Source organism: Equus quagga, chromosome 2, assembly GCF_021613505.1.
Source record: "Equus quagga isolate Etosha38 chromosome 2, UCLA_HA_Equagga_1.0, whole genome shotgun sequence".
In the NCBI taxonomy this organism is placed as follows: domain Eukaryota; kingdom Metazoa; phylum Chordata; class Mammalia; order Perissodactyla; family Equidae; genus Equus; species Equus quagga.
This window is the reverse complement of record NC_060268.1, coordinates 58,885,895-58,951,358: the sequence shown is the minus strand read 5'-3', so window position 1 is coordinate 58,951,358 and position 65,464 is coordinate 58,885,895. Positions and strand designations below refer to the sequence as shown.

Below are 65,464 nucleotides of genomic sequence, written 5' to 3'. Positions count from 1 at the left end.
CTCAAATATTATCTTCAGCTAAAGACAAAGGAGGATTTTGGGGTGGGGGGTCAGTTACATGAGGTTGCCAGACAGTAAACAACTTAAGTTCTTGCCTTCCCCATTAAGAGCTTCCAGAGATAAGGCCATCCCCCCTTCCTCCTGGCGCAGAGAGGGAGGCATGGAGATTTCCTTCACAAATGCAATTGTCTCTGATCAAAGGGCAAGCAAATTCCACTCCTCGGAGCCTGCTTCTCATCTGCAGTTTTAAAATTAACCAGCCTAAAATCCTCATCATAAAGTATGGGGGGAAATAATGTGAAACATCTCAATAATTATTTATATTAATTACATCTAGAAATTATAACATTTTGGATCTATTGGATTAAATAAAGTATATTGTTAAAATCAAGTTCACCTGTTTCTCTTACTTATTTAAAGGGACTTCTATAAAATTCAAAATTCTACCTGTACCTCCCATTATATTTCTACTGGACGGGCTGGCTTGTGGCCAAGTAGTTAAGTTCAAGTGCTCAGCGGGCCCAGCCCAGGGTTTCACCGGCCTGGATACTGGGCATGGACATGGCACCCGCTCATCAAGCCATGCTGAGGTGGTGTCCCACACAGCACAACCAGAAGGAACTACAACTAGAATATACAACTATGTGCTAGGGGCTTTGGGGAGAAGGAGAAAAAAGATTGGCAACAAATGTTAGCTCAGGTGCCAATCTTAATATATATTATTCTGTACACAGAATACATTCTATACATTTCTAAAATTTATATATTTCTACTGGAGAGTGCTGCATCAAAAACCAGCCAAGTAAAACTACAAGGCAGCAAAAACTTGTGTTGGACATAAGGTATCACTTTCAAAAAACTGAATGCCGATATAGCTGTGCAGAACTGGGGGTGAAGAGAGTCAGTTTGGTGTATTGGTATAGACACTGCTACTATGGGAGAACATCCTTTAAAAGTGAGGTTTTTCACATGTAAGTGGACACAAATCAATATCAGAACAAGTGAGTAATGAGATAAAACCAATACTAATCACAGTTAAGTAAATCATCTTCTTTTAAACCAAAATAAGTAGCCTTGCTAGAACAAGGCCTCAAAAAATTGGTTTGAAACTCAAAATTGTTCCTCTCCACGGAAATCTTTAGTAAAAGGCGAAAGATTTATACGATCTGAAGAGAAACCAGAGTATGCTGAGTAGGACCCCTAACTCATTTTTCAGGTAACTACAACTCCTAGTACATTGATGGTGGTTATTTATCACAAGCATTAATACCGACAGAAGTTTATTTAAATACTCTGAAAACAACATTCTCATACTTAGAAAAGTCGAGTAAAAAAGAATTTTTTTTTTACTTGAAAACAATTATACTGTTTGCAGTGTATTATGGTGTATTATGGGTATGCAAATGAGACCTGAATAATCGTCCTTTGGACTCCGGAAATAGCATTCAAATCCTGGTCTGCAGCCACCTGTGAGGGACGAAGCTGAGGCTTGGCTGTCTGGGATCTAAACTGTGACCTGATCAAGTACAGACATTCTGATTTTATCTATTTATACTTTGGGACTTTGAGTATTTTTTTTTTTTAAATAAGAGACTTTTCTGATAGCTGGGGTGGGGGCAGGCTGCGAGGATAGAAAGGTAATGGTTAATACAAAATTCAGGACAGTAGTTACCGGCAGTGGGGAGTGAGGGATGTGACTGGGGAAAGGCACGCAGAGGGTCTCAAAGGTGTTGGCAATATCTTTTTTCTTAAACTGGGAGGGAGGCATCAGCATTTCATTTTGTTACTTTTTAATTATATTCATATATAATATATATCATACTCATGAAGATTGTAAATCTTCCTCTTCATTGAGGTCTACTTTAATGTCTTTCAATATAGTTTTATAATTTTACCATAAAGGTTTTTTGTTAGATTTACCATACTCCTAATATCTTGTAGTTTTTGTGGCTAGTACAGATTTTTTTAAACTACAATTTATAATTGCTTATTGCTGGTATATAGTAATGCAGTTGAATTTTACTTATTGCTCTTGCATTCAGCAACCTTAAATTCTTTGTTTCTAACAGATTGTAGATTCTATTAGGTGTTGTATGTAGACAAGCATATCATCTGAAAGTGACAACCTTGCTTTTTCTTTTCCAAGTCTTATACTTTTTATTATTTCTTTTTCTTGTTTTACCTAACTGGTTGGGAACTCTGATAGAGATGTTGAACTGCAGCTATGACAGTGGATATTTTCTTCTTATTTTGATCATAGCTTCCATTGGATCACCATGACAAAATTTGCTGCAGACAGGGAGGGCTTCAGGGGCAAGCAGTCCGTTCAGGTGCATAAGGCCCAGTGCTCATAAGGCCCCGGTTCTACTGCTGCCTTTGTAGGGACCTGAAATTGGCCACCCCAAGATATGTCTCTTTGGCATCAGGATTATTTGAGGCTGATTGCTTTTGATAAACTGGGACAGGGAAGGAGGCTCTGAGGAATGGAACTTGCCCTTTGTTAGGAGACATTTACATTTGTAAGGTAAATCTATCTGTAAAAGGTGCCTCCCTCTCTGTACCTGGAAGAAGAAGGGAGATGACCTTCTCTCTAGAAACTCTTAATGAATGCCAAAGGCAAGGACTTAAATCTGCATTTTATTGTGCTAGTCTGGTAACCTCCTGTAACTGACTTCCCTCCCCCTCCCAACATTGGCATTTCTTTAAGGATTAAGCATCTTTCCTTAGGCTAGGAACTGACTGCTGCGCTCACCTGTGACCACCCAGCTCAAGACAATAGACTTGCCTCCAGCTACGCCCTCTGAGAGAGCAGACCCACCACCTGCTGTGTCCATCAAGTGCTGTGCCAACAGGGCAATCTTGTGACTATTGTGGGAGGGACATTTCAATCACATGTGAAACACCCTGTTTGGGGGTATATAACCACTTCGGGAAGAAAGGCCCCGGGCCATGGTTCCTCATAAAGCTTTGTTTAATTTTCTCTTGCTATTCTGTCTCATGTGGATTTAATTCATTCTCCGGCCAGACAAACCCACATTTGGGAAGAGGAAATGTCTTCCTCCCCTCCACCTTCATGAAATTCTTAATAATTTTTGCACAACGGCTTTGCATTTTCATTTTGCACTGGGCCTTGAAAGGTTTCTGGTAGAAACTCTTTTGATTAAGCTAGTTCCATTCTGTTCCTAGTTTGCTGCGATTTTTTTTCTTACAGGATGGGTGGGTATTGAGAAGATAATAAATATTCTGTTTTAATCTATTAATGTGGAAAGTTACATTCATTGATTTTTCTATGATAAATCATCCCTGCCTTCATAGCCTAAACTCAATTGGGCAATGATGTATTTTTGAATATACTTTATTTTTTAGAAAAGTTGTAAATTTACAGAAAAATTGTAAAGATAGTGCAGAGTTCCCATATACCCCACATCCAGTTGCCCTTATCATTAACATGTTATTGTTGGTATGGTACATGTGCTGTAATTAAGGAATCAATAGCCCATAGTTTATTCAGATATCCTTAGTTTTTATCTAATATCTTTTTTCTGTTCAAGGAGCCTATCCAGGATACTACATTATCTTTAGTTGTCATGTCTCCTTGGGTTCCTCTAAGTAGGTTGTGAGTTTCTTAGATTTTCCTTGTTTTGATGACCTTGACAGTTTGGAGGCATAGTGATCAGATTGGTTTGTAGAATGACCCTCTATTGGGATTTGTCTGATGTTTCTCTCATGATTAGACAGGGGAAGATCAGGGAAGACAGGGGAAGATTTTGAGAGGAAGATCACATAGGTATACTGCCGTTGTCATCACCTCACTTCAAGGGTACGTACCATCAACATGATTTATCACTACTGATATGATGGTCGTGATCACCTCCAGAGAGGGGAGACAGGTTGGAAGTTGAGTCAATCACCAATGACCAATGACTCAATCAATGATACCTAACTAATGAAGCCTCCATAAAAACCCAAAAAGCATTGGGTTCAGAGAGCTGAAGGGTTGGTAAACATGTGGAGATGTGGGGAGTGTGCTGCACCAGAGAGAGCATGGAAGCTCTGCACCGCTTTCTGCATATCTTGCCCTGTGCATCTCTTCCATCTGGCTGTTCCTGAGTTATATCCTTTTATAATAAACTCGTAATCTAGTAAGTAAACTGCTTTCCTGAGTTCTGTGAGCTGTTCTAGCAAATTAATCAAATCTGAGGAGGGGGTTGTGGGAAGCTCTGATTTATAGTCAGTTGGTCAGAAGCACAGGTGACAACCTGGACTTGCAATTGCAACAAAAAAATTATGAGACATACAAATAAACAGGAAAGTATGACCCATACATTGGGAAAAAAGCAGACAACAGAAACTACCTGTGAAAGTAACCAGATGTTGAATTTAACAAAGCTTACAAAGTAGACATTATAAGTATGTTCAAGAAACTAAAGTAACAATGATTAAAGAAGTAAAGGAAGGGGGCCGGCCTGGTGGTGCAGTGGTAAGTTTGCATGTTCCACTTTTTGGTGGCCCAGGGTTTGCTGGTTCAGATCCTGGGTGTGGACATGGCACCACTTGGCAAAAGCCATGCTGTGGTAGGTGTCTCATGTATAAAGTGGAGGAAGATGGGCATGGATGTTAGCTCAGGGCCAGTCTTCCTCAGGAAAAAGAGGAGGATTGGCAGTAGTTAGCTCAAGGCTAATCTTCCTAAAAAAAAAAAAAAAAAAAAGAAGTAAAGGAAGATATGAGGACAATGGTACCTCAAATGGAGAATATCAATAAAGACATAGAAATTATTTAAAAAGAAACTTGGAAATGCTGGAGTTGGAAAGTACAATAACTGAAATGAAAAATTCACTGGAGAGGCTCAACAGTAGATATAAACTAGCAGAAGAAAGAACTAGCAAACTTGAAGCTTGATTGATAGAGATTATGTAATCCAAAGAACAGAGAGGAAAACAGTGAAGAAAAATTAACAGAGCCTTAGAGAAATATGGGACAACGCTAAACACATCAACATACGTGTAATGGGAGTACCAGAAGGAGGGAAGAGAGAAAGGAGCAGGAAAAATATTTGGAGAAATAATAGCTGAAAACTTCCTAAATTATAGAAAAACGATCATCAACACATCCAGGAAGCCCATTGGACTCCAAGTGGAATACATTCAAAGAGATCCACAAATAGACACATCACAGTAAAACTGCTGAACGCCAAAGACAAGGAGGGAATCTTGAAAGCAGTAAGAGAAAAACAATTTGTCACTTACAAGGGAATGCCAATAAAATTAACAGCTGACTTTGCAGCAGAAATGATGGAGGCCAGAAGGCAGTGGGATGACATATTCAAAATGCTCAAAGAAAAAAACTGCCAACCAGAATCCTATATCCAGCTAAGCCATCTTACAAAAATGATAACAAATTCCCAGATAAACAAAAACAGAGAGAATTTGTTGCTAGCAAACCTGCCTTATGAGAAATACTAAAGGAAGTTTATCAGGCTGAAAGCAAGTAACCTCAGATGGTAATTTGAGTCCACACAAAAAAACAAAGAGAACCAGTGAATATGTAATTACCAGAGGATTATGTAATTAAAAAGAAAGAATAAATGCATATTTGTTATCCTTTTTTCTCTTAACTGATTTAAAAAGCAATTGTATAATACAATTTGTATCTAATGTATTGTTGGCCTATCAGGTAGAAATGTAATATGTTTGTCAATAACAGCACATAGAGTTTGTGTGGGTGCAAAGCTGTATTGGGTTAAAGAAATGTCTCCAGATGATAACTCAAATCTGCAAAAATAAATATGGAGAACTAGAAATGATAAATAAGAAAAGAAATATAACAAAAGTGATAAATATATACTTTCTTTCTTCTCTCATCTCCTTTAAAAAGACATAAAATTGTATAAAGTAGTAATTATAACACTATATTTTAGGGTTTGTAACATTTAAAGATGTAATCTATCTGACAATAATACTACAAAAAGTGGCAAGGAAATATAACTATATAGGAGTAACATTTCTATATCTCACAGAAATTGTTAGTATAAATTTGAAGTTGATTCTGATAAGTTAAGGTGTATATGGTAAGCCCTAGACCAATAACTGAGGAAATTATTTTAAAAAATTATTAAAGAAGTTAAAATGCTACATTATAAAATATTCATTTAATGCAAAAGAAAGCAGTAAAGGAGGAATAGAGGAACATAAAAGATATGAAACATATAGAAAACAACAAGTAAAATGGCACATATATCAAGTATATCAATGGTAACATTAAATGTGGATGGAATAAACAATTCAATCAAAAGACAGAGATTGTCAGACTTGATTAAAAAAAGTAAACAAGATCCATCTAAATGCTGTCTACAGGAGGCATACTAGATTCAAAGATACAAATATATTGAAAGTAAAAGGATGGAAAAAGATTTATCATGCAAACAGCAAACTCAAGAAAGCTGGAATGACTATACTAATATGAGACAAAATATGCATTAAAACAAAAAATTTTACCAAAGGTAAGAGGGACATTTTATAATTTTTAAAAGGCCAATCCATTAGGAAGATATAATAGTTTTAAATATGTATGCACCTAATAAGAAAGCACCAAAATACATGAAGCAAAAACTAACAGAAATGCATGGAGAAATAGACAATTCAACCATAACAGTTAGAGATTTCAGTACCCCACTTTCAATAATGGACAGAACAAGTAGACAGACAACCAACAATATAAGAACTGAAAATACTATACACCAACTGGACCTAAGGGACATCCATAGAACACTCACCTCAATAACAGCAGAATATACATTCTTCTCAAGTGCATCCTCCAGGATAGGCATATGCTAGGCCATAAAACAAACCTCGATAAATTTAACAGGATAGAAGTAATACAAAGTATGTCTTCTGACCACAATGAAATGAAATTAGAAATCAATAACAGAAAGAAATTTGAGAAACTCACAAATAGGTAGAAATTAAATAACACACTCCTACCTAACCAATGTGTCAAAAAAGTAATCAAAAGAAAAATTAGGAAATACTTTTAGATGAATGAGAATGAAGATACAAGATATCAAAACTCATGTGATGCAGCTAAAGTAGTGCTTCGAGGAAAATTTATAGGTGCAAATGTGTACATTACAAAAGAAGAAAGATCTTAAAACAATAAACTAAACCTTTCACCTTAAGACACTTGAAAAAGAAGAGCAAACTAAACCTGAAGCAAGGAAGGCAACAAAAAAGATTGGAGCAGGACTTAATGAAATAGAGAATAGAAAATAGTAGAGCAAACAATGAAACCAAAAGCTAGTTCTTTGAAAACATCAACAAAATTGACAAACTTTTTTTTTAATATAGATTGGCACCTGAGCTAACATCTGTTGCCAATCTTCTTTTTCCTCTCTTTTTTTCCTTTCTCCCCCAACCCCCCTGGATACATACTTGTATATTCTAGTTGTAGGTCCTTCTAGTTGTGCCATGTGGGATGCTGCTTCAGCATGGCCTGATGAGCAGTGCTAGGTCTGTGCCAGGATCCAAACTGGTGAAACCCTGGGCTGCTGAAATACAGCGCATGAACTTAACCACTCAGCCGTGGGGCTGGCCCCCAAATTGACAAACTTTAAGCTAGACTGACCAAGAAAAAAGAAGACTCAAATATCTAGAATCAGAAATGAGAGAAATGACATTACTACCTACCTTACAGAAATAACAAGAATTTTAAAGGAATTCTATAAACAACTGTATTTCAATAAATTAGCTAACTTAGGCAAAATAGACAAATTCCTAAAGACTCAAGCTATCAAAAACGACTCAAAAAAAACCCAGTCTTAATAGAACTATAACAAATGAAGAGTGTTTTTTTTTTAAACATTGGCACCTGAGCTAACATCTGTTACTAATCTTCATTTTTTTTTTCTTATTCTTCTTTTCCCCAAAGTCCCCTAGTACATAGTTGTATATTCTAGTTGTTGAGTGTCTCTGGTTGCTGTGTAGGATGCTGCCTCAGCATGGCTTGATGAGTGGTGCCATGTCTGAGCCCAGGATCCAAACTGGTGAAACCCTGGGCCGACAAAGTGGAGTGTGCGAATTTAATCACCTGGCCATGGGGCCGGCCCCAAGTAAAGAGTTTTAATTAGTAACACTAACAATAAAAAAAACTACCCACAAAGAAAAGCCCAGGCTCACCTGGCTTCACCCCTGGATTTTACCAAACATTTAAAGAAGAATTAATACCAATTCTTCACTAACTCTTCCAAAAAATAGAAGAGAAGTGTACACGTCCCAACTCATTCTATGAGGCCAGTATTACTCTGATATCAAAACCAGACAAAGACCTCACAAGAAAAGAAAACTACAGACCAATATCTTTATGAATATGGATGCAAAAATCCTCAACGAAATACTAGCAAACCAAATCCAGCAACATATAAAAGATCATGCCAAAAGACGCAGAAAAAGTATTTGTCAAATCCAACACTTTTTTTCTTTCTTTTTTTTTTTTGCTGAGGAAGATTCCCCCTGAGCTAACATCTGTGCCAATCTTCCTCTACTTTTTAGTATATGGGCCAGCAGCACAATATGGCTGCTAACAGAGCGACGAAGGTCCACATCTGGGAACTGGGCCTGGGCCACTGAAGTGGAGCAAGCTGAACTTAACCACTAGGCCACTGGGGCTGGCCCTCAAATCCAACACTCTTGCATGATAAAAGCACTCAACAAACTAGGAACAGAAGGGAACTTCCTCATCCTGACAAATGGTGTATCTGAAAAACCCACCATTAACATCATACTGAAAAAAAGTATCCATGCTTTCATGGCAAGAACAGGAACAAGACAAGATGTCTGCTGTCACCACTTCTATTCTTCATTGTTCTGGGGGTTCCAGCCAGGGCAATGAGGCAAGAAAAATAAATAAAAAATATCTAGATTGGAAAGAAAGAAGTAAAACCATCTCTGTTCACACATGACATGATCTAATATATAGGAAATTCTAAAAAAAATCTGCAAAGAACTATTCAAACTGGTAAACAAGTTCGGTAAGTTTGCAGGATAAAAGATCAGTATACAAAAATCAATTGTATTTCTATATGCTTGCAATGAACAATCTGAAAATAAAATTAAGAAAACGACTTACAACAAAAAAATGAACAATCTAATCAAAAAATGGGCAGAGGATATGAACATTTTTCCAAAGAAGATATACAGATGGCCAATAGACACATGAAAAGATATCCAACATCACTAGTTATTAGGGAAATGCAAATCAAAACTACAATGAGATATCACCTCACATCCATCAGAATAGCTGTAATTTATAAGACAAGAAATAACAAGTGTTGGAGAGGATGTGGAGAAAAGGGAACCCTCATACACTGCTGGTGGGAGTGCAAACTTGTGCAGCCACTATGAAAAACAGTATGGAGATTTCTCAAAAAATTGAAAATAGAAATACCATATGATCCAGCTATTCCACTACTGGGTATTTATCCAAAGAACATGAAATCAATAATTCAAAAAGATACATGCACCCCTATGTTCGTCACAGCATTATTCACAAAAGCCAAGATATGGAAGCAACCCAACTGCCCATCAATAGGTGAATGCATAAAGAAGATGAGGTATAGATATACAAAGAAATACCACTCAGCCATAAAAAAGACAAAATCGTGCCATCTGTGACAACATGGATGACCATTAAGGGTATTATGCTAAGCAAAATAAGTCCGACAGAGGAAGACAAATACCATATGACTTGACTCATATGCGGAAGATAAACAAACAAATACGTAGATACGGAGAACAGATTGGTGGTCACCAGAGGGGAAGGGAGTGAGGAGAGGGCAAAAGGGGTAAAGGGGCATTTATGTACGGTGACAGATAAAAACTAGATTATTGGTGGTGAACACAATGCAGTCTACACAGAAAGTGAAATATAATAACATACACCTGAAATTTACACATTGTTATAAGCCAATACGACCTCAATAAAATATTTTTTTTTTTAAAAAAAGAAAATGATTCCACTTACAATAGCATGAAAAAGAATGAAACATTTTGGAAAAAATTTAACTAAAAAAGTGCAAAACATACTCAGAAAACTATAAAACATTACTGAAAAAATTAAAGATGTAAATAAATGGAAAAACATCCCATGTGTATGATTGGAAGACTTATTATTGTTAAGATGGCAACACTTCCCAAATTGATCTACAGTTTCAACACAACCAGAATCTTAGCTGACTTCTTTGTAGAAATTGATAAGCTGATTCTAAGATTCACATGGAATTGCAAGAGACCCACAATAGCCAAAACAATCTAGAAAAAGAACGAAGTACAACTCATTTCTTGACTTCAAAACTTACTACAGAGCAATGGTAATCAAGCTAGTGTGGTACTGGCATAAAGGCAGACATACAGATCAATGGAACAGAACTGAGTCTAGAAATAAAGCCATGTGTCTATGGTCAACAGATTTCCAACAAGAGAGCTGAGACCATTCAGTGGGGAAAGAATAGTCTTTTCAACAAATGGTGCTGGGACAACAGGATGCCCACATTTAAAAGAATGAAGTTGGACGTTTACCTCACACAATATGCGAAAAGCAACTCAAAATGGACCAAAGATCTAAAGGTCAGAGCTAAAATTATATAAGTCTTAGAAGAAAACACACAGGCAAATCTTCCTGATTTTGTATTTGGCAATGGATTCTTAGATATGACATCAAAAGCATGAGCAACAAAAGAAAAAATAAATTGGACTTCATCAAAATCAAAAACATTTGTGCTTCAACGACACTATCAAGAATGTGAAAGACAACTCACAGAATGTGAGATAATATTTGCAAATCATATATCTGATAAGGGACCTGTATCTGAAATATATAAAGAACTCTCACAACTCTATAGAAGACAAATAACCCAACTAAAAAATGGGCCCAGGATCTAAATAGATATTTCTCTAAGGAAGAAATACAAATGGCCGATGAGCACATAAAAAGGTGCTCAATGTCATTAGTCATCAGGGAATTGCAAATCGAAACACTGAGATACCACTTCACAACCACTAGCATGACTAGAACTAAAAAGTGAGATAGTAACAAGTGTTGGTGAGTATGTGGAGAAATTGGAAGCCTCATTCATTGCTGGTGGGAATGTAGAACAGTGCAGTCACTTTTGGAAGTAGTTTGCAGTTTCTCATTCAATTAAACAGAGTTATCATAAGACTGAGCAATTCCACTCCTAAGTATATACTCAAGAGAAATGAAAACATATGTCCACACAAAAATTTGTACACAAATGTTTACAGCAGCATTACTCATAATAACCAAAAGGTAGAAACAACCCAAATGGCCATTCACTGATGAACGGATAAAGAAAATGTGGTATAACCATATAATGGAATATTATTCAGCCACAAAAAGGAATGAAGTTCTGATGCATGCTACAACATGACATGGACCTTGAAAACACTATACTAAGTGAAAGAACAAGTCACAAAAGACCACATATTGTATAATTCCACTTATATGAAATGTCCAGAGTAGGCAAAGAGACAGAAAGCAAATTAGTAGTTGCTTAGGGCTGGGGTAAATGGGAATATAGGATAGTGATAACCTAAGTGTACAGGGCTTCTTTTTGCTGTGATGAAAATGTTTTAAAACTGACTGCATGGGGCTGGCCCCGTGGCGCAGGGGTTAAGTTTGCACATTCCGCTTTGGTGGCCTGGGGTTCGTTGGTTCAGATCCTGGGTGCGGACATGGCACCACTTGGCAAGCCATGCTGTGGTAGGCGTCCCACATATAAAGTAGAGGAAGATGGGCACGGATGTTAGCTCTGGGCCAATCTTCCTAAGCAAAAAAACGAGGAGGATTGGCAGCAGATGTTAGCTCAGGGCTAATCTTCCTTCAAAAACAAAACAAAACAGGCTGACTGCAGTGATGGTTGCACATATCTCTGAATACACTGAAAACTACTGAGTTGTATACTGTAAATGGGTGAATTGTAAGGGCTGTAGATTATATCTCAATAAAGCTATTTTTAAAAAATAAAAAAAGGAAATCAACACAGTGACATGGAACTAGATAACCCACCTTGCTCTCTAGAACTCCTGGACCCTGAGGGTTGCATCCTCGGAGGCCTTTCCATGCCCTCTGGGATGTGAATATTTTCACTATGATTCTTGTTTCACATGTGAGAAAACATATTCAGAGAAGCAAATTTCATGCATTCATCCAACAAACAATACTGGAGGCCAAGGAGGTAGCCGTGTCGAAGGGCCCACAGCGGAGAAGAGATGGAATGAGGGCTGGTTCCTATCTCCTGCCCCACTGTTGTGAGCTCTGCCTTTCTGGGCCTGAGCTTCAGTAGCCATGTTCCAGTTCCTGGGTCCCATGAGGCCCTCAAAACTTTAGGGGAACTAGGAGCCTTGTCCAAGAGCCTTGTGGCCTTTTGGTGCTTCTGGATCAGTCCAGGCCTCACAGCAACCAGAGGTTTGATGTGGACTTCTGGGAGCAGCATGCACTTACTGCCTGGCCTGGGAAGCTCTGTGCTGTCTGGGGGTCCAGTCTTGCTCTTCCTCCCAAAGTCATACATATCATCCACTGGCATGGACCACCTCTCCTCTGAGCCCAGGGCTGAGCTCAGCCTGGATATGGAAGGAGGGGAAGTTCCTCCCTTAGACGATCCTGAGGTGTGGGGGTGCGGCCCCGGAGTCAGGGGGCTTCCTGGTCTCGGAATTTAGCAATGACCTGTGCTTAGATTTCCATGTGACCATGAGGCCAAACTGCGGGGTTTTCTCTAATGGGGCTCAGAGTAGGGAGAGACGATGGGAGTCTAGTTCCTTCCCTCCGCACAGTTACGTTAAAGCTCCTCTCTGCCTTCCCCCATTACTTGTCTCTCCTGGCTCCCTCTCAGAGAAGGCCCCAAAGGAGGATCTTGGGACATCTCACTGAGAGGCCGGAGAATTTAGCAATGCAAAAAATTCCAGAGGCTGAAAGGCAGAGGAAATGTCTTTTGGCTTTCAGATCTGGGTATGAATCCCAGAGTCACCCCGTTTGGCTGTGGGACCTTGGGCAAGCATTACAGCACTCTAAACCTCAGTTTCCCTGGGTGTTAAAGGGCTCCTGAACAGCCAGTTTTGGAGGGAAACCGTTCAAGAGGAAGGCAGTAGGTAGCAGTAAGAACTACTGCTCCGCGGAGCTGGGACAAAGGCAAGTTCAAGGGCGGCTCAAAAGGGCGCCTGGGTCAGTTTTTACGGTGGGGGGCGTGCCACGCAGTGGCGTGGGTGACCGCGCCTGGGCGCACACCTCGCATGGGGCGAGGGGGGGGGGGGGGGGGGGCCCCGGCGGCCCCGGCTGGGGCGGCCCAAGCCGCGGCGGGGAGGGGGCGGGAGCGGGGAGGGGCGGGCCCTCGGCCGGGCTGGGCGGAGTGCGGAGCGGCGTCGGGAGCGCGGCGGCCGGGAGGGAGGTAGGCCGGGGCGCGCGGCGGGGCGCGGGAGGCGGCCGGCGGCCGGCGGCCCGGGCACCGTGAGCCGACGTGGCTGCGGGCGGCACGCAGGCAGCGCCGAGGGCAGTCGGGCGAGCGCCGGGGCTTCGGCGGCCGCGGCCGAGGGCGGGACAGGAAGGCACGGGCGACGCCGCAGCCTCGCCGGGCGCGGGGAGGGAGCTCTGCCCGCGGTTCCTCCCGGGGGCGTCCCCCGCCCCGGGCCAGTGCAGAGGATACGTGTCAGCACGTTCCCACCCTTGTCATCTCATCCCATGTCACAGCCCCCTTCCAGGCCTGGGATCCCCCGGCCCCATTATCGCCAGGCCCAGCCCCCCGCGCTGACCCGCGGTCCTGTCCAGTTCCTTCGCCTCCATCGACCGGTCTCCCCGGGCAGCGAGGGCCCCGGCCCGGACTCCCGCAGAAGACACTAGTCAACACCTTCTCATCCCTGTCATCTCATCCCTCTGCCTAGCTCCACCCCAGGCCTGGGAATCCGGTCCCCTTTGGCCCATTGTCCCAGGGGCCAGCCCCGCGCCCACCGCCCTCACCCTGACCGGCGCGTGTTCCCCGGCAACGCGCGGAGACCCGGGATGCAGCCCGCGGGCAGGGCGGCCGTCCGAGAGGCGGCGGGCCGCGACGTGCTGGCCGCCGACCTCCGGTGCAGCCTCTTCGCCTCGGCCCTGCAGAGCTACAAGCGCGACTCGGTGCTGCGGCCCTTCCCCGCGTCCTATGCCCGCCACGACTGCAAGGACTTTGAGGCCCTGGTGAGTGCGCTTTTCCCTGGAGCTGCCCACTCCGTCCCAGGACACGTGGCCTGGGGAACCCGTGTTAGTAAACTTGCCAGCCCCCACGCTTTCCATTCCCAGCCTGGCCTTGGGGACGGTTTCCATGAGCTGAGAACACTCCCGACGCCCTAATGTTGACACTCCCAAGGCACTTGGTGGCTGCTTCCTCTTGTTAATGACAGGTGACTCATAGGACTGAAGTGAGGACTTCAGTAGTTGCATAGGCCACCACATAATTTCCCAGCTTGACCAGCCATAAGATGTTGATCGAAATCAGCTGATTCTGCTAAATAGGAAGTTATCCATCCCTTGGCAAATAATTAGACAATACAAGTCACCAAAGCCACCCACAGCTCCATCTTCAGATAAGGTAACATATGGGTAGTACTTTTATAAATTGTAACATACAGTACACATGTGAGCTGTTATTTCTCTGATGATTCCCAAGGCACTTAATTTCTTGCAGGGTTCGTTCACCTCAGGGTCAGCATTCCGGTCAGATATCAGTTATCTTTTTATGTAATCCAAATATTTGGAATTGCCTAGGAAAATATAGCTTACCAAAATTGATTTTGTAAGAAACAAAAAATTGAAACAGCCTGTAATCATTAAAGACATTGAATTAGTAGCCAAAGATTTTCCCTCAAAGAAAACTCTGGGCCTAGCTGGTTTCATTGGTGAGTTCTACCAATCACTGAGGGAATACGTAATTTCAGTTTCAAATAAATTTTTCCAGAGTATTGAAAAAGAGGCTGGTATAACTTTGATACTAAATCTGATAAGGATGATACAAGAAAAGAAAATTATAGACCAATGTCACTCATGAGTATAAATGTAGAAATCCTTTATAAAATATTAGGATCCTGAATCTAGCAATGTATAAAAAGAATAATTCCTCATTAACAGGTGGGTTTATCCCAGGAATGCAAAATTAGTTCAACATTAGAAAATCAATTAATGTTATAAACCATGTTAACAGATTAAAGGAGATATTTAGAATCAAGAGATGTTTAGAATGATCTCCGATGAGGTGGTCACTGTTGGGTTCCCGTGTTGCTATCTTTCCCAGGAGGTAAAGGTACCAAGGCCCAGCCTCCTGAGCCCACCCGGTCCATTGCAGCCCAGGTTAGGGATGTGTTGAGGGCACCTCAGGCCTTGACTGTGGTACACAGATGTTTCAGGGTACAGGGAGTGGGAGATTGGAGAAAGAGGCAAACCCATGGCTTGTTATGCAAATTCAGATATTCAGTTTTGTAAGTTCTTGATATCAGAGCCTTGGGGATGAAACTTCCTTCAGTTTTGTCAAAGATATTTATGGAGCTCCTGCTGTGGTCTAGGTGCTGAGGGTACAGAATTACAGACCCAAGGAGAGGTTAACAGTGTGCTCAGCTGTACTGTGGGGTAAGCCCTAGACATACAACATGGAAGCCCAGAGCAGGGACCCCAGCTGTTAGCAGTGGGCTGAGGTCAGGGAGCACTAACCAGGGGCAGTGACTGATGTCATGCCAACTCCCTAGGGATGTGGAGGATTTTGAAGAGCAGAGAGGAGGAAAGTGGTATTCCAGGAGGAGTAGCAGGATGGGCAGAAAGCCAGGAGCTCGCCAAGAAGGACAAGTCTGTACTGTAGGTGCCTGTCATGGGGAGCAGGAAGAGGTGAAGCCAACTGAAGCTCACAGGGTTGGACATGTCCTGCCAAGATGTGTGGGTTTTATGCTTGGGCAGGGGAGGGTGTTGGTGAGGTCTAGGATGCATTTCTGAAAGAGCCCTGTGGTGGCATGGTGAGAGAGGGATCTGTTCAGGAGGAACAGTCAGAGGAGGAGAGACTAAACTCACCAGAGATGGTGCCCCACGATGCACTTTATTATTTTTTGCCAAGAAACATTCAAGTGGACTAGAATGCTCAATGAGTTTGCTTTCTACTGGAAGGTCTTTTTGGCAAACAGAATTGGGTTTGTTTGATGACTATGGGATAAATGTAAAGGGAGTTTGGAATTGTTTTTATCATGCTTTTTTAAAATTTAGTTTTAATTATGCAAGTAATGTTTGAATATATTCTTGTTATGAGAATTTCAAATGATACCATAAAAGTAAAAGTGTCCCCTGATAGAACTCACCATGTGCCACATGTCTCCCTATAGATATCAGGGCTCTCAGTTTGGGGCACACCCTTTCTTCCATACCTGTAATCGCTTGGGAGAGCATCAGCAATTCAGGTAGCCCCAAATAGCCACCTCCTCTTTGGGGACAGACTGTCCTTCACCTAGGGCTCATTGTGCCAGTGCTAGGCAGTGCACACTTTCTCTCAAGGGCCACTGGAGAAGCACAGGCAGATTCTTATTACGCTGTTCTCTTGCCATATTCCTTCTTGGGCGCCATTGTGAGGGAAGCCAGCTCAGGCTGCACAGATTCTGGCGGTCTGGAGGCATGGCTTTAACGAGAAGGCGCTCACCAGGCAGGGCCTGGCGTGGCCTCGGGAGGCATGCACACATTCTTAGATAAACACACGTTAGGTTTCGTTTTGCTACGTGTCACATGAGTTACAGAAAAGATGCAGAGAACTTGGCATCTGGACCTGTATCTGACTCAGACGTTAACTTTTAAAAGGGAATCCGGTCTGGACTTACCCTTCTTGATCATTTTGTGGTTACCTGAAGAAGGAAGGTATGGAGCTGTTAAAAAGTTTTTCGTTTCGTTTGTTTGGCTAACAGCACTTGGAAGTAATTGTGAAACGTTGTGTCATTTTCAGCCATTTTTAATTAATTTCCTCCGTACTATGAGATGTCATGACACACCTGTAACACAGGTGTTGTAGTTTCCAAAAATTAGAGCTCTGGCCTGAATCACTTTAACAGTTGTTTCCTGAGAATGCCCCCTGCTGAACCAAGCTCTGGGTTTTAGGTATGGTTCTGGCCTTATTCTTTCACAGCCCCCAGAGTCCCAAATCATCTCCCAGGTGCCTTGTTTTGAGGACATTTCTATTCTGAGTCAGCTCTTCGATTTTACACTGGAAGTTCTTTGTATTCCTGGTGCCAGGAAGGTGCTTATTGGATGTTTGAGGAATCAGTTGGGTATGTGCTGATTGCCCAGGCTGAGATGAGAGTTTCTGACTCTGTTCCTTGGGACAAGGATTGGCTAAGTTCCTATCAGATCAGAGAATCTGTAGCATTCTTGGGATGTCTGATAGCCCTGACCATTGGCCCCCAAACTTCAGGTTGAGCTATCCTGTGCACAGTTGACATTCTTGAGTCTTGACACAGAATCTTATCATTGACATCACAGCTGTAAAATTTTTGTTTTGTTTTTCTCCTAGAAAACATCATGCTCTGATTCTCCATTAGTCTGTAGACCCTTTCTGGGGTGGGAGGTGGGCGGGAATGGCTTCTTTGTGTTAATTCAACCCCTTGCCACCCAGTGTGCTTGAGGACCAGCAATATCAGCATCACCTAGGAGCTTGTTAGAAATGCGGAATGTCAGGCCCCATCCCAGACCTACCCAATCAAGATTTGCTTTTGTTTGTTTGGTTTTTTTTGGTGAGGAAGATTGGCCCTGAGCTAACATCTATTGCCAATCTTCCTCTTTTTGCTTGAGAAAGATTGTCCCTGAGCTAACATTCATGCCAGTCTCCCTCTATTTTGTATGTGGGAAGCCGCCACAGCATGGCTTGATGAGCGGTGCGTAGGTCCCCACCTGGGATCCAAACCTGCAAACCCAGGGCCACTGAAACAGAGTGTGAGAACTTAACTATGATGCCACTGGGCAGGCCCAAGATTTGCATTTTAACAAGGTCCCCAGGCACTTGTGTGCATAGTGAAGTCTGAGAAGCACTGCATCTAGCCAACCCTGTTCCCATTCACTATTTTGGGGGCCAGACTGCTCTAATTGACTCTCTGGTTCTGGTCTCTGGCTTGTACTGTCTAGACAAGCTGACTTCTCAGTGTCTGGGTTAAAAACGTGAATGAGCATCTCTCTGTCCTGACCCCAGGGTGTGCCTGCCCTCTCCATGCCATCCCCCTCTTTGTCCAGGCAAACGCTCCTCATCCTTTGAGACCCGGCTGGAACTTCATCTTATTCTGTGCCCCCTCCCCAAGCAGTTAGGAGTCCTTCCTCTGGGTTCTTTCACATTTTAACAAATTTGCTCTTATAAATAATGCTACGATAAACATCCTTCTATGTTAATTGTGGTTTATATCTCTAGTTATTTTCTTGAGATAAATTCCAAAAGATGAAATTGCTGGCTCGAAGTCTAACAAATCTAAGGAAGGCTTTGTATGCTTATTTCCAGATTAGAAATTGGGTATTGACATTTCCTGGGGGAGAACAGAGATCGTTCTTTTTCTTTCTCTCTTTTTTGAGGAAGATTAGCCCTGAGCTAACTACTGCCAATCCTCCTCTTTTTGCTGAGGAAGACTGGCCCTCAGCTAACATCCATGCCCACCTTCCTCCACTTTATATGTGGGACGCCTACCACAGCATGGCTTGCCAAGTGGTGCCATGTCTGCACCCGGGATCTAAACCGGTGAACCCGGGGTGGCTGAAGTGGAACGTGTGCACTTAACCGCTGCACCACAGGGCCAGCCCCAGAGATCCTTCGAATTTACAAGGCTCTCAACCTTGGCTTGCCTTGGAATCACCTGGGGAGCTTTAAGAACTACTGATGTCTGGGCCCCCTCTAGAGATTTTGATTTAATTGGTTTGAGTTGGAGCCTGGGCGTTGGGATTTTTGTTCATTTGCAGAGAATATGTAGTTTTAAAATTTTCCTATTAATTCATCATTTTCCTGAGCATCCAGCTGCTGGGTGGTGAGGAAATGATAACAATTAGATTCAGTCTAGTCAATAAGTGTCCATGTAGGTATATACTTGATATCTTGAGGTAAAATTCATAGTCTCTCAGGTTACCTTTTTTTAAAGATTGGCACCTGAGCTAACAACTGTTGCCAGTCTTCTTTTTTTTTGCTTTTTCTCCCCAAATCCCCCCAGTACATTGTTGTATATTCCAGCTGTAGGTCCTTCTGGTTGTGGTGTGTGGGATGCTGCCTCAACATGGCCTGACGAGCGGTGCCATGTCCTCGGTGCCCAGGATCCAAGCCGGCAAAACCCTGGGCCGCTGAAGCTGAGCACGTGAACTCAACCACTCAGCCATGGGGCCAGCCCCTCAGATTGCCTTTTTATTTCCCTGCTCTCAAAGACGGTATCTAAAAAATGAGGGGGGCGGGGGAAGCATACAGATATAAAAAGATATGGACACAGACATACATATAAGGTAATGTGGCTCTTGGTGGGTATGTGGCTAGAAAAATCTCAGCCTGTGGGACGGTGATGTGGAGGACCAGGGGTGGGATCATCCTTCTAGTACAAGCCACCTCCTCCCTTCCCAACCATCCCAGAAATGCAGGCCTCTCCTCAGATCGGGGAGCAGTAGAGGGGGAGATTTGATTAATAATAATAATGCGGTCCCTAACACTTACACTTCTAATCGCACTTCCTGGCACTCTTCTGAGCCGGCTCTACATGTAACTCATTTAATCTTCCTAACGGCTCAGCAACATAGGTTCTATTACTGTCTCTGTCATCATCAGCTCATCAGTAGATGTGCTGGTGGCAGACCACCAGGTGATGCCAGCGTGTAGCCAGGGTGGAGGCCACTCCTTTCTAAGATCCCCATGATGACTCTTTTTGTGATGAGAACGCTTGTAAAGTAGACTCTCACCCCCAATCTGTTTTAGTAAATCTGGATTTCCATCCTTTAGACTTGTGCACAGCAAGGTGTACCTGTATGTAACTGTGGTGTCACCTTTCTTGCCTTCATCTCAGCAGCCCATTGGTTCCACCCATCCCACCCCCCCCACTGTTCAGGTGTCACTCTGTCTGGTCCCCAAGGCTGGTTATCTTGGCTGTACCTTTGGTTCATTTCCTTCTAGCACCTCCACCCACATCTAGTAATTGTGACCTCTGGAGTCTTCCTAGACAAGGACTTCTTTCAGATGTTCTCTCTTGCCTGCTGCCAGCCCTTCTAGGACAACAGTGCTTCATATCTAAGCCTGAATATCCCCACCTTTTCCTGGTGATAAGAATCAACAAGTGGCAACTGCTGTAAACATAAATTCCTCGGCCGCCTCAGGAGATTATGATCTGGGTGGTTGGAATCTATCCACTGGGCTGTCCTGTCACCTCCTGACTCAAAGCAAGGAGGTTGAGTTGTCCCCTTCCGGGGTCATTGGTCCTCTCTGTCCTCTGCTTGCCCCTGCTGGTTCCCTCCCCCTTGGTCTCTCAGTCACTCAAACCACCTCTTTCCCAGAGACTTCCTTTCTCAAGCCCCTTGGCTGCCCAGCACTGCCCATCATTCGGGCCTCACCCAGGCTGCCCACCCGCTTCTCTGGCTGAATCTTTTCTTACTCCCCAGAGCGGAGGCTGCAAAAGTGTGGTCTGACAGGTTTTGTTTGTCCTCTAGCCTTTTAGAAATTGGGAAATTAAAAAACAAAACAAAACCAAAATACCCCCGGCTTACTGATTTCTTTTTCAAACAAGAAAAACATCTGAGGCTCTGCAGCCTGGGTGGAGGTCACCCTTGGGTAGAAACGAGCTGGATCTGCAACTGGGGGATTGGTGGCTGGGCCCTTTGCTAGGCCTGGGGTCTCCAGTTCAACACAGTCCTTACCACTCTTTCCTTGACTCCCCGCTTACTCATTTTCCTCCCCTCTCTGGCCCTGGGGGCATTTGAGCCTGGGACCACCTTTTAGAACAGGCGCTGTTCACTTCTCTGCTCCTCCGCCATGCTCTTTCCCACTGAGAGTGCTTTCTCTGCCTCTTAAAGTCCTCCTCATCACTCCAGGTCCCACTCCATCCTACCTGTTCTGTAAACCTTTCCCTCTGCTTCCCCCCACCGCCAACCCCAGAAATGCCTGCCTTCCTCCTGAACGCTTCTTCAGTTGCTGGTAAGTGCCTTCTGCTGTCATGAACCGTGGTTCATAACTTGTCTAGATGGAGGTTTTCTGTCTCCTGACCCTAGTCCATACTAAGTGTTACGTGCATCTCTCTCCCCTCCTTTGACAGGGCTTAGGCACAGCCAGTAGCTCTCTTGGTTGTATATATTGGTTGTATATATTATTCTGGGATAGGAGACTCCAGAAACATACCTGAAGCTTCCCCAGCAGCCTCTTAAAGTTCTGCTAGAATTGCTTCTTGGGTTAAAATATTTATCCCATTATAAATTTCTTCATTGATTTGATAGGAAAGAATCACAGAGAATGGACTCTGGAGTCCGCCCACCTGGCTGCATGTCCCTGCCACTGAGTAGCTGTGCGACCCTAGGCAAGGTGCTTAACCTCCCCAAGCCTCAGTTTCCTCCCCTTTAAAATGTGCTGTTGTGAGGATAAAACGAGATGACGCGTGCACAGCATTGAGCCCAGTGTGTGGTACGTGATCAGGCCTCAATAAATGGTAGTTACTGCCTCGTTCTGAACTTCAGGCCAGGTTCTAGGCTGGCTGCTGGGGCTCCAGGATTCATAAGATGTGGTTGGCCCTCAGGAAGTGTTTGTCCCAACTGCATCTGAGGTGGCCCCAGAGAGTGAAGTATCAACATGGGATTCTGCCTAGAGCACAGAGGAGCACAGAGGTGGTGGTGTGTCAGGGACAGGGGAGGTGACTTTAGGCTGGCCTTGAAGACTGAGTGGAATGTCATGCCTGGCAGCTGCAGAAGCACAGAGGAGGAGAGAATGGTGCAGTTGAGGAACAGCATCGGGGGAACCAATGGGAAGTTTGTGGCAGGAGGTGCTGTGGGAGGAGCCAAACCAGATTCTGAAGGGCCTTGTTAAGGGAGGGTAGCTAGATTTAGCAAATAAAAATATAGGCCACTTAGTTAAATTTGAATTTCCAATAAGCAACAAATAATTTTTAAAGTATGCCCCAAATCTTGCTTGGGTTATACTTTTACTAAAAACATTTATTTTGTTTGTTTATGCGAAATTAAAATTTAACTGGGCAGACTGCATTTTATCTGGCAACCCAACTTGTATGTCTGGTCCCCAAAAGGCCCTCCTAAAATGCAGACAGATTTTGGTCACAAGAGGAAGAATCCTATTAACTTGGAGCAGATTTATTTTTCAGAGTAGCTTGAAAAGTGAAATGGGACATACAGGAGGTCAGTTGAGGGGTTAAAAAGTAGGGACAAAGAGGGCAGCCCGGCAGGACACCCAGGGGCTCTGCGAGGTCAGGCAGCAGTGGGAGGGCCCGAGCTCTGGAAGAGGGCTGGCCCCAAGGCAGCCCAGGCGAGAGCTGGGGTCCGGCTCGGATCTGGGAGGGGTCTCTCCCACTTCCCCAGACTGAGCCCCTGAAAGGGACCTGGCTTAGCTGACTGGCCTCTTGTGGGGCTCTCTGTGCCCAGGTCTGGACTGCTGGCAAGCGCGGCCGCTCACAGGTAGATTTGAGAACAGGAGTCATGGGAACAGTAATCATGGGAGAGAAGATGCAGCTCCGGTTCTGGGATGACAGGTGTGGACCAGGAGTAGAAAAGAAGGAAAGGGGAGGCCAAGATGAGCCGCAGAATGCTGGGCGTGTAGTTTGGACTACACTTCAGGCCATGCGGGTGGCCCCCTGAGGGTAAACCGTTTGGAACGCATCTTCAGGTGCCCACAGTGGCTCCCTTATGCTGCCCACAGAAGAAAGCCCAGCGTCCCCAAGGCAGGTACAAGGCCCTTCAGAGGCTGATCTCAAGTCGCCTTTGCACTCCTGCTCCTGGCAACCGCTCCCCTACACTCTAGACTCTGGTGTCACAGAACGACCTGCAGTTAATGACGACAACAATTGTGGCGTTGCACTAACACTGCAGTACAGGACTTAGTGCCTTGCTGGTGCTGTAAGCTCTGGACTGTGTGACTTAATTAACCTGCGCAGGGATCCCGTGAAGTGGCTGCTCATATGACCTCAGTTATGTATTTGAGCAAACTGAGACACAGGAGGTCATACAACCCACCCGGGTCACACCGTGACTGGGGGATGTGAGCCCAGGTCTGGGCCCAGGCTGCCTAGGAGGAGATCAACCACGTCACCACCCACTTCTTTGACTACACGCCGCACTTTCATGCTTCTGTGCCTTTGCATGTCAAACCCAGGTCACACAGCACCTCCTCTGCCGGGTCCTGACCAACCCCGTCCCCCAGCCCCTAACCAACAGGAGTCCCGAATTTCCCCTTAGTAGTTTGTATCCATCTTTGTTGTGACAATGAATAGGTTTAAATCATAATTATTTACCTTTCTGCCTCCCCGCCGTGTAGCGCCAACACTTATGGAACATTTGCACATCTACACGTCCGTGTTTTTTTTTAAATTGGATCCTCACTGATGCTCCATGAGGCATGTAGAGATAGTTTTTGGTTTTTTTTAAAAGATTTTATTTTTCCTTTTTCTCCCCAAAGCCCCCCAGTACATAGTTGTATATTCTTCGTTGTGGGTTCTTCTAGTTGTGGCATGTGGGATGCTGCCTCAGCGTGGTTTGATGAGCAGTGCCATGTCCGCGCCCAGGATTCGAACCAATGAAACACTGGGCCGCCTGCAGCGGAGCGCGCGAACTTAACCACTCGGCCACGGGCCAGCCCCTAGAGATAGTTTTATTAGAAGTCTGAGGCTACTGATTGAATCTTTGGAAATAGAGACAGGAATAAAGTGGTCCTGAAATTTTTCTGATTTTCAACTACAGAGTTGAGAAATGAAACCCCCAAGGTCAGCAACAGTCAACTTTCTAGAGAAATGGAAAAAAACCCACTAGTATTCATAAAGTACCAAGTGCATCCCTAGCAAAGGGGGTGTGTGTCTGTGTTGTCCAGGGAGAAATATAAGCAAGAGAAGAAATGGACATGTATAGGGGCTGGCCTGGTGGCGCAGCAGTTAAGTTTTCACGTTCCGGTTCGGATCCCGGGTGCAGACCTACACACCACTTGTCAAGCCATGCCTTGGCAGGCATCCCACATATAAAGTAGAGGAAGATGGGCACGGATGTTAGCTCAGGGCCAGTCTTCCTCAGCAAAAAGGGGAGTATTGGTGGCTGATTTTAGCTCACAGCTAATCTTCCTCAAAAAAAAAAAAAAAAAAGATAATGGACATGTATAGACCAGGCTCTACCAGGCTCTGAGATTCTACTACCTTTAATCTTCCCAACAACCCAATGTGGAGATAGTGGACCAGGTCCAGTGCCTTGCCTCAGGAGCAGGATTCAAATTAATATCTGTCTGCTCTGTCCACTACATCCAGGAACGAGGAGAATTAAAAACACACAAGGCAGTCTTTGGCCTCCAGGCATCCTGGCCATCTGAGGAGAGAGTACAGGGGCTGAGTCTTTTAGAGTTTAAGAGAGAAGGGTGCCTGGTTTCGTAGAGGTGGAGGAAGGGGCATTCCAGGGGACTGTGAGCAAAGCTTGGAGGTGGTACAACCCAAGGCATATTCACAGACGACGCCAGTCTGCAGTGTCTTAAGTGCCATCCTGGAGAGCTTTGGTTTCTAGTCAGTGATAACTTCTGAGCACAAACTACAGATACCTAGTAGCTATCTGTTAGCCCAGGTCCCCAGTCTCTTATCAAAAATCCTGGCACCAAGTATGTTTCAGAATTCAGATTCTGCCTGACTTTATGAAAGTAATAATGTGCTCCAAGGACACGACCAAGTGACCGACTCAGACGCCTGTCTCAGGCCACACCGGGAACCAGTTGGGAACGCTCTCGGACAGATCACATGCACAGCAGGGCGGGGTCTGGTGTTTCATTTCTGGGGAAGTCCTTGCACAGTCCAGCAGAGGTCCCGGAGCTAGTCTTTGCCCCCCAAAAGTGACAGCTCAGCTGTGAGGAGATGAGATTCCCGTCAGGCGGGTGCAGGCGTTTCTCTGGCCTAATGAAGCCCCATGTTCTCTCTTGCAAGGCAGGTGTCTCTTGTAAAAATGCCATAGGCATGGCTGCCAGAGTCCTCACAAAAAGTCACCACACTCAGGAAACCCCAAATCAGCAGCTGGCTCCCTACTCATAGCTTCTTCTAGTCCACATGCAGTTTTCCATTCTGGGTCGTTTGTCCCATAAGTGTGGCCTGTTATGTATGTAGTTGCCTTGCTGCCTTATCCCGTCTCTAGGGGAGCAGTTAACAGGTTAATGAAGGTCGTTTTCTCGTGCATGTTCTGTGTGTTTTCTGACACCTTCATCGAGGTGAGCCCTGAGTCAGACATTCATATTCCTGCAACGAAGTGCGCCGATAGTAACACAAAGTGGGAGAAATAAAGGTTAAATGAACCTCACATCAGCTCAGGTCGGGTTTTGTGCCAGATGAGCTACAAAACAGCCTTTCAGTGTTGGGAGCTTTTGGCATTGAGGAGTATTTGGAAAGGGGATTGTTGACCTGTGCGTTTCTCAGGAAATGTCATGAAAGACATGCAAGTCGCCTGCCTTACCACTAGAGGGCCCCTGGTTATCATTTTGTCCAGGATCCTTGCTAATGGAGGTTTTTCCTCACTTCAGCTTGCAGATGCCAGCAAGTTACCCAACCTGAAAGAACTTCTCCAGTCCTCTGGAGACAGAGAGAAACGGGCCTGGGACCTGGTGAGCTGGATTTTATCCTCAAAGGTCCTGACAATCCACAGTGCAGGGAAGTCAGAGGTGAGCCTTTGGTCTGCAGGATCACAGATTCCTAGGGCTGAAGGGCTGTGGGACCTCCTTGTGCACCAGAATAACCAGGGCAGCTTGCTGAAAGTGCAGACTCCCAGACCCCAGAGATTCTGATTCTGTGTCTGGAGTGCGGCCCGGGAATTTGCACACTGGCAGTGCAAAGCTGCCTTCTCCCTCTTCCTAGCTGCGTGACCTTGAGCAGGTGACTGGGTACATTTCAGTACCTCGGTTTCCTCATCTGTAAAGTGGGGATGATAATTATGCTTCCATCAGGGAACTGGGTGTGAGAATTGAATGAATGTTTGCACTTAGAACAATGCCTAAGGGCTCAGTAAATCTTGGGTGTCACAAGCACCCCAGGTAATTCCCATAAGAGTGGACCCTTGACCATACCTTAAGAAACTCTGGCCTAGTCCAGTCATCGGGAAACAGAGGTAGAACCCGAAATAGTGGAAAACCTTAGGCTCTGGGTTCGATTCCTCCTTCCATCCATTACTGAATCGCCTTTTCCCCAATTGTAAATTGAGAATATTAATAGTTACCTGAGAAGGGAGCTGTGATAGAATGTCACCCCCAATACGGTTTCTGGCACAGACCAGACACTCCATAATTTGGTTTCCCTTGCCTGGCTGGGATCTTCCAGGGACAGGCTGGCATGACAAGGACCAGAGGGTAGGACTGGCAGATCGCTGGTCTGGTGCTCTCTCCTCTGAGTGGCAACAGGGGTTTATCTGTACTGTTCTCCACTTAATTAATCAATTTTAATTCAAGAGCATTCAATTTTACGGTCTCCTGCTAAAGACAGAAGTCCTCCTTAGGTGGTGTAGAATTTGGTATCTGGGATTCTGGGGTGTAGGGGGGACAGCCATCTGTGTTGGATGGTAAAATAACAAAGAGCTGTGGAGTGGGAGTTAGGAGACCCGTACTCAGGTCGAGGCTGGGCTGCTCACTCCTGGGTGATCTCTGGGTTTCACTTTTGTCATCTGTTAAATTGAGATTCATTCATTCATTCATACCTCATATGGGCATCAAGTGCCTACTAGATAAAGTAGATAAGGCAATGGCTCCTTGACTTTTTTTTTATTTTATTTTATTTTTTTGGCTCCTTGACTTTTGATTATTAACCAGTTAAATTCCATTAAGACATGGAGTCTTGGCACCCAGGATTATCAGCTTTTTATTGTGCCCAAGTAAGGACATTAGCCCACCATGTATCATCATTTTATAAGAGGATGTTTTCACACAAAAAAGGAGGATAGTCCTGATCTCAGAATAAAGGAGAGTTCTTCCAAAGAAAGGCTTGTGGCAACCTTACGTCAGTATTAACGTATCTGTTCTATTGCCCTTATTCTTCTCCTTTAATCATAACCCAGAGAAAACTTCACGATAGACTGGCTTTAATCTGTGACTTACTGTTTGGAAATCGCTGAAATGATGTGGTCTCTGTCCTGAAGAGGATTGTTGCCCTTTAGTAAGGAGCTCACCTTTCTGTATCAATCAGCTTTTGGTGCATAACAAACTGTCCCCCAAACGTAGTGGCTTAAAACACCATTGATTGCTTTTCACAATTCCATGGGTTGCTTGGGTGGTTCTTCTGGCTGGGGCTGGCTTGCCTGGGGCTGGATGATCTAGGGTGGCCTCACATGTTTGGGGCTTCAGCTGGGATGGCTGCTGTAGTTGGGGCCTTCCTCCATGAGGTTTTCATCCTATTGAAGACTAGCAGGGCTTGCTCACATGGCAGTGAAGAGGGAAGTGTTCCCAGCAGCAGACAAGGAAGGGCAAGCCCTTTTCAAGTGTCTGTTTGCCATATATTTACTAAAGTCCCATTGATGAAGGTAAGTCACACGGCCAAGCCCAGATTCAAGGGGCATGGGAGGAAAAGTCTGTGGCCATTTTTGCAATTGATCACACCTTTCTACCCCCGAGATTATTGTAAAGATGGAATACAGGAAATAGATGTGAAAGTGGTATGAAAATTAGAAGTGATCTTTAGTTAGAAGGAGCAATTCATGCTTCTCAGTTAGCCTACTGTAGGGAAAAGGTTATTAGAGGGAAGCAGTCTTGAGCTAGAAGCTCTGAGCCTGTTTACAAATTGATGACTTTATTCTCATGAAACCAGTTTTCCTCATGAGCAGATCCCCTAGGAGTTAAACTCAATGCTTTAGGAGGCCATTTTCGCAGCATATTTTACCAGCTTCCCAAATAAAATTGCGACTCCCTACATGTTTTCAAGTTTGAAAAGATCCAAAAGCTGACTGGTACCTCTCACATGCCTGTCCCCGTGCCGGACTTCCTGTTTGAAATCGAGTACTCCGACCCAGCGAACGCCAAATTTTACGAGACCAAAGGAGAACGAGACCTAATCTACGCCTTCCACGGGAGCCGCCTAGAAAACTTCCATTCCATCATCCACAATGGCCTGCATTGCCACCTGAACAAGGTGGGGCCTAAGCCTGCTGACATGCGGGGGTCAGAACCCTGGGGAGTTTGCTGGTGGGGGTTGGGGGGTCGTTTCACTAAGGCCTTGCCACTCAAAGTGCGGTCTGCAGACCAGCCCCAGCAGCAGCCGCCCCTGGGAGCCTGTGAAAATGCAGGATCCCGGGCCCACCCTAGACCTTCTGCATCAGAACCTGCATTTTAGCAAAACCTCCAGGAGATTCCTATGCTGATTACACTTTGAGAAGCATGGATTTAAAGATGGTTCCCAACCTTGGCTGCACATTCGGAATCACTTGGGGAGCTTTAAAAATCCGAATGCCCAGCTGCATCCCAGACCAATTAAACAAGAGTCTCTGGAAGTGGCCCAGGCAGCAGCATGCTTTAAAAGCTCACCAGGTGATCCCAGGTGTGGCAACCCTCATTACTCAGCGTGGTCCTTGGACCAGTGGCATCTGCATCACCTAGGAGCGTGTTGGAAATGTGGAGCCTCAGGCCCATCCCAGACCACCTCCTCAGAAAACACACTTTAGCAAGCTCCCCGGGTGATTCATGTGCACGTTGACATTTGAGAAACAGTTCCCTAGGGGACACTCCAACAGAGTTGGCCCTTAGAGAAATTGAGACTTGTGATGAGGAGGGGTCCTTTCCTTCCATCCTTGAGCTTCATTCCTACCATTTTTTAGAGTCAACAGCTGGCACTTATTTTGTCTCTCAGTGAGGTGTAAGAGAAAGAGTATAGACAGAAGCCAAAAAGACCACCTTGGCAGCTCTGTGGCCCTGGGCAAATTTACGTAGCCTCTCTGAGCCTCAGTGTTCTCATCCGTAAATAAGACGCCATTACCCACCTGCTGGTGTGCTGAGATGGTTGAACCAGTTCATGGATGCAAAGGGCTCTTCCTGTTTTAGGCACCAAGGCCACAGTAGCTGCTTTTATAGGCTGATGGAGAGGGAATCTGGTGGAGTTAGGGGGCTGCAGCCTTTCCCCAGGCGTGGCAGCATCTGCCTTGTCTGAGGGGCTGGCTCCATGAGCCACGGGCTCAGCTGTGGCTGATGCAGCCCGAAGGCTAGGAAGACTTTCCCAACGCTGCTGCGTCTGATTAGTGCAGTTGGTTTTTGCTGAGGATGACCGGCTTGTTTACACTGGCTCTCAACTTACTATTATGGCCAGGCTACTGGAATCCAGGGGCCTCCGCTTCACACCGGAGCCAGCCTGGAGAAGTTGCCTGCGGACTGCAGTCTTGTACACCAAACCCTTACTTCACTGCCCCAGCGGTTTGCTGCTTAGAAGCATCTCACAAGAGTCCTTTGGTAAAGGGGATGCTCTTCTGGCCTCCTCTGTCTGAGTTTTCAGTGAGGGGCTTGCTTGAGGGAGCCCACCTGCCACTTGAAGCTGTGAGACTGTGGTAGAGATACCCCAAGTTTCCCACTCTTGTGCACCTCTGTTCATGGCATCCTTGCACAAGGCTCTTGAGCCTAGGGAAGGGTATATACGTGGCAGGCATAAGTGGAAAATGGATGTGGGCGTCAGAGGACACCCAGCGTCCTTGGAAAACGTCTGTGTCAGCTTTTGAGAGATGAGGACACTACCTAACCTGGCAAGGGGCTTCCCAAAGACCAAGCAAAGGCTTGTTTCATTTCCCCTAAGCTTCACTTAACCAACTTAGAATTGTGGAAGCCTGGTGCAACTAAGTAGCTTATTTCTCAATTTCCAAGCATAGGATATTCAGTGAGCTAAGTCCGCTCATCTCTTAGATACTGATACTGTGGCCCAAGAATAGCAATTGAATTTCAACTTGAATGTCAAATTCCATTCATTGGTAGCAGCTACCTGGAATGTTAAGAAGGATTCTGAGTCAGTGTGAATGAATGCCATGATTGATATTTTTGTGTTGGCCATCATGGTTGATTATTGATGTTTACCATGGGCAAAGGATGTGTTTGCTATGCCTGCCAAAGCCTCAGCCTGCAGGTATTGCACCTGAGATTCTTCTCTGTCATCTGGCGTACTTCCTCACGGAGGGCACCAAGTTAGCACCTGCCACCAGGGAACTGCCTCCCAGAGTTTTGGACATTTTCTTGGTCAACACCAACACAGAGTAAAACTTACCTTGCCCCTCATAGAGGCCTTCCTGTTTGGGTTATAGTTTCTGGTCTGGGAGATTCATTTCTTTCCTATGACTCAGGGGTGGGCCTCATGGCCGAGTGGTTAAGTTCGGGTTCTCCACTTCGGCAGCTCAGGATTTCACTGGTTCAGATCCTGGACACAGATGTGGCGCTGCTCATTAGGCCATGCTGAGGTGGCGTCCCACATGCCACAACTAGAAGACCCACAACTAAAATATACAACTATGTACTGGGGGGATTTGGGGAGAAAAAGCAGAAAAAAAAAGAAGATTGGCAACAGTTGTTAGCTCAGGTGCCAATCTTAAAAAAAAAAAGAAATGACTCAGATTACTTCCCCTCTCAGGTGTGACCTCCCTCCCTGTATATAAAGGTGTGACTTTGCTTCTGCAAGCCCATCAGTGTAACCATGTTTAACACATTCATATAACAGGAATTACCACATATGCTATGACATAAGAGCCTGTGATGGAGTGTCCACCCCTCTCATGTGCCAGGTGTCCTGCTAGATGCTTTCTGCACATTCTCTCATCGAATCTTCATCCACGACCTTCTGAAGGAGATACTCGTATCACCATTTTTTACATGTAGAAACTAAGACCCAGAGAGTTTAGATAACTTGCCAGCTTGTTGGAGGAATAGGCAGGATTCAAACTCAGGTCTGTTGGGACTCTTATACCTATGGTTTTCTGACTCACCCTTGACCGCAGGAACTACAAGTTTGCCAGGCTAGTTAGCCACATCCACAATCAGTTAAACTGCCATCAGATAGGAATGTGGTTAGTAAAAACCCTAGGATGATGTGATAAGATTATGTGGCCTTGTACCTTTTGCTGGGGAAAAAAAGAGACTGGAAAATTTTCTTTGTACAACTCTGGTGAAGAAAGATCTGTGTTGTCTTGCTGTGCCAACCCTGCATTCACAGGCCCTGTCTGTTTTCACTTGACCTCTGCCATTCCAGACATCCTTGTTCGGGGAAGGGACCTACCTCACCAGTGACTTGAGCCTGGCCCTCATTTATAGCCCCCACGGTCATGGGTGGCAGCGCAGCCTCCTTGGCCCCATCCTCAGCTGTGTGGCCGTGTGTGAGGTCATTGACCATCCAGATGTCAAATGCCAAACAAAGAAGAAGGGTGAGTGAGCACTTGGCCCAGACCTGGGCTGTGCATACTCTTGCCGTTGGCCCAGCTGTTCGGTGGGGTGCCCATTGCATACCAAAAGCTGGGCTGGGTCCAAACCAACGTATGACAGGGACTGCCTTCAAGGGGTGAGCAGTCTCCTTAGGGGTTGAACACACGATGGAAAAGATCTCACTTACTACAAGGTGCTGGGTAGGGAGTGCCTGGAACTGGGTCTCATTCACTCTTGGGTGCCTAATGTCAGCAGCGAGCCTGGTACGTACTTGACATTCAATAAATATTTACTAAACTGAAGCTAAAGATGTGTATCCAGATCCTGTCCCTCCAGGCTACTCTGGTGTGTGCCGGGGCCCCCAGAGGCTGTGAGGGGCAACTCAGGCCCCCGTGGGGAGTAAACCCCAGGCTCTCCTGGGAGTCAATGACTAGCTGGCCGCCTCAGTCCACTCCTCTGAGGTTCCTTAGATTCTTTGCTCTCTGCCCCCTGCGGTTTTGCCTTTGGAGACAGAAGAGTCACAGAACTGTCATTCTCGTCTCCAGAACTGGCCTGTTGGTTCCACAGGGACAAGGAGAATTAAGAACACTGTCTGTTCTTGGCCTCTAATATAAAACAACTGGAATCCCGAGGAACCGGCCCAGGCCTGATGCCACCCTCTCAAACCAGACAGCGTGAATATTTGCATTTATAATTGTTAGGAAGTTTGCAAACCGTGACATTAGACATCAAAACAAAACCTTGCAACACCTGCTGGCACGCAGCTTTTTTTTTGTAAAGCTTTTTCGTGTTATTAAAAGTTTTTGTTTTTTAAACAAGTCTTGGTACAAAGGGTAGAAGATAAGTGTTCTACAAAGCTCGAATCCAGAATGGTTCATCTAGAATGCCTGCTAAGAGACTTGTTTCCCATCCAGTCCTGTTCCCAGTTCCTGGTCCCAGATTCTTGTTTTGTTATGGCCATCAATCTGCTGCTTACCTCTGCTTTCCCCACTCGGTTTTTTCCCCTTGTATCCCTCTTATTTTCCTATTCATTTTTTCCACCTCCTATTTGTCTGTCTGTTGGCTTCTCCTGTTTTTTTAGTGCTGCCTCACATACACAAACAGGCCATTCCTCAGCCTGGTGGGGCTTCTCCACCCTAAAGACCAGGAGGCTTGACCTGTTTCTATTCATAATTTGCTGCTTTTATTATTGTATTTCCCCCACCCTCTACTCTCCTCATTCAGATTCCAAGGAGCTAGACCGCAGGAGAGCGAGAATCAAGCACAGTGAAGGGGGAGACATCCCTCCAAAGTACTTTGTGGTCACCAATAACCAGCTCCTGCGTGTGAAGTACCTGCTGGTGTACTCACAGAAGCAGCCCAAGAGGTGAGAAGGACGGTCCCCATGTGAGGCCCAGGAGAACCACTCAAGGCTGCACAGTACTGGGTTCTTAGTATAGCACCCCCTTTCCTCCAGCCTTAGACCTCGGCTGTGTATCAGGTATATAAAGCACTATGCTAGACACTGTGAGGGGAGGAATAGAGGTCCAATAAGATGTAGTCCTGGCCCTAAGAGGACTGTGTACTCTAGCAAAGAAGATAGAGATTCGTAAACACAAATAACACGAGGGACTGACTGAAGCCAGATTGGCTGCTTTAGACCGTGAGGCCCCTTAGCCACCAAGGCTCCAGACTGCAGTCTGAAAGCCACTGATTAGGTTAAGCTCAGAGGCTGGAATTGTGTGCCACCCAGCTCTGTCACTTCCCACAGCGTTTGCTGAACCACTGCCTGCCCCTCTTGGGAGCAGAGATGCTTCATCTTTATCTCTAAAATGAGGGTGTTAAAACCAACAGCCGACAAGGCCTTTGGGCTCCTAAGAGCCAGGGTGGATGCCTCCTCCCATCTCAGCGGAGTGGATGTGGGGGTTGTCTGCAGGGTTCTCCAGGGCTGGGGGTCACTTTGAGATCTTATCATTGTTGGGGCTCATGGTAGAGCTTCTCCTGGGGGTGAGCAGCACATAAGACAGGAAAGGGGGCCACTTTTAATACTCCCCACTTCTGCTTGTACATACCAGTGGGTTCCACACTTAGGATTTCATAAACTGGTAAAATCTACCCCTTCGCCCCAAAATTTGGGAAGTAGGGTTCCTGAGTCTGGGGAACATTATCCTTTGGTTTAAAATCATCTGGCTTTTTCTACTTGAAAATTCCGTTCCTTCCCACTTCTCCCTGGAGTGTCTCTTTCGTGCACACTTGGACGGTTTAGATCATCTCTCAGCGGACTAAGAGGATTTCCCCCGCTCAGATTGCTATGTGTGCATGTCTAAAACTGAAACGACTTCTGCTAAATAACCCGCCACCTGCTGCCATCTGGATAGACACCTTAAGCAAGGTCATTCTTCTAGATACCAAAATCCTACTTAAGAAAAGATGGGTTATAAAAGGTGCATGAGGAGCTGTAAAAGAGAGGATCGGGATGAGCTCATTGCATAGCTGTCTTTTTACATTTAGAAAATGTTCTGGTGAAAGGCATGTCGGTGCCAGAGCAAACAGCCCCAGATTTTTTAAGCAAAGGAGCACGCACGAAGCTTCATTTCATGGCTCGCTCAGAGGATGAAATTCATCATTTCATCTTCTTTGAGCCAGAAGTTGTTGCATATACTTTAAAAAAATGTTTTTCTCTTTTTTGCTAATGTCATTCTTTTTTCCCCCTTAAGCAGGGCTTCAAGCCAGCTCTCCTGGGTTTCCAGCCATTGGTTTACGGTCATGATATCCCTGTATCTGCTGCTGCTGCTCCTAGTGAGTGTCATCAACTCCTCAGCTTTCCAACACTTTTGGAATCGTGTGAAGAGATAGGAGTCTTTCTGGGCCCGGTGTGGGGGCCACCTCGACCATGTGCCTTATGATAACTTGTTCTGTACCTCCTGTGCCCCACATCCAGCCAGGTTGAACCTGGGGGCCAGTTGGGGACCACAGGACAATTTTCACATGCCATAATGTATCGATTGCCTTTGATGATGCTCCTGGCCACGCTCTGGTCAACGGAGACCCCTGGTCTCTCACTTTTAGGTTTTGGGGGCACCCTCCAGACAGGGCTTCTCCCTAAACGGTCCTAAGGAGTTGGCTTTTCTGCCAGGGCCAAAGGAAAAAGTCCTGCTGCATTTAAAAACAAAGTGTCCAGGCCGTCAGTGCTGTGTTTACAATCGCTCCTGGCAGATGTTGGCCCTTTCTCTAATGCTTTCTGGAAGGCGGAAAATGTGTAGTGGGGACTATAAATCACTGACGATTGCCTTGTTTTGACTTGAGACACCCAAGAGGAGCAGTCATGTTTCTCATAAAAATTGGTGGGATCGTTTTTGAATTCCATCAGCCTTTGTATGTGAGTGCAAAACATTTTCACGGTTTTCTTAAGTCAACAAACAGCCTCCTGCTACAGCCGTAGCACCCCCCCGCCCAACCACGGATGAGAAAGGAGGGAGTCAGAGACCTGAAGAAAAATATGAACTTAACAATGAGCGACTCAAGTTGGCTTTTTCTAAAAATTACCAACTGCTGATTACAGCTGAAATGGAACCAAATGTTTATTTTCTGATTTTTTTTAAAAAATAGCTATTTGACAAATGCATCTTTGTGAGCTGAGTAAAAGGGGAAATTTCTAAACCTAGAGCACCACTTGGGCAGTGTCCACAGCCTCTCTCCTGGCCATGATTTAGAGAAAGGGGTTTAAGCTGCAGGTCTGCCTCCTGTTCCTGTTCTCATGAAGCTGCCTTGACCGTGGCCTGCCAGCCACAAGCGCCACGCCGTAGGCCGTCTGTGGGCTGCCAGCCGGCCTTGGAGACAGAAGCCTGCCTCAGTGTGCCACGGATGTGCGTGGACGGAGCCTCCCACGGAGGGGTCGGGTCTTTAGGACTCAGCCTGGGCTTTAAGTGTGCAGGAAGAGCCTCTGGCTGCCCAGAGAGCGGCTGTTTTACTGGCTGTGTTCTCTGCCCCTCCTTCCTGCCCCCTTTCAGCCATAACGGAGCCCTGTCTGATCTGGGAAGGGAGATTTCTGTAAAGAAGGGGGAAAGTCATTTTTCTATAATTTGTGAAGTTGTAAAAAAGCCACGATCATGGTTTTTGCATTGAATGTTGGAACATTTCAGAAATAATAAATGTATTTTCCTAATTACCAAGTCGCTTTCGTGACTGCTTTCGACCTCAGTGTGTGTCTGCCGTTGCTAAAAATCTTGTCCTCTCCTTCCTTGTTCGAGGTGGCTGTTTGCTGGAGAGCATGTATCACGAGGATATCCAGTAGGTGTTGGATTTCTGGTCATTGATATACCAAATATGAGCACCTCCTGTGTGCCGGGCACTAGAAATAGGAGCAGGACCAAAGTCAAAATGCCCCTGCCCTCACGGAGCTGACGGTCTGGCAAGGTGGGCAGATGGACAGACATCCTCAGGAGTGAGGTTGGCATCATGTGATATTATAAAGGAGTTTTGGAAAATACTTGGCAAGGAGTCTTAACAAGGTCTAAGGTCAGGAAATATGGAAGTAACACATGTAGGCACCTTGCATGTACTGGTTTCTTTAATCCTCATGACGTAAGAAATTGAAGTCCTAGTGAGTTGAATAGTTTGCCCAAGGTTATATGGCTAGGAAGTGGCACAGTTGGGATTTGAACCTGGCAGATTGGTTTCCTAACCACCATGCTATACAGCCCTCCTGGGCTCCTGGAAAAGGCGATGTTCAGCTGAACCCTGAAAGAGCCATTGGTGTTGGGCCAAAAAGTGGAGGAAGAGTGTTTCAGGCAGTGGGAACAGCACATGCAAAGACCTAGAGTTCTCCCTGGAGAAACTCAAGGCAGGAGGGTCACAAAGGAAGAGGTTATGGTGAGAAACATTGTAGGGGGTGGGGTAGGGAAGGAGAGGGCTGGAGAGGTGGGCAGGGGTCAGATCCCAAAAGACCTTAAAAACTGTGGGCCAGGGAAAGCCTTTAGCAGGTTTGACTCAAGGAAGTGATATCAGATTGAGTTTTCAGAAAAATCACTCTCACTAGTGGTTGGAAAGTAGATTTAGGATTATTTTGAGAATTAAAAGAAATGACACAACAGTGCCCAGCACAGAGCAAGTAGCCGATATGTTTCAGCTGCTATTATTATTAGTATCATTATTCTTTGTTTTTAATGGCCCAGCAGAGAAGATGAGCATGCAAAGAAGACAGAGCAGCACTGTCCAGGGAGATTGGAGGAAAAAGTGTCATGGAAGCCAGAAAGGACGTCTTGATGAGCAGTGTCGGATGCGCTGTGCAGTCAGGACTCTGCCTGGGCAGTCCCTCTCGGATTTACACGTTGGAGATCATTGGGGAACTTGGTGGGAGGAGTGTCAAGTAGAGCTCAGCACAGGGCGTGTGGACTAAGTCTTACCGCACAGATGGGAAATCTGCACAGTTTCCAGGTCTTCTCAGGCAACATTTATTTAAAACCTAGCCCTTTTTTCCTGAGGTTTCTTCCTGGGCCCTCTGCCAAAAGAGGGAACACGATAGCTCATGTGACTGTGGGGCAGGCACTGAGCTTATGGTGGGGACATGAGGATGGATGGAGAATGGTCCTGTCCTCCAGGAGCTCCCAGGCCAGTGGGGGGCTATCGTTCAGGTACATTTTGATAGAGGGAAAGGAAATCTTTGGAGTCTAGAGGGTTAGCACGGGCAGGAGGGAAGACTAGGGCAGGGCCACATCATGGCTTTCGTAGGCCCTGGCACCTTTGCCCTTCTGGGCCCCTTCCTCAATAAAAAAATGTTTATATTTTATGACTGCGTGGGTATAAAGATGAATATATTATACTGAAATATTTTCTTCCACTTAAAAGCTCACTTATTTTTCTTCTGATTATAAAGGAAATTAAGACATTTTTGTAATGTGGACTTTAAGCCCTGTGCCTAATGGATGAGTCAGCCCTGCACTAGGGTGATGGGGGTTAGTGTGAGATCTCTGGGTACCTGGGAATGGAGAGGCAGGAAGGAGACACACCCTAGAGACTCCCAGTTCTGTTTAGCACCAACCCAACATCTATGGCAGACCCCACGGCCAACCAGCTCCAGGAAGGGGCAAATTTGGGTGCTGGAGATTGGGAGCTCAGGGGGCTCCTGCTGCAGAGACTTTTTCACGGAGGAGGAAGAAGCAGGCTCCTTCTGACAAACCCCTCTGGGCCAAGAGCTTCGCCAGCAGCTGATGGCAGACGAGACTAGATGTGGTTCAGCTGGAGCCACTTCACATCGGAGTCCCAGCTGCCTTGGTCTTGCGAAAGCAACTCATCCGCCCTCTGTCACCAATGCCACTGTCAGGGGGACAGTTTTGGGAGAGGTGGCAAGTGGACTCCCAAGGTTAGGTATCTGCTTCTGGGAAGTGCCAAGAATTCCCTGAGCTGTCAGCTTCCACCACAAAGGGAAAGGGTTTTACTCTGTGGACTTTGGGATAAGCATACATGTGTACGTGTGAGGGAGATGAGTAGGGATGTGGTGCACCATCGTTTCTGATTAATTCATTTCATTAGACACTGATGGCCTGCAAAACCAGGAGTGGGTGGGCAGTTTGTGATTTAAAGAGCCCAATTCAGATGTTTTCTTTAGAAAGTGGCTCCATGCATCTGAGCCCAACTCGCTGCTAAACCCAGGAGGTTTGTGTTGGCTTGCAGTCAGCGCACTCACCCTGCCTGTTGCCATGGTGATTCTTAGGGCTGGGTGGTGCTGCATTCAGCTCCTCACAAAAGACCCAAGGCCATGCCCCTCCCTAAACCCCCTCCACAGCCCAACCCATCCCTCTGCCCACCCCCCTCCTCTCCACTCTGCCCCACCTCATGAGTTTTCCATCTCTTGGCCTTTGTTTTTGCTTTTGTCAGTCTCCCCCTCTGGATGGGTTTCTGTTTGTTTCCAAACTGTCTGGGGCTGTGCACCATGGAGACAGTGTCCTGGGCTGCCTCTAGCCCTGATCTGGTTAGAATAAGCCCCTCTCCTTTGCATGCATCTCCAACCTGACATTTGGAACATCCAAAACAATTCACGATATTCTGAAGCAAGATAGAAACCATCATCTCCACCCATTCCTGCTGGCACTCTTGTCCACCTGGAAAGGGTTTTTAGGAAATTTCCAGTGTTCCACCATAGTGTTCATATAGTGCAGCCCTGAGAAGGGGAAGCAGCGTTTATTAAATACCTACTGTATACCAGCCATTGGGCTAGGCTTTGCTTGTGTTAAAAATCTGGTGGTGAAGTTGATGTTTCCAGCATTAAAATCCAACTGCAAGCTGCTTGAGGGCAGGGCCCAGGTTGTTTTGGCATACCCAAGTGTCTAAGATATGGCAGATACTCAAGAAAAGTTTATTGAGTGAATAAATGGATGAAAGAATGCAAGAAACTTCCCTGCCAGTGGAGAGGGTAATGATTGAATGTCAGCCAAGGTCACTGAAGTTAGACTTGAGAAAAAATGCACTGGCAAAGCAGTGTGGCTGGCTGGGTGAGGGTTTCAGATAAGATTGTGGACATTTGTTGCATTTCAGAGAATGCCATTTGCTCTCTGTCACCAGAAGTACCTTTTGGGCATAGTGGGGAGGAGGCAGGACAGAGCCTTTTGTTTCACTGAAAAAGCTCAGAGTTAAAATGCGAGAAAAGGTAAACTATTGATTTGATGCTTATTCATACACATGTGTAAATGACTGACGACAAAGCCTTTACTAAGAATGGGTTTTAGTAATGAGTTGGTGGGAGTGGCAGTGCTACAGAAAGAAATCACTGGAGATTCAAGGGCAAGAGGAGCTTTGTGTGAAGGGGTGTGGGGAGAAAGGGAATGCTGGGCTACTGGAGTCAAACTTCTCTCAGTGGCCATTTGGCCAAGGGAAGACTCCAGTGAAGACAGTATGTGGTGCCTACAGGCCCTTCCAGCCCTGATACCCTTGGTCAGTTCAGTCAAACTGGCCACGAGTTGGGTAGGAAGGAGACAAGGCCAGTCGGAATTCCTGGGAAGTATGGGTGGCAGACTGGCTTGCAGATGTTGTTTTAGTGTTCTTAAACAAGTACCGGCTATCCTGAACAGGCCTATGACGTTGTCTATGAGGAGTCTGTAGGGATTTAAAACTAGCACATCAGTTATATTTTTAGAGGGCTTGAGAGTGCTTGAAGAGTATTTGTCTTCTTAGTTCTTTGACCATTAATTTCCTTTGGATGACATCTGTTGTTCTCGTCACCCACAGTTCTTTCACCCTCCTGGTACCCTACCCCAGATTCACTCTGGAGAACCAACCCCTTTTCCGCTCGCACTGCATCTTGGTAAAGCTCATTGCCCCTTCTACCCACGCACTCTCGGGGCGGAGCAGTGGCTCAGGCCCCAGCCAATCAGCAAGTTGCATTTCCCTGGCCTCAGTGATTGGTTCAGATATGGGCATGTGACCTGATCAGAGTCTACAAGGAGATTTTTGCTGACGGGCTGCTGGGGAAAGAGAGCTTGCATTCCCACTGGACCTCAATATGAGAGGCTGGCTCTACTGCCGTCTCGCTGCCATGCGAAGCCTCAGACTGACACCAACAGAGTGGAAACAGCCAAGAAAGGAAGAGAAACTGAGTCCTGATGATGTTATTCGAGTACTGAGTCCAGTTGTGCCTAACGCCAGACTTTTCACTTATGTGACCAATAAATTCCTTTTTACTTAACAGAGTTTGAATCGGATCTTGTGGGGAATAAAGTGGGGAGGGATCTGCCATCCTGGAATTTCATTGTTTTTTTGTGTAAACCCTTTATTAAATATAGAGATGTGAATTCCAAATGAGTGAGTCAGGCCTGATGAAGTTTGCCGTGACCCTTGGACTATCCCCACAGAGCACTCAAACCTGTGCAAAATGAGAGATGGGCAAAACACACACACAAAAGACATTATGTTCTGGGACCTTCTGTAGCCTGAGCATCAAGTTGCCTCCTTGGGTCAACTTGGACTCTTCTCCAGAAAGGCTTCTAGCCTAGGAAACCCCAGGGCATGCTGAGGTCTGCAAGCAGCAATGGGTAGATGTGACCAGGGTGGGGTTATAAGCTACATTGGAGGGGCCTGGCCCTCAGGAAGACCAGAGATTGGGTCTGCACCAATAGAAGAAATGAGAGAGAAAGGCACTATCATTTATCAAGTCCCTCCTGCACTTGTATTGAAAAGACTTATTGAAAGAATAATTCTTTCTTGCATTGAAAGAATTATCTTATTTAATCCTCACAAAAAGGATCTGGGCTGGTGGTATAGGGAGGCTGGAGTGGGCAACACCAGGCCCAGGGGAAGCAAAATGAGCTCTCTTCCCAGGCAAAGATCGTTTGTTAGCTCTGCTATGTCTCATAAGCGCTGGGCACCTGGGATGCTGGCAGTGGGACCACAGGAAGGCTCCCCTGATGCCCACGCTATTAACGAGAGCTCTGGGCTCAGCTCCATTCACCTCTCCAGCACTGTCATCATCACTGGAGACCCAGGAGGTGGACTCAGAGGCACATATGGCACTGAATGTGGGGCAGGGAGGGCAACCCCTCCCTTCCATCCCCGCTGCCTGCTCAGAGCTCGGGGAGCCTGCTCTGATTAAATTGCCTTCTTCGAGGGGCTGGCCCGGTGGTGCAGCGGTTAAGCGCACACGTTCCTCTTCTCTGCGGCCTGGGGTTCGCTGGTTTGGATCCCAGGTGCGGACATAGCACCGCTTGGCAAAAAGCCATGCTGTGGTAGGCATCCCACATATAAAGTAGAGGAAGATGGGCATGGATGTTAGCTCAGGGCCAGTCTTCCTCAGCAAAAAGAGGAGGATTGGCAGTAGTTAGCTCAGGGCTAATCTTCCTCAAAAAAAAAAAAAAAAAAGAAAATGCCTTCTTCGAGACCTTGCATCCAGGGGCTGCCTGCAGCCAAATCCCCCTGATGGTCTGAGATGTTCCCGACGTCAGAGGATAAACAGTCTCCCCTGTTCGGCCAGCTGTGCCAAGCAGCATTCCTGTCTCTCAGCCCCGCCCGGCTGGGTGGGGCTGCTGTCCTTTGTCCACCTCCAGCAGAGGCCTGGGGGACCTGGCGAGTGGGTGGAAGGGAGAGGAGAGGTCGCCCGCTGTCTCCAGACTGCACAGGACATTCCCTCGCCTGAGACCCCACTTCACCCCCACGCCACTCAAGCCACTCCTGGACCAAGCTCTGTGTTTGTAATAATGACTCTGTGACTTCGGGGGAGGCCCACACCAGGCCACTGTCCCTGGAATCGGAGTCCCTTCACCCTTGCCCAGGGGCTGCCGGGGGAATTTGAGACTCCTACATCATTCTAGCTAGATCTGAAGTCATCACACCCAAATGGCTCATTTTACAGAGGTGGACGCAGCAAGTCAGCGGCAGAAGCAAGACTAGCCGCTGGGCCTTTCCTTGTGATCCACTGCCTTGGGACACTGGGGATGCTGTGGCTAGAATGATGGGAGGGGCTGAGAGGGGTGGCCCATGCTTTTGGAGAGGAGCAGAGGTGTTTTCATCCTACGCCTGTTTTGGAGATCAGGCTTGCAGCCAAGCCATTTCCTGAGGAAGCAAGGCTTCTGGAAAAGCACCGTTCACCACCCCCTCCTAAATCATCCTGTCGGGATTAGAGCTGGGGCAGCGGGACCTGAGTGTGGCTCTGCCACCATCCAGGGTCCAGTGCCCAGCCTGGGCTTGGCCAGGTTATGGGAGGCGGCAGAGGACAGAGGGCAGAATGCTTGGGAAGGGGGAGCCCGCCCAGCACACACCATGTGCTTCTCTGTCCTAACACTCTAGCCTGGGACTGCGGGGGAGGAGAGCGCAGGCTTTCTCAGCCAGCCTGCAGAAGGAATTCCTCTAGGAGCCCCCTCTGGCTGCAGACAGGAGCGGGAGGGAGGCAGACAGTGTGGGAGCCCAGGGTGGCCCTGGGGTCTCTGTGGACAGGTGTCTCAAGTTTGTCTGTCCCAGTCTGTCTCGGCCTACAGCTTCGTCTTTGTCCAGCTGCGTGTGTCAGTGTGGATTTGTGTGACTGCTTCGTGTTTGCATGTGTAGGCGGCTGCATTTCTGGTTGGAGCTGGATTCCTCAGTGGGAAAGGGTGTACTTAGGTGTCTGCCTGCGTATGTGTGTCCACATCTCTGTGTAAGCTGAGTATGTGGGTAACTTCAAGGCATAGTGTGGGCCTCTAGGTCTTTGCATAGATGAGTGGGAATACGCCTGCCTACGTGGGTCCTTGGGCATGTGAGCGTGTAGGTTGTTTTGGTGTAAACATGCACCTGTTTTTCTAGCTGTAAGTTTAGACATGTTGTGTCTCTGGGAACATGGGCACATATTTGTCAATAAGAGGTTGGTGAGTCTCTGAGAGCACGTATGCCTGTCTATTTACATTTGTGAGGAGCTTTCATTCACTCATTCATGGATTCATTCATACAGTGATTTGCTCATTTACTAAGAGACATCTTTAAAGCACTTGCTCTGTGACTGGCCTCACACTGGGCACTGGAGGTTAGAGAGGTGTCCAGGGCAGCTCCTAACATTCATAAGACCCAGGGCAAGAGTCCAAATGAAGGCTTATATTCGTATGTCTAAATATGTAAGTGTCATAAGTCAAAACAACAAACTTCTAAATAAAATACTCAATCCTCATAACCTGGAAGGCTGGGTTTGATTTTGAATTCCCAGCTCCTCTGAGTTCTGTGCTGGAACTCAGCCACACGGAGCGAGCGGCCCCAGCCTCTTTCCCCATCCTGGCTCTGTCCTGTACCTGAAGGCCCTCACAGGCAGCATGTGTTCCTCCTCATATGTGTCCAAACTCCATGACTGCACCTCACAAACAGCTGCCCCTTGGCCACCATTGGTAACTGTGAATAATGGCTCTGAGTGGGAAATAATGGGGACCCATGTACCTGAGTTGTAGTCCAGGAGGGGTCTTGGGCTCCCAGTGGACCCATTCTTGGTCCCAGGGACTTCTCACTGTGTAGGGTGGAGTGTGGTCAGAGTAGAGCCAGAGTGTGGCCATCTAAAGGCTGGGCCTGGGGTAAGGGCCCTTTTTGCCTGTTTCCTCATGGAACTTGCCATCTGGAAAGGAAGCACAGCAGGTAGAGAGATGAGAGCAATACAACACATGGGTGTAAGTGCCTGTGTGTGTCTCTCTGCCTGTGTATCCATGTCTCTGCCCGTCTGCCCATGTGGATATCTATATGTGTCTATGTGTGGGTTTCTCTGTTTGTTCATCTTTGTCTGCCTTGTTTCCTAGAAGGCAAAGCTTACAGTTTTTCTCCCAGCCTTCCCTCCCCTGGGTTGGCTTAGGACTATGAGACGGGCTGGGGTGGTGGTAGGGACACTGATCTGAATCTGAACCACTGTCCTATGAGCAGTTTAGACTCACTCTGTGATCTGGCCTCGGTTTCCTCATCTCTAGGATGGAGGGGCTGGCTTGTCATGTCTTTAACTCACAGGCCTTGCTTTTTTTACAGAAGGAGTATGATTGATTTCCTGACTTAGTTACTTTCTGGAAGTCAAATTGAGGGATGCCTAATTGTAGAAGCTCTGGGTTCAGACAGAACTGGATTCGAATCCCATCTCTGCTATATACAAACTGTGTTTCCTTTAGAGTTACTTAATCTCCTTCAGAGCTGTGAGGATTAAATAAGATAATGTGAGTACCCTGCCAAACTCTCAGAAGTTCAATAAATATTAGCTTCTGTCCTTATCTAGGATCTTTCCAACTTTCATACCTTACAAATTCTGGGTTTGGTAGACACACTGACTAATTGAAATCACTGGAACCACATGTGTAGGGAGTTCTGGCCCTCTGTTGGTTGGGGGGTGCGGACAATTGGGTGAGAAAATCTGGCCCTTTCTTCAATGCCTTTTAAAAAGCTGCCAGTTCAGATCTGTGTGTGAGCCGCTCCCTGCATCTCATCTTGGATGTGGACCCTTAAATTTTCTGTCTTGCGTAAAGCACCGTGAAACACAGGTTTGACTCCCTCTTCTGACCTGATCCTGCCCCTCGCAGTTTGCTGAGCTAAGCAGGATCAGGCCACAGGGCATAGCTGGGTCAGGTAAGGCCTCAGGCTCCTCAACATGTCTGGGCCTGCCTGACCAGCCCCACTACTGGGCCCATCCAGCCAGGCGGACGGCACCTGTCTCCTATGATTGATACTCCTGGGAGGGCATTGCTCTGCTCCTGGCAGAGGTGGCCTTAGGATCCTGGAGCACTGGGGAGACGGACGAGACCTCCATGACCCCTGTCCCCTCAAGGCCTCTAGAATGGCTGAGTTCCAGCAGGAGCAACACGAAGAGAGTTGGGGAAGGGCAGGTGACAGCGCCTCATGGCCAGAGCTGGTGGGGGATGATCATGTCGGGAATCCCCTGGAGCCTGTGAAAACTGGCGTCTCTTGGGCTCTCCTGAAATATCCCTGACCCGAGGGGAATGAGGGAGGGGTCTAGGGCCTAGCCAGGGTTGCTGAGTTGGGGAATGCTCTGAATATGACCTCAGGGTGGCCAAGGGGCTGAGGGAGACCCTCAAGGAGAGGGTCTGCCCTTGAAGCCAGGCTGGCCATCCCTCTGGCCACTGCCCCCCTCCCCATGGGTGACTGGGATGTGGTTTGATGATCTCCCAGCTCCAGGGGTTACCAGGGAGGTGGGAACAACTTAACCTGCGAAAGGCTCTCTGGGGGTCATTGTGATTTCCCTCCACCTTCTCTGGGCTGCTATATTTGGGGCCAGAACTGGGAATTTTCCTCTTGAAAAAAAATTGAAAGCAAGGGAGCAAGCAGTGGGTTGAGGCCAAAGCAAAGTGTTTAAGGAAATTTCTGCTTCATGTTGGCTGGGACAGGGAATGTCTGGGCAAAGAGCTGCTGACGGCCAGGGTCTCTGGAAGTAAACACACCGCCTCCGATGGCGGCCCTGAGCTCATTTCCCTCAGCAGTGTGAGAGGGGATGATGTCACCAGAGCAGGACCTCCTGGTCATGGAGTTTGTCAGTGAGCAGGACGCAGGCAGCCTGGGTGCTGCTGGCCAGTTATTGCAAACAGCTGCTCCCACACAGGCAGCTCTGACACCCTCTTACACATACTCATCTATGATGGGACTCCAGCCACATCCATGACCCCACAGCCAGGGCATTCCTGGGAAAATGAGATTAACTGTGAAGTTCCCAGCTTTCACGCAAGGCCTCTTCCTCAACCAAAGAGCTAGGCCTTTTCTGGTCTGTGGAGAGGGGCACCTAGGATGGGTTCAGTTGTAAGGAGTGGCCCCTGGAGGTACACCAGGCCCATGTCCTGCCCCTGCGGAGAGCAGGCAGTGGCAACGTGCACCATAACCTGTCTCCTGGGGCCAGGCAGCCAGGTCCAGTGGGGGAGTTTCCATGAACAGAGAGCCCAGGTCAGGGGAGGTTGGCAGGTGGGGTGGGGAAGAAGCCACAAAGCCTTCTCTGTGTCTCCTGCACAGGCTCGTCTTGAGCACAGCAGTCGCCAGGTGAGGCTTTTATGGGGTTTGAAAGCCCTGCAGTAGAGTTTTTGAAGAGCAGCTGCCAGACTTGGGGCAGGCTGTGCAGCCTTCGCCTATTCACCCTGTGCCATGCCCACTTCACCTCTTGGCCGGGCAAAGGGGAGCAGTGAGCCTCCAAGTTGACAAGCGGCCCAGAAGCTTCTTGGAACTGGGCCTTGGCCTGTCACTTCTTTGTATCCCCCAGAATCCTGGACTGATTTCACAGGGGGCTCATCAGTCACACACACCCATCCCACATTGCAACCAGCCCACTCAATGCCCATCTGACCTATTCCAGGCTGACTGAAAACCTCAGACTGACCGGCAGGCTCACAGAAGACTCGCTGCCTGCCTCATGTACAGCCTGACCAATAGGCCAACCCACTAATTTAGTCTCTTTATTAAAAAAAAATGTTTGAACACCTCATTTGTGCCAGTTCCTTTTCTGAGTGCAGGGAATATAGCAGTGAATGAGACAGACAAGATCCCTGATCTCAGGGAGCTGACAGTAAGCAAATAAAACAATGACAGAGTGTGATATATAGATTATGAAGGAAGTAAACAGGATTCTGTGGGAGAGAGTACCTAGCAGGCCCTACATGGATATAATGGTCAGGGAAGACCTCCCTGACACATTATCTGAGACCTAGGCGATGAGAACGAGAAAAAAACCCATGCAAAGAGCATGTGGAAAAGCGTTCCAGATAGAGGGAAAAGTAATGTCAAGGCCTTGAGTTGGGACAGAGCTTGGCAAAATCTTGGAATATCCAGAAGACCGATGTGACTAAAACATGGTGAGCAAGGGGAAGCTGGCATGTAGATGAGGTTGGAGAGGAGGGCAGGAGCAGACCATATGGGGCCTTGTAAAGCACAGTAAGGACTTAGGTGGATGTGAGGGCAAGACCCTGTGGGCTTTAAGCAAAAGTATGACACCTTCAAGAAGAAATAGATAACCTGAATAGCCCTATATCCACTAAAGAAATTTAATTTATAGTTAAAAAATCTTCCCATAAAGAAAATTCCAGACATACATGCCTCTACTGGTGAATTATACCAAACGTTTAAGGGAGAAAAAAAATACCAATTTTATACAAAATTTTCAGAAATTCGAAAAGGAAGGAATACTTCCCAACTCATTCTATGAGGCCAGCATTACTTGATACCAAAACCAGACAAAAACATTCCAAGGAAAGAAAATGACAGACTAATATCCTTTATGAACTTAAATACAAAAAAATTAATCAAAATTCTATCAAAGTAAATCCAACATACATAAAAGGATAACTCATCATGACCAAGTGGGTTTACTGAGAAATGCCAGGTTTGAAATGTTCGAAAATCAATTAATGTAATTCACCATATTAACAAACTAAAAAAGAAAAAAAACATGCAATCACCTCAATAGATTCAGGAAATGGATTTCACAAAATCCAACATTCATTCTTGATAAACACCCTCAGCAAAGTAGGAAAAGAAGGGCAGTCCTTCAACCTGGCCTCTGTGAAAAACCTAAGGCTAACATCATAATTAGTGGTTCAACATTGAATCTTTCCCTCTAAGACTGGGAATGAGGCAAAAATGTCTGTGTTACCACTTCTAATCAACATTGTACTAGAGGTCCTAGCCAGTACAATACAGCAAGAAAAAGAAACAAGAAGCATGCGGGTTGGAAAGGAAGAAGTAAAACTGTCTTCACTTACAAATGACACGATCATATACACAGAACATCCTAAGTGATCTACTTAGGAAAAGTGACCAAAGTTAACAAGCGAGTTTAGCAAAGTTGCAGGAACCAGATCAATACATGAAAATCAATTGTATACGAGCAATGAATGCTTGGAAATTGCATTGTAAAAACAATACCATTTATAATACTGTCAATAATATGAAATACTTAGAGATAGATCTGACAAAAGCTGTGGAGATTTGTACACTGAAAACTACAAAACAGTGCTGGGAGAAATGAAAGAAGACCTAAATAAATGGAAAGAGGTACTGTGTTTATGGTTCAGAAGACTCAATATTTTTAAGATGGCAATTCTCCCCAAATTGATACGTTTAGATTCAAAATAATACCCATCCAAAGCTCAACAAGGGGGCCGGCCCGGTGGTGCAGCGGTTAAGTTCGCATGTTCTGCTTCTTGGTCACCCGGAGTTTGCCAGTTCGGATCCCGGGTGCGGACACAGCACTGCTTGGCAAGCCATTCTGTGGTAGGTGTCCCACATATAAAGTAGAGGAAGATGGGCATGGATGTTAGCTCAGGGCCAGTCTTCCTCAGCAAAAAGAGGAGGACTGGCAGTAGTTAGCTCAAGTCTAATCTTCCTCAAAAAAAAAAAAAATGCTCAACAGGGTTTTTTTGTAGAAATCAATCAACTGACTCTAAAATGTATACGGAAATGCAAAGGACCTTGGATAGCCAAAACAACTTCTAAAAGAATTATAAAGTTGGAGAAGTGTCCCTACTTGATTTCAGGACTTATTATAAAGCTACAATAATCAAGACAGTATGGTATTGATGTAAAGATATGCATATAGGGCCGGCCCGGTGGCACAGCGGTTAAGTGCACACGTTCCGCTTTGGTGGCCTGGGGTTGGCCAGTTTGGATCCCGGGTGCGGACATGGCACTGCTTGGCAAGCCATGCTGTGGTAGGCGTCCCACATATAAAGTAGAGGAAGATGGGCACAGATGTTAGCTCAGGGCCAGTCTTCCTCAGCAAAAAGAGAAGCATTGGCAGCAGATGTTAGCTCAGGGCTAATCTTCCTCAAAAAAACAAAAAGAGTGAGGGACAGTTTAACACAGACTCAGACTGTCTCTAAAATAAAAAAATTTTTAAAAAAGATATGCATATAGATGAATGGAACAAAAAAGACAGTCCAGAAATAAAGCTCCACACATATTGCCAATTGATTTTTGATAAGAGTGCTAAATCATCTTTGAGGAAAAGATAATCTTTTCAACAAATGGTGCTGGAACAACTGGAAATCTGTGTGGAAAAAAAATGAACCATTGCCCTTATCTCATGCTATACACAAAAATTAATTCAAAATGGATCACAAACCTAAATGTGAGAGCAAAAACCGTAAAACATCTGGGAGGAACTCTTCATAACCTTGGGTTGGGCAGAGTTCTTAGATATGACACAAAAAGTGCTATCAATAAGAGAAAAAGTTGGTAAACTAGACCTCATTAAATTTAAAACTTTTGTTGTCCGAAAGATACCGTTAGGAAAATGAAAAGTTGGTCATCAGTGGGAGAAAATATTTGCAAAACCTATATCCAACAAAGGACTTGTATCTAGAATAAATTTTTTAAAAACCTCTTTATATACCTAGAATATATAAAGAACAAAGGATTTGTATTTAGGATATGTTTAAAAAGTATCTTCAGCTCAATAAGAAGACAAAAAATCAAAAATTTTTTGAATGAGCCAAAAGTTTGAACTTCTCCAAAGAAGATACAAATGCCGAATAAGCACATAAAAAGATGCTCCTTTGTTATCAGAGAAATGTAAATGAAAGCATAATGAGACACCACTACACACCGACTAGAAAAACTAAAATTAAAAGACTGACCATACCAAGTGTCGGCAAGCACGTGGAACAACTATAACTCTTCTACACTGCTGGTGGGAATGTAAAATAGCTTAAACACTTTGGAAAACAGTTTGGCAATTTCTCAAAAAGTTAAACACATACCTACCATATGACCCAGTCATTCCTATCCTAGGTATTTATCCAAGAGAAATGACAGCATAAGTCCACACAAAGACCTACACATGAATGTTTATAGCAGCTTTATAGACAGTACCTAAAAACTGGAAACAACCCAAATGTACATCTTCAGGTGAACGGTTAAACAAATTGTGGTACACCCATACAATGGAATACTACTCAACAATAAAAAGAAATGAATTATTGATACAGTGAATACCATGGATGAATCTCAAAATCATTAAGCCATATAAAAAAAGAGTATATACTATATTATTCCATTTAATATAAAATTCTGAAAATGCAAACTAGTCTATAGGGATGGAAAGCAGATCAGTGGTTGCCTGAGGATGGGAGGTGGGAGAGGGAGGGCTGGATTTCAATGCAGCACAAGGAAACGTTTTGGGGTCATAGATATGTTCCTTATCTTTATTGTATTGATGATTTCATGGGTGTATACATATTCTAAAACTTATCTAATTGTACACTTTAAGTGTGCAGTTAATTGTATGTCAATTATAGCTCAATAAAATCGTTCAAAAATCTGTAACCTGATCTAATTTTCTTTTTAAAAAAATTTACTCAGGTTGCTGTGAGAAGTGCCTGGGGGCGGGGCACCAGGAGAAGCTGGGAGTCATCAGGAGGCTGGTACAGTATCTGAGTGAGAGATGCTGCTGGCTGTGGAGACGGTGGGAATGGAGGGCAGTGGACAGATTCAAGAAATATTTTGAGAATTGAACCACAAGGCTTGCTAGCAGTTGTATATAAGGCATGAGGGAAGGATGGCTGTTTCCCACTTGAGTGCTGGGTGGCTGGGGATGCCTGGCCTGGAAGATTTGTGGGTGATGGTCGGAGTGGAACAAGAGTTCTGTTTTCATCCACCTGTGAAGATGGCTGAGTTTCATGAGAAGGGTTTGGGTGGAGATAAAATTTGGGAGGTATTGGCAAAGAAATGGCATTTTAAAGCCAAATGAATGGATGAGATCACATAGAGAGACTAGACGAAGAAGTCTGAGAATTGAGCCTGGGGCATTCCAACACTTGGAGGCCCTGAAGGAGCCGGTGAAGCTCATCAGGAAGGAACTGGAGAAGTACCCAACTGTAGTAATTTCCTAGGGCTGCTGTAACCAATTACCACAAATGGAGTGGCTTAAAACAACCAGAAGTTTATTCTTTCACCGGAGGTCAGAAGTTCAAAATCAGATCACTGGGCTGAACTCAAGGTGTCAACAGGGCCGCACTCCTTCTGGAGGCTCTAGGGGACATTCTGTTCCCTGACTCTTCCAGCTGTTGGCATTCCTTGACTTGTGGCCACATCATTCCAATCTCCAACTCCATGGTCACATTACTTCCTCCTCTTCTGTTCAAGTCATATCTCCTTTTGCCTTACTCTTATAAGGACATTTGTCATAGGATTTAGGGTCCACCCGGATAATCTGGGATGATCTGCTGGTCTTGAGATCTTTAGCTTAATTACACTCACAAGTATCTTTTTTTCAAATAAGGTAACATTCACAGGTTCTGGAGATTAGGATGTGGACATATCTTTTTGGGGGCCTGTATTCAACCCACTGCACTAACTGACTGACAGACTAAAGTAGTGACTACTTGAGTAATGCAAGATGGCAGGACTTCCTGTGCTTGGGAGGAGAACTGAGGAGGTATAGGATCCAGGCTGCTGCAGGCTTGAGCGTGTGTGTGGGAGAGTCTCATGAAGGGGGAAGTACTGCAGACAGGAGTCTCCCAGCCCTCCCAGTCCTGATTCAGCAGCTGGCGGGGGCCATCCACACAGCAGCCAAAGTGATCTTCAGAATGCAGATCTGTTCATGTCACTCTCCAGTGAGTGATGCTTCAGTAGCTTCCCACAGCTTTTAAGCCAGGTACCAATATCCTCTCCTGGCCTACAGAGCCTGGGGGCCTGGCCCCAACCCACCTCTGCAGGCTCGTTTCCCACCGCCCTCCCCTGGTATCTGCCTCCAGACACACTGGCTGCCTCTCAGGCCACCTTCCTCCTGCCGTAGGGCCATGGCCATTGTTCACTCTGCCTGGAAGGCTCTTCTTCAATCTTTCACAGAGGTAGCATCCACTAATGCTTCAGCTCAACCCAGATGTCTCTTCTTCAGGGAATTCTCCTTGGGTCCCTGGTCCAGGTCACACAAATATGTGATACAATTTCTCATGGCTCCCTGTACTCACCTTTCATAGCACTATCAAACTTTACAATTGTGTAGCTATCTGTAATATTATTTTAGTCTTTATCTCCACCACTAGACTGTAACTGCGATGAGGGCAGGGTTTGTATGACTCACCACTCTGTCCCAAGAGCCTTGTCCAGTGCTAGGCACACAGAAGGGGTATGCAGCAATTTAAAACACGTCTGCAAATTTTTTAACATTCTTCTCATAAAGAGATAGAGTCTAATTGTGATATCGAACCTGAAGTGAGTTTGTTCACCAATTGCCCAGCAAGCCAATCTCTGACACCGGGTGTAGTGAAAGAAAGTAGGAATTTGATTATTGCACAGTGCTGGGCAAGGAGAGAGGGCAGATAACGCAGAAATCCCAAACTTCCCCAAAAGCTAAAAGGAAGGATTTTTATTTGGGGTTTTAGGTAGGGGAGGGGGAGCATATGGCCTTGCTGGTCGGAGCTTTCCTACCAGCCTGTCTTTGGCCTTGAGACTACTTGCAGAGAGGGGGGAGCCCGTGACCTTGCTGGCCAGCAGCTTTCCCACCAGCCTGTATCTCTTTGTGGGGAGGAGATAATGAATCCAGGTGCTTGTCCTTGGCGGTGTCTATCTCCATGGAGGATAGTGGATTCTAGAGCCAGGAAGCCAGAGAGTAAGAAGGGAATGAGTGCTGTGGTTTTAACCCCATATATGCTGGGTTTAATGTAGGGAAACTGATATCAGGGTTAGTATCAATTGAACTCCCTTTAAATATGTGCTGGTCTAATAACTTGTGTCTAATTCACAGAAGGTGGCAGAAGTGATGCTGTGTGTCATCTAAGGCTAGGCCATAAAAGACAATATAGCTTCCTCCTGGCCTGCTCTCTTTTTGGATACTCCCTTTCAGAACCCAGCTGATATGCTGTGAGGAGGCCCAGGTCACATAGAGAGGCTACATGTGTGTGTTTCAGCCAAAAGCCCCACTAAAAACCTTGCTTACAACCAGCATCAACTATCAGACAGGAACTGAGCAAGGCTTTAGATAATTCCAGCCTCAGCTGCCTTCTGACTACAACCACATGACAGACCCTGAGTGAGAATTGCCTAGCTGAGCCCAGTTACTCCTAGAACCATGAGAGAGAAAAATAAATGATTGTTATTACTATATAAAACACTAAGCGTGGAGATGGTTCTAGTGGTAGATAGCTGGAACAGAGTCCAATAAACACTTATTGAAGGAATAAATGGAGAGAGGTCTGGTTGAAGGAATACTGTCTGTGCTTTAGCTCTATACAAGCTGTGGTTGACAACTCTCAGTTTCTCCTTTTCTAAGAGGTCTCAGAAATCCTGGAAGCCCCAATTCAGAAACTCAAAGGTCTGTACTTCTCATACTCACCCAAGGAGACTGGTGGAAACTCTCTGCTCAAGGCAAACACGACGTGGCCATCAAAAGTGAGCTCTGGGGGCTGGCCCCGTGGCCGAGTGGTTGGGTTCGCACGCTCCACTGCGGGCGGCCCAGTGTTTCGTTGGTTCGAATCCTGGGCGCGGACATGGCACTGCTCATCGGACCACACTGGGGCGGCGTCCCACATGCCACAGCTGGAAGGACCCACAACGAAATATACAGCTGTGTACCGGGGGGCTTTGGGGAGAGAGAGGAGAAAAGTAAAATCTTTAAAAAAAAAAAAAAACATTAAAAAAAAAAAAAAGTGAGCTCTGGCAGGAAGCTCAGAGAGCATTCACATCATTCGGAGTTCCTAATCTTGAGCATGGTCTCAGGGGAGCAAAAGCATACATTTTCTCTGTGTATGTGTATTTTCCTGGGGAAAGGATCTCTAGGCTCTAATTTTTATAAGATTCTTAAAAGGTCTATGTCCCAAAAGTGTTAAGAACTATTGGTCTAGTCCAACTAGCTCGATTTCTAGGTTAAGAAACTGAGGACCCTTCATTTTCTGGCAATAAGGTAGGCTAGGTACCCCCAAATAAGCTTCCTTTTGAAAACAATTCTGGTTAAAAGAAAAAACAATATTTTTTTAACGCACCCATGGCAAGAAAGTGAGGAATACTCAGGCCAAAAAATTCAAGAATCCAGAGAAGTAAGCTGAGCAATGAGACTGAATTTTGCTGTGAGGACATTCCAATCTTATTTATTTATTCACTTGTAAAAAACATATAACATGAGATCTACCCTCTTAACAGGTTTTTAAGTGTGCAGTACAGTATTGTTAACTATAAGCACAACGTTATACAGCAGATCTCTAGAACTCTTTCATCTTGCACAACGGGAACTTTATCATTTTTATTTTTTAACTCAGTAAACTTGTACTTGAATTTTCATGGTCTTGTAGGGGTGGAGTGAATTGAGAGAAACCAGTGGTGTGCTAGTAACTTGTTCTCCAACAAAACAAAGCATCCTGCTTTTCCTGTTTGCTGATTTCCATGGTGTAAATACTCCCACTATGGCCAATTTCAAGCTATCAAGGTACTAAGAACTGGCATGAAAAATTCATGGATATTTGGTTCTTCTGAGCTGGTAGGAGCCAATTTCAGCACATTACTGAGAGAAATTCAAGGCCCTTCTAAGGTGGGAAGTCTAACAAAAACCTACCCCACCCAAGATTGGGACTTCAGTGAATGAATGAACTAGATATAAGCACTATCACCTCCCAACAGACTAGAAAGAAGAATACTTTTGTTAATTTCCCTGTTCTCAGAAGAAAAGAAAATATATCCTGCAAATTTATAACCATGAGCCATACCTACGTGGATTTGAAGCCCAAATTCGCACTATGTAGGTGGTGTGAAAAGTTTAAGTCAAGCATTTAATTTAAAGTGGGCCCTGGGGCCAGACCCGTGGCTGAGTGGTTAAGTTCATGCACTCTGCTTCAGCGGCCCAGAGTTTCGCCAGTTCGAATCCTGGGCATGGACATGGCACCGCTCATCAAGCCATGCTGAGGCGGCATCCCACATGCCACAACTAGAAGGACCCACAACTAAAAATACACAACTATGTACCAGGGGGCTTTGGGGAGAAAAAGGAAAAATAAAATCTTAAAAGAAAAATAAATAAATAAGTAAAGTGGGCCCAGTCTGGTAATACCATAAGCATCTGGCAAATCAAATGCAAACCCTCCTGGGAAAACCCACCTTCATCCCAAGCCCCAAGAATTCCCGCCGACAAAGTTCCAAAAAAAGAATTAGCTACTAGGTGAAAATCACAAAACATTCAGGGAAATGACAGACTGTGGAAACAAATCTGCATAGACTTCAGATGTTGGAATTATCTGACAAATAATGTAAAATAACTATGTTCAAAGTGCTGAAAGTGTAAAAGAGAAGCTTGAAAATTTGAGCAGGGAACAAGAGACTCTGAAGAAGGACCAAGTATATTTGAACAAGAAATAAATAGAACGTCTCTCTCGAAATTTAAAATATCATAACCAAATCTATAAATTCAATGATTGTATTTAATAGAAGATTACACACAATTGAATATATCAGACACAACAAAATTAGAACTGGAGGATAGACCTGAAGAAATTCTCTAAAATGCTGCAGAGAGAAATAAAAAAGATGGAAAATATGAAAAAATGGTTAAATGACACAGAGGGTAGAGCAAGAAAGTCCAAGATACATGTAATCAGAGGTTCCAGAAGGAGAGGAGAGAGATTAGGGGTCATAAGCAATATTTGAATAGCTAGTGTCTGAGATTTATCCAGAAATCCATCGATCCATACATTCAAGAATCTCAGGAAATCCCAAAAGGAATAAGTTAAAAGAAATCCACAAATAGACACATCATAGTGAAAATGCAGAATAGCAAATACCAAAGAAAGTATTAAGGACTGATTGTTTTCAAAGTAATGACAATTAGACTAAAATGGCTGATTTCTCAATAGCTGGAAGACAGTGGAAGTATACCTTAAATGTGCTAGGAGAAAATGACTGTTGATCAAAAATTCTAATATCAGTGAAAAGATATTTTAAGAATAAGAAAAAATAATGACATGATGAGACGAACAAAAACTATATTTGCCACCAGTAGGCAGAAAGAAAGTGATCCCAGATGGAAGGAATGAAAGACAAGGACTGTAGACCAAAGAAAGTGGTACATATATGAGTAAATCTAAACAAATATTGTATAAACCATAATAACAATGTCTTGTAGGCTTAAAAAAACAAGCTAAAATTCAGATACATAAAAACAATAATATATAAGCTAGGAGAGGGGAGATTAGAGTTAGTTCTAAGGTTCTTGTTTTATTTAAGAAAAATTAAAGATATTAACTTAGACAAATAAAATATGCATATTAAAATTTCTAGTGTAACCACTAAAAATAGCAAAAAAGGTATAATTTGCAAACTAGTAAAAGAGAAAAATGAAATAAGAAAAAATAATCAAGAAAACAAGAAAGAATAGAAAAAGAAACCTAGAAAAGGTGGGGGGAAATACAAAATAACAGGGTAGTAGAAATGCATCCATATATACATACACTCATAAATAAATAGATACATAAATGTGTATGTATGTATCAGTATTTTAATAAATGTAAATGGACCAAATGCTTCTGTTAAGAGAAAAAGATTGCCAGACTAGATGAAGCAAATGAATCTAGGTATAAGCCGTTCATAAGAGACATATCTAAAACGTAACACAGAAAGGTTGAAAGTAAAAGGATAGAAAAATCTGTCAAATACTAACCAAAGGAAGCTGATATAACTATATTAATTTTAATCAAAATAGACTTTAAGACAAAAAGCATTATGAGAGACAAAACAGTCATTTCATAATGATAAAAGGTCCAATTCATCGGAAAGATAGAATAATCTTAAATTTATATACACCTAATAATATAACTTCAAAATAGATAAAGCAAAGAAAGCAAAATAAAAATAGACAAATTCACAATACAGTGGGAGGTGTAAACACACCTCTCTCAGTAAGTGACAGATCAAGTCAACAGTCAGTAAGGATTAGGAAAATGAGGTCCACAGAGGGGAAGTGACACACCTTCCTTCATCCTTTCACAAACGTTGAGTGCCTGCCATGTCCCAGATACCACACTTATATGTGTCGTCATTTAATCTTTAGAGAGAAAAAAATGCTCTGACTTTTATAGGTAGGAATGTTAGTCCCATTTACAAATTAGGAGGCTGAGGCTTGGAGAGGTTAAATAACTTGGATAAGACGCTCTTCCTCAGAAATCTTACATGTCAGGGCCAGCCTCGTGGCCTAGTGGTTGAGTTTGGCACACTCTGCTTCAGCAGCCCAAGTTTGGTTCTCAGGCACGGACCTATACGACTCATCGGCAGCCATGCTGTGGCAGCTTTCCACTTACAAAATGGAGGAAGACTGGCATAGACGTTAGCTCAGGGAGAATCCTCCTCAGCAAAAAGAAGAAGAAGAAATCTTACATGTCAAATCTCATTCCCTAACACAGCCTTCAACCTTCTTACTCATGGAAAATCTTAATCCACCTACACCTCCTCCTTGACTCCTTTAACTTCCGGGAGACTTCTAGTCCCAGTCTTTTTGCCCACTCCCATCACGCTTCCTTCTTCCCCAGCCTGGACCCCTGGAGGGTCATTTGAATCCCTCCCTCCCTAACACCCCTGATTCCCTTGCACCCTATCCTCCTGGGCTCAGCTTATCCCTGCATGACGCCTAGAGTCTGCCTTTTCTGTTCCTGAGACTGGTTGGCCTGCTGAGACCTACTGGAGAAAGCTGCCCATCTCCACAAATTCTCCTGGTTCCTGGATCCCATTCCCTCCACTAATTCTGGGATCTTGCTCCATCAGTCCTGCTCACCCCCATATCTATAAACCCTCACTTTCTTGGCTCCTACTCACCCAACAACATACTCAAGTCTCTTCCATTCTAAAAAGGATCCTCTCTCCCCTTTCCGGCCACCACATAACCACTTCAGTCCCCTCCCCATGCAGATTTCTCCGAAGAGTAAGTAACACTGTCTCTACTTCCTCATCTCCCATCCTTCCTTCCTCATCCTCTGCAGGCTGGCTTCAGACCCCATCACCCCACTGAGACTTCTATTTCTAAAACCACCAAGAACCTACTAATTACCAAGTCCAGGAGAGATTTTTCAGTCTTTTTATAACCTGGTCTCCCCAGGCCTCAATAGCCTTAAGATAAATAGAGCTACATGAATAAAAATGAAACAATAAGCACCCCAGTTCCACCTGTTCTTTTCATCCACCTGCTGAGGTGGATGAGAAGCCCCTCCAGCCTCTGCAAAGCCCACCCACGTATTTCTGAGAGCCCTCAAGCCCTCACTCCTAGGGGCTCACAAACAGCCTGATCCAGTAGGGCTTATTTCCTTGCTCTGAATTCATTGACCTCTGAATTCTAGCTTTTGTTTCTTTCTGGCCTGAGTATTCCTTACTTCATTACCAGCTCATCAGTGCATTTAAGAAGATTTTTTTTGTTTTATACAGAATTTGGTGTTGTTTTCAGAAGGAGGGTTAGTTAGAGTAGCTGGACCACTTTACCGCCGGAAGTGTTCCCAGCTTCCTAGTCTATGAAATGAGGTGATTGGACTAGATCAGTGATTCCTGACTTTTTTGGAACATAAACTATACTGGAAACTTTGGTGTCCTGTCCAGAGACCCTTGGGTTCCTTTCACCAGCTGTGTGCACCTATCCCTTCATTGAACTTTGTTCAAGGACTGTCCTGGGGCACTGGAGGCTTCTTGTCCCTTAGAGCTGGAAGTGCCTGGCAGTTTATGCCTCATGCTCAGCTGCAGGTCACCTGGCCGATGGCCAAGGACTGACTGCTGTGGGAGTGCAAATGTCCAGCCACTTTGTCTTGAGTAGGGACAAACTTAGAGGTGTAATTAATGCTCCTGAGTTCCCCTCAGGGTCAGGCTGAGTATGGGGTTTAACACAAAATTGCTCTTTCCCGGCTTCTTCCCTTCCTCTGCTATCCTGCTTCCCCTTCTCCTTCACCGGATTCTCCGGGGAACATTTCTTCACTAAATCACTTACGCACGAATCTTTATCTCAGGGTTCGCTTCTGGGAGAACCTGACCTACAGCATGGATTCCCTTGAGAAGCTGAAGAAAGTTATGGACCTTGTCCCCAGAAAAACACACATACACACTTTCAAAATGTTGTATAATTCTTTTTGCTCCCCCAAAGCCATCCATGGAACCAAGATTAAGAAGTCTAGACAAAATGATCTCTGGGGTCCCTCCGTAGCTAACTTTGCCAGGTTCTCTGCTCTGTGTGGGTTTGAGGTGTTTAGTTTTGAATTCCTGAATTGGGGCTTCCAGGAGAGCGGGATCCAATTTTCTTTTAGTAAATTCCTTTTCTGTTTAAACTAGTCAGCGTTAGTTTCTCTTGCTCTCAGCTAAGAATCTAGACAGAGACACTGCCACGTGCTTTATCTTCCGGTACCTCCTGATTCCTCTTTGTTCCCTCCACACCATGCTGGGTTTGCTCATGCTGTCTTCTCTATCCAGAGTGCCCTTCCTTTTCCTTTTCATCCAACTGCCATTCATTTTTAAACTCAGCTCTGTCAACACCTCCTCCAGGAAGCTTTCCCTGAGAGCCACCCTCAGGATGATGACCTAGAGAGGCCCCAAGAACAGGTGGCCCACACTAACCCAGGCATGTTATGGTCAGTGCATCAAGCTCACTGTTTTACAGTGATCTGTTTACGGGTCTATCTCCCCCTCTAGGGAGTAAGTTCCTCAAACGTAGGGACAGAGCTTCATTTTTTTCTGTACCCCCAGCACCTAGCTCAGGGCTTGGTACATAGTAGAAGCTAAAAACATTTGTAGGATGAATTCCTGAGTACGGGTAATTTGTGGTGAAGGCAGGCTTTAATCCAGTTTTTCTGGCCTCAAAACCCATGCATTTTCCATCTTAGATACCAGGGGGTGGAGGCAGACTTGTTGAGACGGAAGTTTTGTCCAGCTCAGTAGTTCCCTGTTCCCTCTGGCCCTGCTGAGCCCAGCCAAGGGGCCCAGAGCCTCCCTGTGCCCACACTTAATGCGCCCTCCTTTTAATGTGCCCACAGTTGGAAAACAAACCTGGGCAAGATGGCGCTCCCCATGGTGGGGGCTGTGGCCTCCGCTCTTCCTGGACTCCCCTCTGGTGGGGCCCAATCTGGCAGCCCTGCTGTCCCCTCCTCCTTCCTGCCTTCTGTGCTGGCCCCACACCACACTCCCTGTATGTCCCTCCCTCTCCTTTCCTACCTCTGGCTGGGAGCCTGGGACCCAGGCTGTGAGTAAACCTCAGAAGAACAGGGTCTCCAGCCAGCGCCTGTTTTTCAACCACAGCTCACCTGAGGGAAACCAGCTGCTTCTTCTGGCCAAGATCTCCCCTGGGGGCTGTAGCCCTGCAGCCCATCACTGCCCCAGTGAAGAACCTCGGGCCTGGGGAGGCTGAGGGCTCTGGCCTCCGCTGTGGACCTGGACTTTGGATGAAGCTCCCCAGGCAGGGGCTGCGCCACCCCCTGGAGAGAACTGTTCTCTCCCCCTTTGTCTGAGCCCTTGCCAACTCTGGGATATGGCCCTGGTGGGGGACATTCTCCTCACTGTGAGAAGCAGCTTTGCTCTCCACTCTCTTTCCGAGGAAACTCCTGCAGATCCTCTCTCCTCAGGATGAGGAAAGCAGACGCCACTCTCCCTCCAGGCCCCCAGACATCCTCTCCTCCCCCGGCTCAGGGCAACCAGCTCTCTCCTTGTTTAATTCTCGAGTGACTGCTGCCCTTTACCCTAATGTGCAGAGGGGGTGACAGGAGCAGGGTGACCTCAACCCCCTAGTCCCACTCTCCAGGCTCAGGGCCTGTGTCTGGGGAGGGGAAGCTGTTGCTCAGCTACAAGGCTGGGTCCCTCTGGGGAGGACCTGGCCCACCCAGCAGAGGGGTCACCAGGGCAGGTTGGTTGGGTCCAATGGCTGGGGGCTCAGAGGCATCTGTCTGTCGGGGGCCTGGCTTGGAAAGTCACAGAGCGCCCTGCAGGACCCCTCACCCGCCTTTTCAAAGTGCTTTCCCTCCACCCCTGTCAGGCGTCCGTGGGATCACATTTTCGGGAAAATGGGTGGTGTGGTGCCCTCACTCATCAAAGCAGCAGCTGGCACCTGTAAAGAGTCCCCTTAGAAAGTGCTTTTCTGTCAGAGAAAGTGGTCTCAGCTGTGGCTGCAAGTGAGAATCACCTGAGAGCTTTTAAAAATACCGACATCCAGGCCGCACCCACACCAATTAGATCAGCATCGCTGAGGGCAGGCCTGGCAGGGACATGTTCTAAAGCTCCCAGATGACCTGAATATGCAGCATTCGAGCCTCAAAAGGACCTTGAAAGACAGGCCTTGTTGCCATCCCCACTGTATAGGCAGGGCTCAGAGAGGTAAAGCCACTTGGCAGAGGTCAGAGGGCACATGGAAGGGGTGGAACTGGAGTCTCAGATGGAACCAGGCAGGTGGCTCCCTGCTTGCCTTGGATCCAGGCTTCCTGTGGGATCATGAGGCTGTCCTGAGAGCTCGTCTCCTTTGGTCAGGAAGACATTTCTGGCACCTCTTTCTCCAAAGTGCTAGGCTGGGGCTCCTCCAAGCCCCAGAACATGGGGGGTCACCTCCACTCACCCAGCCCTGTGTTCCTCTCGCTGGAAAGGCGTGCCCTTTGGTGAGGGAGAGGAAGCATTTTTGAGGTGAAGTGTTGTATAATAGCCAGGAATGGAAAATATTAAAAGCCCATGGGCACCAACAAGGTTCACACCAGGGCCAGAAAGTCCAGAAAAAAGAAGAAAGGCTCCTTGCAGTGGAGGCCCTGGGGCTGGCGGGATCAGCCAGGCTGCCCACACCCTGTATCCCAGGCTGCTTCCATGTTTAGGGTTAGAGCAAGCCTCACTTGGGCCAGAGGAAGGTTCTGTGCTGGTGACCCTGAGAGGAAAGCCACACCAGTGTATTAGGTATGGTTTACTTCTCACTCCAAATGGGATGGTGGGCATAGGGGTGTGGGGCCGTTGAGGGTGGGATACCTTACTGGGAGCACGTGCGGCTAGGCCAGCCCAGGCCACATACAGGTTCTGAATGTTCTGGGTGTTGGGATGTGGAGAGAGTGAGACATGGTCCCTGTTCTCTGGGGGTTTCGCCATGGAGATGGGCAGGCAAGAAAACAAAGTCAGCAGAATGTGATACTCCTCTCCTGGAGGAGTGCACAGGGCTTGAAGAAGACAGAAGAGGGGCAGTTAGCTCAGCCCTGGGCTATGAGGAAGGGTTCCTGGAGGAGGTGGTACCTGGCTGAGTCTTATTACAAATAAATACAATAGATAGAATAGATAGAATGTGCACAAAGCCGCTGTGTGGGTAGATGCCCTTAGAAATCTATCTCTGTGTGTTTGGAAAAAAAGACAGTTACAGATGCACAAGCAAATGGACTCATTCTCCCCATGGAGCCCTCTGCCATCTCTCCCTTTCCCATTGCCAAACACAAACACACTAAGGTTCAGAAACACTTGAAGTCACAATTACATATAAACACATACACACGTACAAGGTAGTGGAGAATGTACCAGAATTCTTCTCAGTGAGAGCTGTTCCTGGAAGAGAAAGGTTTTAATAAGAACATGGGGTAGACGATGAGGCCTCTGGTGCCTGAGGATCTGCAGGGCCAGGCTTCAGAGGCTGGGAAAGCTGCCCTGCTGAGAACAGGGAGAAGAGTCTGGAGGAGGCCTAGGGAGCAGTGGTGGAAGCGGAGGAGGAGGGAGCTTTAATCCTCTAATGCTCTCATTTTGCTGTGGAGGAAACAGGCCTAGAGAGGGAAAGTGAAATGCCTAAAGTCACACTGCACCTGGGCATCAGAGCTGAGTGTGAGCATCTACACATCCGGACACGCCCAGTCGGGCCTGTACGCTCCCACATAGCCACTTGCACTACACAGTTATGCACACAGACACTCCACTCCACAGACACAGGCACTGGCCCCAGGGCTGCCGTCATTTACACTTCAGGCTGCTCAGATGCCTCCTTAAGCTGGAGCAGCTGATCATGCCCGCCTGCCCACTCCCACCTCCGCTCCAGCCTTTATGGATCACGAGGACCATGGTGGGAAGTAGAGCATTCGGGAACTTGGGGTCATACTGTCTATAGGTCTGCTCCAAGCATTCCCTAGAGACTCCCTCAAGCAGGGCAGGAGGTTTACCCCAGAACTGACTCAGAGCTGCCCCAGCACCAGGGGTCAGGGCTGGGCCTACATCCTCCAGGGAAGATGTCTCAGGGCAGAGCCAGAGGCCTCACCAGTCTCAGAAGTGGGACTGAAGTTCCCGAGCTTCACATCTTAGTGAGATGCCAGGGAGCCTACTGGAGTGCAGAGAGGAGCCCAGATGTGGAACAGGGGACCTGGGCTCCTCCCTGGCTCTGCCCCTCCCTCCATGAACGGCCTTGGGTAAGCCCTTTCCCCTCTTTGAGGTCTATGGATTTATGATGTTGAGCCAGGTGCTGGGGACACAGAAATAAGTAAGACATAGTCCTTGCCCTTCATGAGTTCAAGTGAGGAAAGACAGCATTCCCAAGTGGAGCAAAGAGCTCTTCAACTCAGAGTGGGGCCAAGTAGGAAATGCTGAGGCTGGGGCTGGGGCAGCTCAGAGGGAGGAGAGGGGTGTGGGCTGGAGTGTTCAGGGCATATGTGTAATGTTTCAGGTATGAGAATAAACCCTCAAATCATGCTGGTAACCCTCACGGTGCCACAGACCGTGGAGCCTCTTCTAGCTGAAACTGCCCACCCACAGCCCAGTAGTTGGGGAAGCAGTACCACCATGGTGTTTGGCCAGGAGTGGCCACTGATTGGCTCAGGCTGAGTACCTGACCTAAACCCAGCCCATCCATACGCCAGCTGGTGACTTGTGAAGGGCTTCATGAGAAAAGCTCCATCCAATAGGGGTGGGTGTGGGAACTACCTGAGCCAATCAGAACGGTTCCCGCTGGGATTTGAACTAAGAAAATGCAGGAGATGGACCTGTCAGGAGCGAGGGGCAAGGGAAATTGCCACATAGAGAGAAGCAGACACATAGGAGAAATACCAGGCAGCCTGTGTGAGAGAGGCCTGCCCCAGAGTTGCCCAGCCCAGCTCCTGACTTTGTCTATCTTTACAACAAGCCTCTTTTTTTCTCAGAATGACCTGAGAGTTATCATTTTGTTCTCTGAAATGCATAACCAGTTAAGGAGCCCCCTCATCTCCCTGGCGTCCCAGAGAGCAACCAGCTTTATCTTGTATGAGAGGCCACTGTGAGAAAATGGAAAGATCAGAGGACTGGAAATTAGGAGACCTGGCCTGGGTTCGAGCCTGAATCAAGTCCCTAAGCTTCCGCAAGTGCCTGGTCTTGGCAGAAGTCTCGTTTACCTTGCACAGTGTCCTTTCTCCTTCGCTGATTACGATCAGGCTAAAATGAAAATCAAGAGCAACTTTGACAGGTGAAAGCAGCCAGAAAGGTGGAAGCAGCTGATGCTTCCCAGGGCATTCTCCTCCCTCTGTCGGACGGAGGCTGGTTGATTGGGTGTAGAGGATGCCAAGCCTCTCTGGCTGAGGAGCCTCCTGGGAGGTAGGGGAGTCAGTGGAGAGGAGGGGCTGTGCTGGATCCAGGACTGTGTTTGACAGTCACAGCAGTCTCCTGGTGCAGGTCTCAGCAGACTCCTGTCTGAGTACTGGGGACAGCAGAGGGGCCGTAAGGAAAAGCTAAAAGAGCTGTTCCAAAAGTCTGTGTCTTATTTGGGCATAAGCAGTTCTGTTTGGGGTCAGGTAAGAGAGACATTCATTTCTGCTATGCTACTGACTTTGTGCATCACAAAAGCTCTAGAGTCAATGCCTCAAAGAGCCACAGTCTTTAAAAAAAAAGGTGGGGGGGAGTTAAACAGAGAAAGGATAGTCTTGTCAACAAATAGTGACAGAACAATTGGACATCCACATGCAAAAAAATAAACCTTGACCCATGTTTTGTACCATATGCAAAAACTAGTTAAAAATAAATCATAGACCTAAAGGCAAAACCTAAGACTAAAAAACTCCTAGAGAAAACATAGGAGAAAATTTTTATGACCGTGGGTTAGGCCAAAATTTCTTAGATCCAACACCAAAAGCACAATCCATAAAATTAAAAAATTGATAAACTGGATTTCATCAAAATTAAGAACTTCTGGGGGCCCACCCTGTGGTGTAGTGGTTGAGTTCGCACACTCCACTTTGGAGGCCTGGGGTTTGCCACTTTGGATCCTGGGCACGGACCTATGCACCACTTATCAAGCCATGCTATGGCAGGCGTCCCACATATAAAGTAGAGGAAGATGGACATGCATGTTAACTCAGGGCCAGTCTTCCTCAAGAAAAAAATTAAGAACTTCTGCTCTTCAAAAGACACTTAAGAAAACGAAAAGACAAGCTACAGAGTGGGAAAAATATTTTCAAAACACTTATCTGATAAAGGACTTGTATCTAGAATATATAAAGTACAGGCAAAACTCAATAATAAGAAAGCAATCCAATTACTAAGAGGGCAAAATATTTGAACAGACACTTCACCAAAGTAAATACATGCATGGCAAATAAG

The 65,464-nt window shown here is 46.0% G+C and overlaps 1 protein-coding gene and 1 non-coding gene across 5 annotated transcripts; one reads left to right on the top strand and one right to left on the bottom strand.

The window, feature by feature from the left end:
- Positions 1–1,070: 1,070 nt before the first annotated feature.
- Positions 1,071–1,186, bottom strand: LOC124236549 (U5 spliceosomal RNA). Its single transcript, XR_006887781.1, has one exon. It is a non-coding gene; the product is annotated as a U5 spliceosomal RNA (small nuclear RNA).
- A 12,205-nt stretch (positions 1,187–13,391) lies between these two features.
- PARP16 (poly(ADP-ribose) polymerase family member 16) lies at positions 13,392–35,729 on the top strand. 4 transcript variants are annotated; one of them, XM_046653576.1, is made up of 7 exons: positions 13,392–13,450; positions 13,941–14,232; positions 25,745–25,882; positions 28,125–28,331; positions 31,413–31,584; positions 32,807–32,948; positions 34,282–35,729. In XM_046653576.1, exons 2-7 carry the CDS (start codon positions 14,059–14,061, stop codon positions 34,415–34,417), a joined length of 969 nt encoding a protein of 322 aa, XP_046509532.1. In that variant the 5' UTR covers positions 13,392–13,450; positions 13,941–14,058; the 3' UTR covers positions 34,418–35,729. The 4 variants fall into 4 exon arrangements, with proteins under 4 accessions (XP_046509532.1, XP_046509534.1, XP_046509536.1 ...); XM_046653579.1 differs by lacking the exons at positions 13,392–13,450; positions 13,941–14,232 and adding exons at positions 19,504–19,515; positions 21,484–21,568; XM_046653578.1 differs by lacking the exon at positions 13,392–13,450 and having other exon boundaries at positions 13,461–14,232; positions 25,745–25,825.
- The last annotated feature ends 29,735 nt before the right edge of the window (positions 35,730–65,464 follow it).

Bases quoted from the DNA above. Each gene is read 5' to 3' on its own strand.
- PARP16 (XM_046653576.1), top strand. From the start codon at position 14,059: ATGCAGCCCGCGGGCAGGGCGGCCGTCCGAGAGGCGGCGGGCCGCGAC. The intron at 31,585-32,806 runs GTGAGTGAGCAC...CTCCTCATTCAG, and splicing joins ATGCCAAACAAAGAAGAAGG to ATTCCAAGGAGCTAGACCGC. The intron at 32,949-34,281 runs GTGAGAAGGACG...CCCCTTAAGCAG, and splicing joins TCACAGAAGCAGCCCAAGAG to GGCTTCAAGCCAGCTCTCCT.